The 69,150-nt window shown below is 42.4% G+C and overlaps 6 protein-coding genes across 13 annotated transcripts; 4 read left to right on the plus strand and 2 right to left on the minus strand.

Moving 5' to 3' along the window:
• The first annotated feature begins 250 nt into the window (after window positions 1-250).
• On the plus strand, window positions 251-6,844 carry LOC115409625 (lamin-A-like). Of its 2 annotated transcripts, none has more exons than XM_030120875.1 (13): window positions 251-862; window positions 1,248-1,598; window positions 3,170-3,326; window positions 3,586-3,711; window positions 3,798-3,968; window positions 4,104-4,229; window positions 4,351-4,571; window positions 4,656-4,929; window positions 5,046-5,153; window positions 5,245-5,364; window positions 5,501-5,557; window positions 5,859-6,056; window positions 6,145-6,844. In XM_030120875.1, the coding sequence occupies exons 2-13, from the start codon at window positions 1,261-1,263 to the stop codon at window positions 6,178-6,180; spliced, it is 1,932 nt and encodes a 643-aa protein (XP_029976735.1). In that variant the 5' UTR covers window positions 251-862; window positions 1,248-1,260; the 3' UTR covers window positions 6,181-6,844. The 2 variants fall into 2 exon arrangements, with proteins under 2 accessions (XP_029976735.1, XP_029976736.1); XM_030120876.1 differs by having other exon boundaries at window positions 252-862; window positions 5,862-6,056.
• Window positions 6,845-7,873: 1,029 nt separating this feature from the next.
• Window positions 7,874-12,486, plus strand: naxe (NAD(P)HX epimerase). The gene is made up of 7 exons (XM_030120894.1): window positions 7,874-8,022; window positions 8,896-9,083; window positions 9,155-9,263; window positions 9,685-9,795; window positions 11,302-11,412; window positions 11,714-11,861; window positions 12,132-12,486. The coding sequence occupies exons 2-7, from the start codon at window positions 8,914-8,916 to the stop codon at window positions 12,332-12,334; spliced, it is 852 nt and encodes a 283-aa protein (XP_029976754.1). The 5' UTR covers window positions 7,874-8,022; window positions 8,896-8,913; the 3' UTR covers window positions 12,335-12,486.
• A 73-nt stretch (window positions 12,487-12,559) lies between these two features.
• scn1bb (sodium channel, voltage-gated, type I, beta b) lies at window positions 12,560-20,348 on the minus strand. Its single transcript, XM_030120898.1, has 6 exons — window positions 19,010-20,348; window positions 18,756-18,922; window positions 17,210-17,447; window positions 15,318-15,459; window positions 13,179-13,253; window positions 12,560-13,089 (listed from the first exon to the last, which is right to left on the minus strand). Exons 1-5 carry the CDS (start codon window positions 19,056-19,058, stop codon window positions 13,184-13,186), a joined length of 666 nt encoding a protein of 221 aa, XP_029976758.1. The 5' UTR covers window positions 19,059-20,348; the 3' UTR covers window positions 12,560-13,089; window positions 13,179-13,183.
• Window positions 20,349-22,598: 2,250 nt separating this feature from the next.
• On the plus strand, window positions 22,599-27,623 carry zbtb22a (zinc finger and BTB domain containing 22a). Of its 3 annotated transcripts, XM_030120873.1 has the most exons (5): window positions 22,599-22,813; window positions 23,136-23,138; window positions 24,483-24,701; window positions 24,894-25,623; window positions 25,821-27,623. In XM_030120873.1, the coding sequence occupies exons 3-5, from the start codon at window positions 24,495-24,497 to the stop codon at window positions 26,942-26,944; spliced, it is 2,061 nt and encodes a 686-aa protein (XP_029976733.1). In that variant the 5' UTR covers window positions 22,599-22,813; window positions 23,136-23,138; window positions 24,483-24,494; the 3' UTR covers window positions 26,945-27,623. The 3 variants fall into 3 exon arrangements, with proteins under 3 accessions (XP_029976733.1, XP_029976732.1, XP_029976734.1); XM_030120872.1 differs by lacking the exon at window positions 23,136-23,138; XM_030120874.1 differs by lacking the exon at window positions 23,136-23,138 and having other exon boundaries at window positions 25,824-27,623.
• A 2,670-nt stretch (window positions 27,624-30,293) lies between these two features.
• mbpa (myelin basic protein a) lies at window positions 30,294-36,276 on the minus strand. Of its 5 annotated transcripts, XM_030120904.1 has the most exons (7): window positions 36,032-36,276; window positions 34,259-34,354; window positions 33,711-33,737; window positions 32,470-32,490; window positions 31,161-31,244; window positions 31,030-31,050; window positions 30,589-30,684 (listed from the first exon to the last, which is right to left on the minus strand). In XM_030120904.1, exons 1-6 carry the CDS (start codon window positions 36,149-36,151, stop codon window positions 31,048-31,050), a joined length of 351 nt encoding a protein of 116 aa, XP_029976764.1. In that variant the 5' UTR covers window positions 36,152-36,276; the 3' UTR covers window positions 30,589-30,684; window positions 31,030-31,047. The 5 variants fall into 5 exon arrangements, with proteins under 5 accessions (XP_029976765.1, XP_029976761.1, XP_029976762.1 ...); XM_030120905.1 differs by lacking the exon at window positions 32,470-32,490 and having other exon boundaries at window positions 30,294-30,684; XM_030120901.1 differs by lacking the exon at window positions 31,030-31,050 and having other exon boundaries at window positions 30,294-30,684.
• Window positions 36,277-54,398: 18,122 nt separating this feature from the next.
• galr1a (galanin receptor 1a) lies at window positions 54,399-56,085 on the plus strand. Its single transcript, XM_030120890.1, has 3 exons — window positions 54,399-55,052; window positions 55,389-55,454; window positions 55,732-56,085. Exons 1-3 carry the CDS (start codon window positions 54,399-54,401, stop codon window positions 56,083-56,085), a joined length of 1,074 nt encoding a protein of 357 aa, XP_029976750.1.
• The last annotated feature ends 13,065 nt before the right edge of the window (window positions 56,086-69,150 follow it).

Genomic DNA, 69,150 nt, shown 5'->3' on the forward strand with positions numbered 1-69,150 from the left:
TTTTTGCTTATACTCATATGTTGATAGTCTTTAGTGAAACTGTCTCAAGGCCATTTGGCTTCTGTCAAACATCACAATAAGGTAAAAAGCAAATGTATGTGGTTTTTTTTTTTTTTGTTTCACTTCATCAAATCAGAACATCGCATGTCTAAATGAATCACTGAAGTCTCTGTTTATACTCTTTACATGGTGCTTTTCAGTTTGCACAGGGTATTGCCAAAATGAAACTCAAATCCACAAATCTCATGACTGGCACAAACACAGGGAAACATTATTGTGGTTAATTGTTGTGGCTGCTCGCAGCCTTGTGCAGAAACTCTTTCTGCAGTGTCCGGGGTTTCCAGCTTGACGTCGAGGAGTTGTAACACGCTTGGTGTCCTGACGTGAACTGGTGCATTTAACTTTATAGAGAAGTAAGAATGGTGTGGTTTGAGTCAAAGACGGGAGCGCAACCATCAGCCAGTCGATCTGCTTAAAATTATCCCCTCTACGCAACACATGGCTTTGACTGAGGGTGACTCATTCATTCAGACTGCACACCCATTGGAGAGAGAGAGAGAGAGAGAGAGAGAGAGAGAGAGAGAGAGAGAGAGAGAGAGAGAGAGAGGACAGCCACCTACCAAGTGCCAAACTGGAGGCCAACCTCTCTCCTCTCCTCCCATCTCATTCTTTCCTACATGGGCACTGTCTCAGATGGGTTTGCAGACAGAGCAGTAACAGTCTGAAGAGTGCGAGTAAACGGACACGAGCTCTCCAACTGGAAGATTTCGGGTTTTTTTTTTTTACCAAAATAAGCCAGAAAAGTCTCGACCAAGACCCCCGGAGCAGAGTCTCTCTCTTCGTCTGAGAAGCTTTCAAAGAGGTAAGTTCAACTTTAAAAAGCTGGTATCTGATGTTCCAAAAGTTTTGTGAGTTTTTTGGGTGGAGTCGTTAGCCACTCCCTTGTCGATGGATTAACTATCCTTTGTCTTTTGTTTGTTCTGTCTGTGCACACAGAAGAGATGGACGTTTTTAAAAGCAATTGCATTATTAGGCTACATTTTTCTTTAAACATCAAGTTACTTTTTTATACTTTTTTCACACTTTTCTGATACGATAAAGTTGTACTTTCACTGCTTGTGTTTGCTCAATCAGAGTAGACTTACTGGTCTTTTACGGTTTGATGCGTCTATATTTTCACATTAAAAGTCAGAATTTTTCTGTATTTAAAACAATGGCTCATTATCACATCTGTTTCTCCAATAAAGATACAAAGAAACAATGGCGACACCCAAAAACACCCCCCGAGGTGCAAACACACCTCTGTCCCCCAACCGCATCACCCGGCTCCAGGAGAAGGAGGACCTCTGCAACCTCAACGACCGGCTGGCCATCTACATTGACAAGGTGCGCTCCCTGGAGGCCGAGAACGCCGGGCTGCGTCTGCGCATCACCGAGTCGGAGACCGAGGTGAGCCGGGAGCTGACGGGCCTGAAGGCGGCGTACGAGACGGAGCTGGCCGACGCGCGCCAGACCCTGGACTCGGTGGCCAAAGAGAGGGCGAGGCTGCAGCTGGAGCTCGGCAAGCTGCGGGAGGACCACAAGGAGCTGAAAGCCAGGTGGGTTAAAGGTCAACCGGGAAAATGTCACATGAGGTTTACTGTGTGTTTGTGCGGTGAGGTGAGAAACCAATAAAAAAGAGACACATTGGGTGGGGCGGGGCTTTAGGGGGGGGGTCCCCTCCATCCACTTAGAGGCCTTCTATTTCTTATACACACCCCTGTGTGCTTATAGCATTTATGTTTGAAGTCAATTTCAACTTTTAAGAACAGCACATAACAAAATGTTGAGTTTGTACACGAGCTCCTGCAGGGAGACGCGGTCTCATGTGACCTTCTGTTCATAGTGAGTAATGTTCCAAAACTTTCCTGCAACAGTTTGCTGCTTTAATTAGCTCCTTTTACATAATCTTCTTGTGTTTACTACCACCCCATAATTATCACTGGAGGTTGGCCGAAGCTGCTGTTTTTCTGCTGACTAAGTCTGCCACAAGTCACAGTATTTAGCAGATATGCACAAAAATCCTCCAGTTAAAACATTAAGAAAGCACACTATTTTTTTTTTAAATCAGAGGATCATAAGATCGTCTGTTGCCTCAAGGCTTCTGAATTCCCCCCTTTTATCAGAATCTGAGTTTAAGTCCTTCTTTAATCCTTTTAAACATCTCCATTAGTCATTTGCTCTTTAAAGCGGCTGATGCTTATTTGACTTGCTGCCTGCTGCCACTCCCTAGCTGCAGCATGCCCTCCTCATTGCTCACTGCCGTTTGACGCTGGACTCCCACACCAGCAGCTTCCCATGCAGCCACATCCAGAGCCTGCGCTGATGACTAACTTTTTCCCCAGAAGTTTCTCCTCCTTCACCAAAGTGATCGTTACGCGCACAATACGTGGCAGTGTTTGGAGGTCTCCACTTCTGCCTCCATTATTTTTTCCATAAATACCCAAAGCCGCGGCCAAAGTGTGTTTGGAAACGCCAAGCCGTTGCCGTGGCGACGTCTCTGCTAAACAAGCCTGTGGCTTGTGGCTACCGGGAACACGGGACTGTACGCACATCACTGGTCTCCGTGACTCATACTCGCCGAGGTCTTTCCCCCGTATTCTCTTTCCTTCGATAAAAATAGCTCATATTTGTGCCGTGAGACTGTAAAGGAAAGTATAGTAGTTACCAAACCACAAAACAAGTAACTTATTACCACTCACTGGAATGTTTTTTGTCAGCACTAAAACGCTCATTGCTCATGGTCAAAAAAAGAGAGAGAAAACATAAGTTAAGCTAAGCTTATAAAACCAGAAAGGTTACAAGCTTAAATATTATGTAACATAATAAGTTAAAATAAACTAAGCCAATTTAACCGTTTCAATTATGTAATTTTATTCCAAATGACGAATATTAGCATTTCTGTGCACAAAAAATGTTTCAGTTGAACTAATTCAATCATAAGTGACTTGCGATCTAAGATAAGCATTGATCATTTAAGATCAGATAAGCTTGGTTGAGCTAAGATGATTGTTTCAGTTATTCAGTTGTGATATTAAGGATAAAGCTTTTCTCGTGTAAACCAGACATTTTAACTGAGCTTATTAGCTTCAGCATAATGTCTAAACCTCTTACGTTTCTGTCTCTGCAGGAATACTAAAAAAGAGTCGGAGCTGGCTGCGGCGCTGCAGAGGCTCAAAGACCTGGAGGCCCTGCTGAACTCCAAGGATGCGTCTCTGACCACGGCTCTGGGAGAGAAGCGAAGCCTGGATGTGGAAAACCGGGACCTGAAGGCGCAGGTCGCCAAGGTAATCCACAGCCTGCGCTCAGTTCAAGACTCAGTGGAAGCACATCTGGACTCAATCTCTGAGCCGTCTGAATACAAAGCCATCAACTGTTTATTCCTCATTCGTCTTCTTAGTGTTTTCCATATGGTGAAACTCAGTGTTGAATATCTTGTGGTTTGATTTGAGTTTTTCTTTTCTTTTTTTTTGCTCATTCATCAGAATTTGGGAGTAAATGCGTGCCTTGTGCAGACGTTTAATGTGTGTTTTCCTGCTTTTTTAGCTGGATACCAGTTTGAATGACGCCCGGAAGCAGCTGCAGGATGAGATGTTGAGGAGGGTGGATGGAGAGAACCGCATCCAGACCCTCAAAGAGGAGCTGGACTTCCAGAAGAACCTGCACTCTGAGGTCAGATGGATCCAAAGCTTGTTTATTCTCTAAATGTTATACACTGAAAGACACCCAACAGATGGTTTCTGATTGCTCTCCTATAGGAGCTGCGGGAGACAAAGAGGCGTCATGAGTCTCGCATGGTCGAGCTGGATAACGGCCACCAGCAGGAGTTTGAGAGCAAACTGTCCGAGGCGCTGATGGAGATGCGAAACCAGCACGAACTGCAGGTCAAGATGTACAAGGAAGAGCTTGAGAAAACCTATAACACCAAGGTAGAGCACTTATTTCAGTTTTGGGATTTGTTTTCACCTCTCATGTTTATGAACCAATCATAAAAAAAGTGAAAGAGGATTCACAGTGAAGAGCTGGGTTGGAATTCATGTTTCATGACTGTTTGCTACCTTCAGCTGGAAAGCGCTCGTCAGTCGGCTGATAGAAGCAGTCACCTGGTCGGAGCCGCGCACGAGGAACTGCAGCAGACACGGATACGCCTCGAGTCCACGTCCGCCCAGCTCAGCCAGCTCCAGAAACAGGTAATCACACACTCTCCATCAATCCATTTGTTGAGCTGTTCTATCCCTCCTTGTCTGTTTCCGCTCTTTTCCCTGTAGTTCTTATCAGATGTTAACTTTGTGGTTCTTCTATCCGATGCAGCTGGCCGCTCGCGAAGCGAAGGTGAGGGACCTGGAGGACGCTCTGTCCCGAGAGCGGGACACCACCCGCCGCCTGCTGGGAGAGAAAGACCGGGAAATGGCGGAGATGAGGCAGCAGATGCAGCAGCAGCTGGACGAGTACCAGGAGCTCCTAGATGTCAAGCTGGCCCTGGATATGGAGATATGCGCCTACAGGAAGCTGCTGGAAGGAGAGGAGGAGAGGTGAGCACACTCAGCATTTAGCTGTACGAACGTCCTTCACCATCATCATCATCATCATCGTCATCTTCATGTTCCTCCCTGCAGACTGCGCCTGTCCCCGAGTCCTCCTCCGGCCAGAGTGTCGGGGAGTCGCACCTCCTCTGCAGCGGCTCACTCTCGGTCGGTCAACAGCAGCTTCCAGAACTCGTCCGTGAAGAGGCGACGACCCAACGACACGGACAGCGAGGCGTCCAGCTTCGCGGGAGGAGCCGTGGCTCGCACCCGCATCACCCAGCAGGCCTCGGCCAGCGGGCGCGTCACCGTGGACGAGGTGGACCTGGACGGGAAATACGTGAAGCTCAGCAACAAGGCAGATGAGGTGAGAGGAGGGGTCACTGTTGGAATAAGCTTAGTGGTTTTTCAATGGAGAGTTTCATATACATGCTGTTGGGTGAGTGTATAGCTTTTTACCCAGAAATCAATTTGCTCCTGCAGGATCAGAATTTGGGGAACTGGCAGGTGAAGCGGCAGGTCGGATCGGGTACTCCAATCATCTTCAAGTTCCCGGCTAAATTCTCCCTGAAGGCCGGCCAGAGGGTCACGGTACGTATCGCCCGGGCTCAGTAATCAGTGCCTTGGACCACTGAGATGATGAACCAGGTTTTATTCAATGTACTTTGTGTTTTACGGGCAGATTTGGGCCTCCAGCGCCGGAGGAACCCACAACCCTCCTTCTGACCTGGTGTGGAAGACCCAGAACTCCTGGGGCACCGGAGATGTTTTCCAAACCACCCTGATCAGTGCCAACGGAGAGGTAACACACCTTCACCACATGTTACTCTCTCAAATGAAGCCTCAGGGTTGCTAAAACATCCGCAACTGCATTGCTCGTTCACTTCATGCATTGAAAAATCATTATTAAATTAAACAACCCTTAATTTTTTTTTTAGGAAATGGCAATGAGGAAAGTGACCCGCGCACAGTTTGAGGATGAAGATGATGACATGGTGAGAAACAATATTTCAATAACATCTTAAGGTGTAACAGAGTAATCAGCACATGCATAAAGTATCTGGATTTAAATAACATTTAACAAGTTTTCATATTAAATGGAGCTGATGAGCGTGAAGCCTTAGGATTAGATTAATAAATGAGTTAGAAGGAGTAATCAGTAAAGTAACTGAAACAGGAACTGGTGAGTAAATACTAGTTTTACAGACCAGTTGGACTTTTCTCCATGTCGATGCTGGATTTGATCCAGTCCTCTCTAAACACTCTGATCCTGGTGTTTGTTTGTCTCGGCCTCAGCAGGTGGCCCACAGTACCTGCGGAGACAGCGAGTATAACCTGCGCAGCCGGACGGTGGTGTGCGGCTCCTGCGGACTCCCCTCGGACAAATCCAACAACTGCTCCGTGACCTCCGCCTCCCGCTCCTTCCGCAGCGGAGGCCTCTCCGAGGGGTTACTGCCGCACTCCTACGTCTTCAGCTCCAGCACTCCCCGCAAGGTGCTTCATCAAATAGAATATCATAAGAGTCAATGGGAGTCTCTTATTTATGATTGAAAAATCTAACTTTGTCAAACTTTCTCCTCAGACTGGAAGCAAGATGGAGAACTGTCCGATCATGTGAAGCCGGGATCCACCTGACGACTATTAATAGCTTTCCAGTTATTGATTGTTTTGTTAGATAACATAGTTGTAGCTGTTAGTTTAGATCACATACTTTGGGAAAAATCAACAGGATATTATCATTTTATACTGCTTTTATAATGTACTGTACATAGGCATGTTCATGAAATCTTTTCTTGGATTTACATGTTGATCAAAGCAGGCACTTTTGTTTGTATACATTTAAGATTGAAGATTGGGTCCCTGCTGTTCTTGAGACTAAAAATGAAGAACTTACCAGCTATTTAATCGCCTTAACTCCATCTTGGAAAATATGATTACCACAGCTGCTGTGGCCGGTATCATTTTGTTGTACTCCGTAATCGAACACATTGACACTGCAGGATTCTGATCAATTCACTGATTCAGCTGAAACGTTTTGCAAAGAGATTTTTTTTCATTGAATGAGCTTCCTCTGCTACAGTAAATTGATCACAACTTCGCTACAGGTCTATGGAATATTGTGTTTTTTTTTTAAATGACATTATTAAATGTATTTTCAGGAAAACTTGGTTTTTTAAAAAAAATGTTTATGATATTTGTGCACCTGACTTTTTATACTTCTGTTTTCTATATCTGCTCTGTGATTGTGAAAGAACTTTGGAGTATTTGAATAAAATCCACATAGGCACACGAGTCTCATACGGTCAGAAACAAACAAATAAACAAAAAAACACCGTCAAAAAACACTCATTTGCAAATCAAATTTGATCGTTACTAAGGCCACAGAAATCCTCCCTCGCTACCTCTGAGCCATGCTGGGATCAATTGTTTGTACTTTTTTTATTTCAGGAAAGACTGTAGTTCAGTTCTGAGTTTTATTTTATTTAAGTGGGAATTCGTATATAGCTTCCCAATGTACATTTACATTTTGAATGCATCTGCAGATTAGATGTCACGAATCGCTAAAAAGAGGGGTAGATTTCTTTCCCCGATGATTATTAATCATTCTTCTCAATGGGATAAACCCAGACCGGAAGAACGGGAAGCCCCACACATTCAGCGTTAACCACATCGTGCTGGTATGACTCCAAAAATACAGTCAAATTGAAGATCCTACACACACAGTGCCTTTCATTGTTGATGCCACCTTAGTGATAATGATGCCACAAGTGAACTGCTTTACATGCATGTTAAAGAGGAAAGATACAAAAAATAAATAAATAAATAAAAAATAAATAAATAAATACAGCACTCACATTATAAAGCCTGATGAGTTACTTCAATTAAAAAAAAATTTACATTTTGTAAAACTAAATGTTTTGAGCTTTTAAGTACAAACTGAAAAATCATTAATCAAGTAAAATCGACTTCATTATTTTCTGATGACATAAATATGACTAATTAAGTTGAAAGGAGCTACTTCAAATGCTTTTTTTCTGGGAACTCATCAAAAATGTAATATTAACTGGAATAAAATTAGTTTTTAACCCCCAAAAGCAAGTCATTACATTGTATTACTTTTTCAGTGTAATCTAATTCTGTGTAATCGTGTACTGTTATGCGCACAAGGTTTATGTTGTGTGTGATCAAATGTACGTAAGTACAATTCAAGTAATGTACTTGAGTTTCCGTCACGTTTTTCACGCCACTCTATCTACGTCAAGTGCCCCACAGAGAGGCTTTTGTTTTGAAGTCAGCTGTTTATGGAGAAGCGGAAGCGGAAATAAACACGTCGAGCTGCAGAGGCCCCAGCGTTTCTGCTGTTTTCTTCTTTTTTGACACATTATTGATCAGTAAGTGGCATCCCTGAGTCTTTTTAAAGGACTAACCTGCGTGTGGAGTTGTTGTCAAACCGAACCGGGTGAGTGTCGCTGCTGTTCTCTCTCTGACTGAATGTTGAAGGTGAGCTAACTTTTAGCAGCCTGCGAAGGAGTGCACATAAATCTGCACTAACTGAAAGGAAAATCTCACATAATATCCGTGGAAGCGTGTCAGTCAGACTTAAAGAAGTAAATATTTAGCAAGTTTATAATTTTTGCATGCTGTCGTTCGTAAGTAGTTAATAAAAACTGCATGTTATTCAGAATGAATGTGTAAACATTGTTCACTAGTTAACTCTTTTTAGTAATTTCTCATATGTTCTCCTGCTCTGGAATGAATCATAGATGGATATGAACCTCTGTAGTATTTCAACCCATTATTGTTTAGTTCTGCTGTAGTGTATTTGGTCTTTAAAAGCCCAGGAAGTGGTCAAAGATTCACCCCAGGAAGCACACAATATTTAACTGTGTGAATCAGACCAGAAGAATTGAATATTGATTATAGTGTTTTGTTTTGTTTTTTTTACATGCAGCAATTTGATACTAATACATAAAAACACAATTATATTCATATCTTATTTGCATTGTTGCAGTGTTTTTGGTTCTATTAAATAAAACATGGGTTGGTGACTCTCCAACGCCCCCACACATTTATTTGTTGTTGCTTGTATGACTGTCTGTGAAACTCTCTGTCACCCCACACTTTAAGGACCTCAGCCATAACTGTTCACAAATCTTTCTTCCATAAACCCTTGTAGTATTTGATATAGGTTCTGTGGTGTTTACGCTACCCAAATCCTGAGTAGGTTCAGTAAAACCACAGTGGAAGGGAAAGGCTCCTCAGAGAGGTCGGCGGTGTCAGCAGACCGAACATTTGGACCATCTGAACCTGTAGTGTTGTTCTGTCTTCTCAGGAGCTCAGATCCTTCTGGATGTGGAGCGTTCGGGCTCTGTTCGGCATTGGCTTCCTCGTCACCTCTCGAGCCGCAGCCTCCCTCGCTCACACGGGGACATGCACGCTCTCCACTGCGACTAGCACACACAAGCAGGACTGTTTCAGAAGGACGGCGTCCACCATGGCCCAGACCATCAAATATCTCGGGTGAGCGTTCAAACCTTGCCGATGGTCTTTCAACACTGAGGCAGCGTGGCTGATCTGCTGGCTCCCCACAGGCAGGAGGAGGCCCAGCACATCGACGAGGAGCTCTTCAGCGAGTACGGCTTCAGTGTGGATCAGCTGATGGAGCTGGCGGGCCTCAGCTGCGCCACAGCCGTCACTCGGGTGAGCGATGGGACAGACTTTTTTTTTTTTTTTCTTACAGATCCTTTTTAATGTGCCTCTCTAATTTTAACTTGACTTTTTATGCTTTTATTGAGCTTGTCTTATTGTTAAAGCTTTCAAGATATCTGTGATTTGAGGGGCTTTAAGTTTTGTTTATTGAATCTTAAATGTAAGCCACGCGGAGCTTCAGACTCGTTTCTCCGGCAGAGATCTCTTTCCTCTTACAGGAAACCAGATGTTCAGTTTGCAGCACCTGGATTTCTCTAAATCGGATTACTGTCTGAAGCGAGAAATAATCAGATTACTTTTCCCTCTCACTTGGCACCAGCAGCAGGATTTTCCTCGAGTAGCTTCTATTCAGAAAATCCTCTTTTCCCTCCTGCAGGCTGTGGCCTGATGTGTGTTTTTTTGTGTCATACAGGCGTATCCTCTTACATCTTTGGTGAAAGCCAAACCGACTCTGCTGGTGATCTGTGGACCAGGTAACAACGGGGGCGACGGCCTGGTCTGTGCACGACACCTCAAACTCTTTGTGAGTGTACTCGGAGGCGGCCGAAGAAGTTACAAATAAGATTTATGTGCCAATGTGCACCAATAAAAAAAAAAAAGGTTAAAAATGACCTAAAAAAGCTGACTTATTTCACTTTTTTTAAACTTACCTACTTTTGAGTGCAGTTTCTTGTATTTTCATTACTCTTAATTGTTGGTTTTGTAATTCCATTTGTTCAGAAAGTAACATCATTCTGACATCTGTCATAAACATTCAGATTTGTTTTGTGGGAAGGATGCAAACTGTTTATTAATTTGAAATAATTTGTTGAAATCTTACTGTCTATTTTTTTTTTTTTTTTTGAAAGCAATATATGACATGTCTGGGATATTTCTTCTTAAACACTTAAAGCTCGTGTCCGGAGTTTTGAAAGAAATAGAGGTTTTTTTTAATCCAGCGTCTCGAGTTTTTACGCCCTCCCTCTGCTTTCATGGCTACCAAGCCACGCCCCTTTCATTGTGCTCGCGCATTACCTGTGGGGTCAAAATGAGTGCCTCCGAGTCTGCAAGCATCCTACATGTTTAGCCGTTTACAGTGGATGTTTAGCAGACAATGGATATATTCGAGGTAAGTGTAAAGTCTCTCTGGCTGCGCGCACACGTTGATTGACAGCATGACAAGGCGGAAGCTCGAAATCTATTGGCTGAAGCTGACCGGCGCTTTTTCGGATAACATGGGGGTCTATGAGAGGAAGGCAGAGCTCATAAATAAATTTTTGTATTACTTTATGCTAATATTATATTATAGTATCGAACCAGACTGACACATTTAAGCTCTGTTAAAAAAATGATACATACGTTGGAGACGAGGAAACTCCGGACACGAGCTTTAATTAGGAAAAAAAATAAACAGCTATGATTTTACTTGCAATGAAAATGATGCAATAAAATGGCCTAATCATTTAAATATGCACTTCTAGTAAAGATACATTTAGCATAACCTGCCTGAGTTCCTGTATAAAAAACACACAGGCTCAGTGAGTATGGAAAGCCTAATCCAACGCGTCTGATCCTTAAGATGCCGTAAAAAACGCCCATTTTTAATAAAACAGGCGTAAAATAAGCGCGTTTTATTTGTTCAAACGCGCGTATTTTACACTCGTTTGCTGAAGGTTATAGGACGCCATAAAAAACGCCCGTTTTTTAATAAAACGCGCGTAAAAAAACCAAGCAAGACGCGCCTTTTTTACCGCGTTTTACGAGATGTTAATGAGCTCTGTCCTCTGAAAAACACAGCCAATAAGTTCAATGTTTCTGAAGCCAATCAGCAGAGCAAAACAATGGATGGGAAACAATGGATCCAAGAGACTTGCCTGCTCTTCTCTGTTATCGTAGCTGATACTGTGTTGCTACAGTAAATGACCAAAATTCAGAGGATTAAAATATCAATCTGCACAAATTAAGTATAATCACCATATCTGAATACGCTGTCCTCTCTGCTGATGTGACGTATTTGTTTCCTCCTGCGTGTGTGTGTGTGTCGCTGCAGGGTTACGAGCCCACCATCTTGTACCCGAAGAGGCCCAACAAGCCGCTGTTCCAGGGTCTGACCACACAGTGCCAGAAGATGGAGATCCCCTTCCTGACCGAGATGCCTGAGGTTCGGCGCTCATCAATTATGCAGCAGCGTTGATCCTCGGCGGTGGAGGAGATTCTTGTGCTCGCCGGTCATGGGCCTGCATTTTATTTCCAGCTCTGTGAACACTCTGGAACTCTTCATTAGCTTTTCATTAGATCACTTTACAGCAGATGAAGGTTTAAAGTTGAAGAGTTTTTATAGCGGAAATGCAGTCAACACTAAATCTGATCAATAGTTTTTTTTCAGATCGTGTGTTTGTAAGCTCACGCCGTGCTGCGCTTCAGGCTTTGTAATTAAACCCCGACTCAAACTGTCTCCTCAGGCCGGAGTGATCGATGAGGCGTACAACCTGGTGATCGACGCCATCTTTGGCTTCAGTTTCAAAGGCGCCGTGCGGGAGCCTTTCGGCTCCATCCTGGACGTGCTGAATAAGACCACCGTGCCAATCGCCAGCATCGACATCCCCTCAGGTCGGTGCTCAGCGCTCTGCGCTCTCCAAGGACAGACAGATGGATTCTCTCATGGATGAAGGAGCTTCCGGTGTGAGCTCAGACAGAGTCTGGTTTCCACTGTGACGAATTATTTGTGACTTTTTAGCTCCCACAAATACAATAATCAAAACATCTTATTCAAAATTAGAGAAAGAGTTGTTATCTTTCATTATACAGTTGATTATATCTGTGTATAAATTAAGAAAATAAGAGAGCTCCCTGCCTGACCGCTGCGTCTTGTTGTTAAAGGCTGGGATGTGGAGCAGGGCGGCGGCACGGACGCACTCCAGCCCGACATGCTCATCTCGCTCACCGCGCCAAAGAAGTCCGCCTCCTCCTTCAGGGGGCGCTACCACTTCCTGGGCGGCCGCTTCGTGCCGCCCGGCCTGGAGAGGAAGTACCAGCTCAACCTGCCTCAGTATCCCGGCACTGACTGCGTGCTGCAGCTGTGACGGGGGCGGGAAATAACTTCCAAATGACAACATGAATACTGCCGTACCTTTATCTGTCTGTTGATCTCACTGGAAATGAGTCCTTCAGTGAGTAATTTAATTACAGGCTGTGCTCCAATACTGGGATTTAATCAATAAACAGTCTCAACATGCGTCTGTTATGTCAGTGAAGTCTCGGGGAACTTGTCTTGCACCGCTCCACACTGGAAAAGACGCTCCACAACATGTTTTCTTCACTTTTATTAGTACACCTTTAGGATTTCACTGAATGTACAGCTAGCAGTTTAACTGGAAATACAGTCTATCATAGTCCAACACATTCTATTTTTAGAAAGAACTTTAACCATACACGTTGTTTGTGTCTCATTTATACATCCGGTGGTGATGAATTAGTAAAAAGCCTTCCCATGAAATTAGCCTCACACAGTCCAGCAGACCTTCACAGTACCCCTTATGTTTCAAATAAATGCGTGACTACATATACTCGGAGAAAATACTGCATGTACAGTATATGCTTTTGACAATGTGGCTCATTAATGCATAATGGTTTCTCTTATAAGTGCAGTACATGCTTTTGCGCGCAGAATACTATATACAGTGCTGGTACCATGCTCTCTCTCTCTGTACGCCAGGTCCACTTGCGGTCTTCGCCGACGTGAGGGTGGAGTAGAAACTTGAGATGGACAAGGAGGTTCTTCTCGAGGTCGTCATGCAGGTCAGAGGGTGGAAGGAGGTTTTCAGTCCGTGAAGGAAGCCTGGGGACAAAACACGGCGCACGTTAACAGATCTAACGGGGGAAAAAAAAAAAGGTTTATTCTTCGGTGTCTTATTGATCACAACATACCTGTGCTATTCTCCGACCTGCACGCCTGCACAGTTGTCTTTACTTTCCGAGGCTATCGCCAAATACTCAGCATTTCTGAAAGGGGAAGCCAGTGCAAGTGAAAGTCAGATCGCTGGCAATGTTTTCTTTTATTACTGAGACAAAGGTGAAAATGCTGGAATAAAACGATACGGGTATGTTTTCTTTTTCACTTACAGGAGGAAGGTTTTGGTTTTTACTAGGGAGGAGGGTGACAGGATGGGACGGACAAGATGAAAACACCACAAGTTGACAGAGGGAACGACACAAAGAGACACAAAAATGAACGCACACGAATGCAATTGAAACAATAAATGCTCACAGGTACAATGGAGGCCTAAAGACGGAGCATCGGGCAGAGTCTGAGCTCACGGTGTGATTTCAGCAGCTGAGCATGAATAAAGTTTGGCAGGATTCATGGCGAAATGCACACGTTTCATCACTTTCACACTCAATGTGCCATTTTTAACACATCGGTATGAAAAGTTGATTGAAAGTGGATTTTAGGAGTAAAAATGCAGAAAGGCCCAGTCCCACCAGACAGCGAGAGGCAAACGCAATTTCACTTTTTTTTTCTGTTGATTAAAAAAAAATGTCTGCATTACAAACATCACTGAGATTTAGTTCAAGTTACAGAGAACTCTGAAAGTCAGTTATTTTCTTTTTCTTCTTAGGACGAGTTGCCATTTTACAGTTTATCCTCAGTGTACGATATTCTGATTAAGAGTTAATGATAAATATCATTGTAAAAGAGGTTGAGTTCTTCAAAAATGACAACAAAAACACCAGAAGACACAAAATCACAATAGTGAGATGGGAAAATTCATCGACAACACTCAAAACATCTTAGAAATATAAAAGTAGGTTCAGGAACACACTAAACTACTTCGAAAAGAAAACTACAAAAGTGAATCAAACCAGAGCTTGTGGGACAAAAAAATGTCAAAAAAAGAGTGACAAAACTTCTTTATAAAGTCTCAAAATTACTTAAAAACACAAAATTGTGACAAAGGATTTGAAAATGATAGTTTCAAAGAGAAGTAATGGGATGTAAATTGGGTTAAAAAAGCTTAAAAAATTTAACACATCACATAAAAGACTAAAACAACCTTAAAGAGCCTGAACATTAATAATGACATATAACTTCATTTGAAAAGACTCAAAAAGTACTCAAAATTAAATAAAAAAACAAGTAAATCACTCAAAATAATCACGAGTCAGAGAACGACCACAAGACGTCAAGAAAATGATGTTTAGAGGATGTTGGATTATTTTTGAAAGAGAGAAAGAGATCGAGGACAACCACAGGAGGGAGGATGTGTAATGAACACATTCTAAAGAAATCCCAGTGAGGCGCGGCGGCCTCATCCTTGGATCCCTGACAGTGAGTGGATCCCAGTGGATCCCAGGTTTTAGAGAGCAGGTGTGACGAGGCCTTAACCCGGATCAACGCTGACTCCGGCTTCACATGCATCAGATCTCAGCCAGTATATCAACATCTGCTCGTGTGTCCACTGACCATCACGCTCATATCAGGGTCACAGGTTTCGAAATGTGTTGGTATGCTTGTGCGATATGTTAAATTTAGCTGATATACTGTTTTTTTAACCTTTAAATAAAACAAGCACTGATAAACTGAGATGCACACGGGACTTTTTAAAGTTTTATTCTGCATTCATGTGAAGAGAAGCTCATCTTGAGTGGGAAAATAGCTGCGAAGCTGCAGAGTTGTTTATGTCACACGCGTGTGAAGGTGGATGCTGATGAAAATCCTTTGACAAATGGAGGCAACTGTTTCTATTGCCTGTCATTTTTTGTAATACATATGATTTGTCATGAGGCTGCAGTAACCTACTGAAGCTCTCTCACATTGTGGTTCCAAAGCACACCGACACAACACTCTGACACAACAACGTCACAACCCTGAAAATCTGAGGATCACATGAATACAGAATAAATTCTGCAGCACCAAGTACCGTGTATCGGCAGGCGGCTCAACTGGGGCCGGCCCGCTTTCACTCTGTACGGTATGGAGGTCGCCGTCACGGCACAACCGCAGCTGCAGATACGGCTCGCATGCAATCTGCCGCCGTGCACGAGGACGCATTAATAAATACGTACGCCGCTTCTCGTAACGCCTCCTCCCCGGCTGCCGCGATCTTCCTGTAGCAGTATATCATCTCTATGAGGAGCCAGAGCTGCAGGCCGATGATGGACACGTACATCATGACCTCTGACACGATGGAAGCTGTACCTCTGGTGGCTGCACACACACACACACACACACACACACACAAACCACAAAAAGACAAGGCAATCAGAGAGGCATCACAGAGGCCACACAGCAGAGTGGAATTTAACCCCTTCAGAGGTAATATTAGATCTGCTGAGGATAGTGAAACATCAATAGCAAAAATGATAAAAAAAAAAAAAAAAAACTCCTTTGAGGCTTATCCAGAACGTGTATTTTATGCTTCAAAAAAACCAATCGCTCTTGTCCTCTTTGCATTAAATTTTGATGTATTTACTGACAGTTCTTCAATATATCAAGTGATTAAGCTGCACAGATGCTTTATCCCCACAGCAGTCAACATTTCAGCCATAATCCTAGCTCCTCTTCTCCAGCGCTGAATTATCTAGAATTATCTACCGCCCCTTATGACAATCAAATATTCCACTTGGCTTCTGTGATATTTTGGTTATTCGCAAAAACGTCATCCTACAGGCCGTCCCTCACTCATTCCTTTGAGAACAGGATTTCCTGTTTGCACCATTAAAGAGGAGTCAACTACTATCTATTATCCGCCATCTTTTTTTTGCAGACGGCGTGCATTCAAATGGAAGGAGTAAATAATTTAGCCAATCTGCTGAACGAGCAGAGTGTCTTCCAGTATCTGTCATGAGAGACACTTCCTGCCTGTGGCGGGGAGAGCCAGACGAGCGTCTCTCCTTTTATTTAACATCTCAATCCAGATTCAGCTTCTTGCAACGGTAAAAGAAAAAAAAAAAAAATAGAAAATAAAATCTCAATTTAAAGAAGAGGATAAATTAGAATGGTACAAGAAGGAATAAAAATTCACACTGAATAAAATAGGCTGGACAATTGATTTTTTCCAACAACACCCAAGACCCGATTCTAGGATTGAATAAAACAGAATAGATAGAATAACAATAGAGAAAGCAGGTGTAAAGCTACACCCACCTGCATGGCCTACATACACTATAAAAATAAAGCCGCACCTTCAAAATAAAATAAAAGCAGTTGGATTGAATGCATCATGTACATTAATTTCCTCTTTCAAAGTGTCCGTTGATTATGTAGAATTTAAGTTTAATTGCTGTGTACTGTCTGCTTCCTCGGTTAGGTCTAATTTGTAAAACAAAGCCTCTTAACAAACATAAAAACATCAAAACGCTGAGTTTTCTGATATCTCTGCCTCCATCAGCAGGCCAGAGTGAGATCTGAACAAACGCCGCCAATCACGGGCATCTCTGCTTCATCCCCATCCAAAATGTAAATTAATGAGTCAATAACAGCCTCAGAAGAGTGAGTCAGGCTGTTTTTTTTTTTTTTTGTTTTTTTTCCTCAAATGCAAATGGAGCAAATCCGATGCACCGGGAATGAAGAACAGCAAATGTTGCATCCATTTTAATTTGAAGCACAACAGGACAGGCGGTTTAATAACGCAGGCTCTCTGCAGCCCTGAGAAATGGCAGCACATTGTGTTTTAATTACAATTTCATCCTGGCGTGAGCACGAGGACCTCCCACATGGTTTCATCCACAGCGAGGAACATTTGAGAAAATATCTGTTGAGTCTCTCAGAAAAACCAAACCAGGGTGTCTGAAGACTTTGAGGTGGGAGGTGAAACATCTGTTGACAGGAATATCTAGTTACCTTTAAAAAGTCAAATCGCACTGGTATGAAGGAAGCCTCGTCGATCGCTGCATTTAGGAAAACCATTCCAAAATTCTAAGAAGAAATCATTTCATTTGCACACGTGTGGCCGTACCTTTGGCCACCACGGAGAGGTGGACCACTTTGGTGATGACGGTGGAGTACTCGTAGTTGTCGTAGAAGAGGATGCGGTTGAAGAAGCAGGTGTAGGTGCCCGAGTCGTTGAAGGTGACGTTGACCAGGTAGATGGAGGCGTCCTGGATGTCGTGGCTCCTCTTGCTCCCGTACCAGTTGACGCGGTCCATGAAGTCGTCGTGCTCCACCGTGCCGCCTTGATCGTTGTAGGTGTAAATCTGGAGACGGAGAGATCCAGTTGTCGGCGTGACAGAAAACAGTTCATAAAGAATATCAATAAGATTCTCAAATGTTTTTTTTTTTTATCTTGATTAAGTTTGAAGTTGAATGCTGAAGCTTTCAGGTTTCTGTAAACACTCGAAGGAATTCACTTATTTAACATATTTTCATTGCTTCAGAGCTCAGAGGGGCTTTAAACTGTGAAATTCACTCGTCCAAACACCAGTGGAGGTTTCTGCCACACATGGTGCCCAACCTCCATTAGGAGACACATTTTGCCTCAGAGACGGTCATTAAACCATCAACCTCTCTACGAACTGCACCACAGCCACTCCCTTCGATCTTATCTCAGTATTTCAGTATTTAATTCTTACATGGAGACCACTAACCACTCACATTTCACCACAGACATATGGACTTACAAGTGCTTCCAATTTTCAAACATGATCAATACTTTCATGTCAATTTTAGTTTCAGAAATCAATTCATTTTTATTTTTCTAGCTGACAGTAACAAGAATAGGAGATGACTATCAATGGCTTTTATCGCATTACTGAGATATAAAAGATGTAATGAGATGAAATGGAACAAGAGAAGCATTTAACTATCAAGAATGTGATCTAATGAATGTGTTCTCAATCTTATTTTGCCTCATCTTATCTCACTAATGCTGTTATGGTGACATAGTGTGAGTAATTGAGAGTTACTGCGAACATAAACAGAATATTTTCATGACCTAAAGTGTGCACAAACAGATACTTACCACATGTTACACATCTTATGAACTTTTTACATTTGATATAACGCTTCATCAGCCTCCGATGTGTAAAAAAAAAAATACCATTTCAAACTGTAGGTTTTGGGTCTATTTCTGATGCACCAAAATGTCTCCTGAAGTCTTCTGGCGTGAAACTATTTCTCTGTGTATTGTGCTCTGGATAAAGCCTCGCTGAATCAAATGTGCGGCAGCTCCATTAGCACAAGGTCAACACAGCCATGCGTCATCGGTGAAACTTCAATGATCTCTGTGCTGTAAAATACAGCGATTGATTTAATCTGCAGCCAATGATGGCTTCAGCGCCGGGAGCTATCATGCACCCCAGGAGAGTAAGTATATAAGCAAGGCAGTGCCAGACAGGAAGTAAAGCACTTGAGTCTGCATTATACCTATAAATGCACTTGGAAACAGCTTATGTCCTGCAAACTATCGGCCAGTAGAAGTCAAGTGCTCGCTCCACTCCAGTGTTTTGTGCTTTAGTCAGCTGGAGTAATAATAATAATACTCAGACGGTGGTGGATTCACTCACGTGAACGAAGTCGGCCTCCCCTTTGGCCTTGAAGTACCATTCGACGGTGGCAGAGCCTTTGACCTCGCTCCTCATCTTACAGGAGATGCAGCCCAGCTTGAATCCTTTACCCGCCACGGCCTCTGTGTCAGAGTCCACCTCTGCACAGGCTCCGTGACACCGGTACACTGAAACGAGGAGGACTGTTAATACCCAGCATGCACATCATGTGGAAAACGAAACAGAAAAGGTGACAAAGAAGCAGCTGAACTCACCAAACAGGACGCTGATCAAAGAAAGGAACAACAGGTGCACCGGCGCCATGTTTCCAGATGTTCAGAGTCACTTTTTGTATGGGATGAAGGGCCACGAGACTAAGAACTGTGATGGAGAAGCTTCAATCCACGATCAGGAAACGAGCACCTCTTGCGGGAGCTGAACATATATTTACTTGTATATTTCAGGAGGATCAAAGCTTATCTGTAAAATGCAGGCTGATGGCAGATGCCTGGAGGCTAGCAGCTAAACATGCATTGTGAAGTGCAATCTGTCCACTGGCCTTCTTTGTGCTCCTAAATCTCTGCTCATAACAGCCCCGTGGATCCACTCCAACTGTCTCGATTCTTTGGCTCAATCCAGAAGCAGTTTCTTGTTGTTGACAGAATTTATTGCCACAAATTATTGCTGTTTTGGAAACACCAGGGTTTTCTTCATCCGCTCAGACTGTATCTCGACTGCAATCCTGCATTCAAAGTGCTGACCTCTCTGCTATTAATATAAGCTCCAGAAGCAATCCAGATGTCCCTTTTTAACTCACAGTGTTCCCCAGATCCACACCCTGAGATTTGATTATCTTTGTCCCTGAGGTCCTAGTGAGAGATGCACAGAGCGATCATTTCTGCCTGCATGGACCACATGCACTGCTATTTTAATGACGCTAAACACAGACGGCACAGATCCACAATACTTATACTCGGTGTTTATGTGTGCAAGCTACGGAATACTACAATACACGTACATGCCAGTGCATATTAAACAATTTGCATGCTGTAAGATAAGAATCAAATGGCTACCTCTTATAGGCTACACGTTTTTTTTCATAGAGAGGGTGTAATGGTAGTGGCAGATCCTGGTGGGATCGGGCAGATCGGAGCCTGCCGTCCTGAATTTAGAGGCCTCGTCTCCTCCAGCTCAGTCCGTCTCCAGGAGAAGAAAACACAGGAATATCCAGTCCTCTCCTGTGATGGCAGCGGACAGTGGAAAGACTTGCAATCTCACCTATCTAATGACCCCGTGCTCGTGGAAGAGATGCGCGAGCGTCGCAGATAAAACTGCGCGAGCGCACGGACGGATATAAAATCCAGGGTTGAAGAAGATTAGTAATAAAATAATGAAGAAAAATAAAATAAACAGCAGGCGATCAGACAAAGGGCGTCCTGTGCGGGGTTTTTGCTCCTACGCCACACACCTCTGTCTGTGGGTTCAGAGGCTGCTGCAGATGCACTGCGGTAAAACGGGCTGAGCGCGTGCGACTGATGAGCAGGTGCTGCGAGCGACGCCTGGAAACAGCCTCACGCGCCGCCTTCAGAACCATTCCCGGAACGGAGCCCGGAGTCCGAGCCACAGCCTGGTCCTCATCTGCCGTAGGAAAAGAAAAAAAAAAGGAAAAAAAAATCCCGACTCTCTCACGATAACATGCCCCGGTGGTGAGGGTGAACTGGCCCTTTAATTTCACTCCACCGGGTGGAGGAGGGTGGAGGGTGGGGGTGGTGGCAATGATATGGACACGACTGGTGCCACAGAAGCTGCTGTCACCGATATAATACTACCAATAATTTATTTCAAGGATTAAAGGGGACATATTATGGATCAATCCCCTCTGGACGGATTAAACTGTATTTGGCTTGCCTCCTGGCTCTTAAGCTTTAAAAAACACAAAGCCTGTGTTTTGTGAAATGCCTAAAGGCTTATTTATACTCTACACATGAAAACATACAAAGGGTCATCATCATGTCCTATAAACTTCCATGCACGGTGTGTTTGTTGTGTGGAGAAACCGGTATATTCTTTCACTGTATGCGAATATGATCTGCTTTACTAACGATGATGACTCGGTAAATTTTAGTTTTGTCCATACTTCAATTGAGTATTTTTTTAAAGACAGGTTTATGGAAAAAAGTGAATAAAAACATAATTTATTAAAATATCTACAATTCTGACATCCGTTTTGACTCCAAAGGTCACATTCTCCAGAAAAAGTTCTGGGTAAATTAATTTATGGCCTCAGACATAACACTGTGGATGACTTTAGGTGGTTCAGATGCGACCCTGTCCGTTCCCTGTGCGATCACCTCTGGGATATCTGCACCTGACAGTGGTGACTCTTGGATCTCCTTCATATCCGACAACCCACACTCATCCATCTTGTTGTCAGTAGACATCATATGGGCCCCTGGAGTGTTCTCAATAATGCTATTGTTCCCTCTCTGCCTGATACTGATCTCACCATCTGATCTCTGCTCCCGCTGCTAAAATCTGCATTTTTTTTTCTGTAGACACTTTATTTGCAAGCCCTCACTTTCTACAGCAAAAGTCGTGTGTTTTATGTGTTTGTATGTGTACAAAACAATTGTAGTCTTCCTGATGAAAAGGTTCCAAGTGAGACAGTCATTTCCTCTCTATGGGGACTCCACTGTTGCTTTTCAAATTGAGAGCACAGAGGAGCTGTTGTGTTTCTCTGATTTCTTAGCACGCTTATTTGATGAAATAAGTGCCTTAATATGTAACTTATGTGTCTGTGCAGAATATTCTAAGATGAGATATGAAACACAAGCAGACGTTAATGTGCAAACTGAAGACTGAATGGCAGATCTAAAAAAAAAATCAAAAAATATCTGAGCTCCATGTAAATTGTACGCATTATTTTATACCATGTGAAATGCTCAATAAAACTTTGTTAACTAAAAAAAAAAAAATCAGAAAAAAACTGAGATTTTCATTCATAAATACATCATTACAGTGGACCTCAAGTCTTCAAACAGTCACAGACAAAATTCCCCAGACATTTAAACACATCTTGGTAAAATGAGCAGGAGCAATCACTTATTGATGTTGTTTATTGTCTGTTAAATCCAATCGATCCATTACTCATGCTTACATTTGAGTTTAGATTCCCTTTACAATAATGGGTGGCAACTTCCAACAGTGATTGGTATTCCTTAGAACCAATGAGAATTGGGGAAAAATTGAGTAGCCAATCAGATTGCCAGATGAATTAAGCCCCGCCGCTGAGATGGCGGAACCAAAACAATGTGGTTTATATACGTTTTCGCTTACAGCAGAAACGGACACTTTTGTCTTATCGAACACTTTCGACAAGTGTGTTTCAAACCGAAAAGCTCCGGACTTCACTGTTTTGCATTCTGTTTGCTTTCACGGTGATCGAGGGGGTCTTCTGTGTGACAGTACTTCACGTTTCTGTGGCAAGCGGAAGAAGAAGTAGTTCCTCGTGTGCAAATGAGATCATGTCTTTAATTTAGCAGCTTTCCTATGATTAAAAATATATGGAGCTCTATGAATGTACGCAATTTCATAAAAGTCACACGGATTCACTCATAAATAGACACAATTCCCTCCCAGATGTATCGATGTTTTTGTTGCATCCATCTGCACATCACTTGCGGATGACACTGATGACACCTTTCCATCAGTACAGTTGTACACGCACAGACCAATCAATAACTTTTCATTAAAATTACCACAGTGATATAGTTGTGTTTGTATGTTAATCTTGTAGCTGACGCAGCCCAATTAATGCTTACAGTGTGAAGTGGTTTCGTAACTAATGAAAAGCAAACACCCACTCGGCGTGTCACAGTGCTGCTGCTGTGCCGATATGGCTGCTAGCTAGCATCCGATACGCCTACGGGCAGGCTGCTGTTAGCCTCAATTAGCTTCATTTTTTTATATTTTGGCAACATACAAATGTGACGGTACTTTGCATTTGGGGTCCAAACTCTGACAGGTCCAGACAGTCTACGGTTTTCAATGTAAAACGGTCAACACGCCGACAACCGACGGTAAAGTACCTGAAAAGCTAACCTCATCTGGGCTAACTAGCTAACGAAGCTGTACGCATCTATTTTCATTTGAGGCAAACAGACCAAAAATTGGAAGTCAACCAAATATTCAGCGCAGTTTTTTATTCTTTGTTTAATCACTGTCCTTAACACGAACTCTTTTGTTTGACTGCCTGTGCCTCGTAGCGTGGGAAGCTAATGTTAGCGTAGCTCTATGGATGTGTTTTGGTTAAATTATCTTCAGATCCAACCCACGAAAGTCAATAATCAGTCTTTCTCCCTTCATTTGTTTTTGCACGAGTGGGGAGGATACTTTCTTTAGATTGTATCTGTGTCCTTGTTCTCACCGTGCAAGCACCGAGCTTAAACGTAATCTGCAGCTGTTTGTGTGCAGCTGTGATATTAGAAAGCTTATCTCTAAAACCTTCCAGTCATTGATTTGGTCAAATCAGTGACTACCAAATAAAATTTTGGTAATTCTTTTTCAGACAGTTACATTTTTAGCCTGGCGTCACTGACTTCCTGCTGAAGTCCGTTTTAGGGGAATCACCTTGTTCCAGCTGCAAATATTTCATAGGAAACCGGGCTGATGACAGCGCAGCCTCATAGAACATTAAATTGGTGGTTTCAAAGGCACATTTGAGCCAATGATCATTTGAGATCACTGTAGGTAAGATTAGATGTTCCTCCATAGCAAGGAAATTCCAGATGTTGCAGAAGCAAGGAGAGGGTACAGAGGCAGGAAGTAAGCAAAACTACATAAACTCAACGTTGTAAAACAAAGACATGGGACAATAAATCAGGCTGTTCTTGTGTGACTACTTGGAGCTGCAGTCATATATAGTTGGTTTACAGTTAGTTTCATTGCTTATCTCAATAAGGTTGTTTAGATAATGTGATTGTAAAGACACAATATTTATAAGCAGATTGCGTTTTTTTAAAAATGATTGCACAAAAGCCGAGTATTAATTTCCACCAGCTCATTGAATTTACTGCTGCAAAGACGGGAAGCATGTCATTATCAGAACATCATTGTTGTTCCATGTAATTGGCTTTAAAAGAAGAAATAATTGCTTTTTCAGTCAAGTGGTGCATTTCTGCTGATATGACAGGTAGAATTAAACTTCATTTACGTTTCATACTTGAAAATTAAATTAGATGAAATTTGCACCTTGTTGCCTCATATACTACATTTGCCATTATCATATGAAAAGACAGTAATGTGTGGATTCCAGTTTAAGCAGCAGAAAATCATTTGACCAAGAGAAGTCCAGCATTAAACATGTGTTATTATCCCATTGTATTTGTTCTTGGACTTTTTGTTTTCAGTCAAAGTATAATTAAAACAACTGAAAGTAAAGATAAATCTGAATGTAATCTGCCTTCCCCCAACATGAACCTTCACATCTAGCAATTTTTTTTTTACCTTCAGCAGACTCGCAGAATCATTTAATATGAGTACTTTGACGAGTTAAAACCTCTCTTTTTCAGTTTTAAAGTTGTCTTTTGCTTGTTTTGCAAAGATACAGAGATTTCAATGCATTCCTTTGATTCATCGGACGTGGTGTACCCACTGATTCTTCATCATGGCCAACGTTTTACTCTCAGCCTCCTAGTTAACAGTGAGAAAAATGCATCTCTGATGGTCAGTTTTTGTTCTGGTTTGCAGTTTTGTGTGGCCATGGATTCGACCTGCAGCGCCTCGGCGCCTGCGGCTGGTTTAACGGTGCAGGTGTGTTTTCCTGGTGCTCGGGCTGCAGTCCTGGATAATTTGAACCGGCAGAGGGAGGAAGGCAGGCTGTGCGATCTCTCCATCCAGGTGCAGGGTCAGGTGTTTAAAGCCCACCGCTGTGTCCTGGCTGCATCCTCTCCGTATTTCCACGACCAGGCAAGTCATGTAAATGTATTTATGCACTTATCTGAGGCTCATTTGACTGTAAATGACATTGACTTTTTGTTTAAATCACCCAAAAGTTGTCTTTTTAGTTCTGTTGCCCCCTCTCAGTATCTGGTTATGTGATCCAGATGTGTAGTGAATGGGGTTTGATCAGGCCCTGAATTTGTTCCTGTCTGTCTGCAGGTGCTGCTGAAGAACGTCACCACCGTCTCGCTCCCCTCGGTCATGGACCCAGTGGCCTTCGAGAGCGTCCTGAGCTCTGCCTACACGGGCCAGCTGAGCATCGTGCACGATGACATCGTGAACTATGTGACGGTGGCCAGTTTCCTTCAGATGTGGCACATTGTGGACAAATGCACGGAGATCCTGAAGAGGCCCCGGGCCTCGGCAGAGGTCGTCCCGGGCGAGGCGGTGGCGGCAGCGGCGGCGGCGGCTCATCCCGGCACCGCCTCCCAGCAGCAGTCGCCGAGCAGCACCGAGTGCTTATACGTAGAGAAGGAGGGGAGAAAGAAAGAGAGGAGGCCTGACGCCTTGCCTCCTCTCGCCACGTGGAGACGCCCGCAGCAGTTTCCCAGATGGGGGCGTCCGCGCCCGTCGTCAGCCCAGCATTCGGCCGAGCCCCACCTGGACGCCCTCCCCGGCTACGCGGAGAGTGAATGCGCCAGCTGTGAGGAAACATGGGTGTCCAGCCATGCTAAGACCGGCCATGATGGACATGGGCCCAGCAGCAGGAGTCACGGCGGGGCACTGGGCGGAGACGCGCTGAAGCAGAAAGTCCGGTTTCAGCAGCGAGCCGCACCGCTGTCCAGCGATCATCGACTGAGGAGCGAGAAGAGAGAAATCGAGGCGGATGAAGGAGTGGGAGAGCAGGCAGCAGCCAAGAAGGAAGACTTCTCACAAATGACCCACTGTGGTAAGATACTTGTCAATCTGCAGAACTAAAAAAATCCATTTTTTTCAGATTTTCTTTGCCTCAAAACTTTTCATTACAGCAAGTGTTGCTTTCATGCAATTAATCATTGTTGCGCTCAGAATTCAAGAATGAGTTCAGAAGTAGTGCCATCGTCATGACTGCATGTACCTGTGTGCGATTTGACGTATTTCTTCCAGCAGACTTCCATCCAAATGACAGTGGAGAGGCGGCCGATGCCTCAGAAAGGCCGAATGTGGAGGCGATGAAGGAGGAGAAGATGCAGCGAGACTTGGCGGGCGGCAACCCGTCCTCTGACCCGCCTGGTGTTCACAGCTGCCCGACGGGCGAGGGGGCTCCCGGCCCCTCGTGTTCGGTGGCAGGCCGGCCGCAGTGGCAGCCGGGCTCCTGGCCTCAGCCGGAGCAGAGGCAGCAGCAGGAGGGGGAGGGCGGCAGCTGCAGCAAAGACGAGGATGATGAAGAGGAGGAGGAGGAGGACGTGGACTTCGAGTGTTTCACGGCGGCGACGTGCAGCAGGGACACGTACGATGAGATCGAGGACGGCACGGGGCAGGTTTCCCAGAGGCCCCTGGTGCCGGTGTCCCCCGACTTCACCATGGCGGGCTCGGAGGTGAACTGGCCGTCCACCAGCACGGCGCAGGGCGGCTCCCTGACCCCCACCTCCAGTCGCCACCTGTCCCCATCGTCCGCCGCTTTTCCGCCACCGCCTTCGTCTCCCACCCCGTCTTCGTCGTCGTCGGTGACGCTCGCCGGGGCGCCCTACACGGGGAAAGTCCACTTCTGCCACTGCGGCAAAGCGTACACGCTCAAGAGCATGCGCGACCGACACGTGAAGATGCAGCACCTCAACCTGCGGCCGTTCGGCTGCCCCGTCTGCACAAAGTCCTTCAAAATGAAGCACCACCTCACCAAGCACCTGAAAACCCACGGAGGGCTGCGGCCGTACGAGTGCAACCTGTGCGGGAAGAAGGTGGTCTGGAGGGACAGCTTCCTGAGGCACCAGGCCCGGTGCGAGCGCCTCGCCTCCAGCTCCTCGGCCAACGGCAGCGGCGCCGGCGCGGCGACGGCAGACGTGGACGACGGCTACGGCTACGGCTTCGACGAGGGCGAAACGTTTCTGCCGACGGGGGGACAGGTGAAAGTGGAGGAGGTGGACTTTCACCGGGACATGGAAGACGGGATGGGCGGGCTGCTGGGAAACGTGTCTGGCATCGTGGATGAACTGGGACCCCAAACACAAAATCTGGATTCTAGCGGTCATATTTTTAAAGAGGAAGCTCATGAGAGCTTCAGTGGAAATTAAACGTAGACGTGAAAACACAACTACAACACTAACTACGTCCTTAGGTACACTTGTTCAAATGCTCAATACTGCAAGTAGCCAATCAGCCACAGACCTGTGAACAGGATTACCCAGAATGCAACAAACTCCATCCATCACAGATGTTTTTCTTTGAACTTGACAGAGACTCACCGGACTCAAAATGCCTCTGCAGTCACCAGATTTCAGCTGATTCGGGATACAGTGGAAGAGGAGATTCATATCATCGATGTTCATGAACTGCAGCAAAAGTGCGTCACATCGAATATGCATCAAAACCTGTGTGGAACCGTTCTAACGGACAATGACTGAAGAGTCTGAAATCCTTACGGGCTGTTTGGAGCAGGTGAATCAGTTTTCATCCCCGTTTTGTGCATTTTTACGGTTGTGTTTGAAAACAGGACGGTCATACTGTGTAAGTGACAAGTTCAGTGGCTCCACTGAGGCTTGGTTCCTGTTAATGATCTGATTCATTGTACCAAGCTGTGTTGTGAATGTACTTTTTAAAAGAGCATCGAGTTCATTTGCATTTTGCACATAAAGTATTTGCAATTGATCTGCAAAGGAAAAAAACTAAGTGCAAAAATCCTATTGTGCCATGTTGATGTGTTTTCACACTGTTCAAAAAACACTTGATAATAAAGTTTTTTTTTCTCTTTGATTGGTTCTGGAATGTTGTGCACGTTTTAACGTCGTCTTTTCTTAAAATATTGGGATACTCCATTCGACACATTCCAGGAGCATTCTAGAACCCTGAAGCACCTCTGGAAGAATAAGCCTTTCTGAAAATGGGCTCATTTGGAACTTTTTGTTAATATTAAGGCTCCTGATGCAAGATTTGGGGATTTTTGGAGCACAGACTGGTTTTGACACACTGTAGGATTTTCTAGGATACTTATTTTAGTTTGAAACATTGTAGAAGACTTTAACACCTTTTGAAACAACGTATTTGAAAAGTTCCATAAAAGCTCAAACGTGAAGAAGGTTATGAGTATGAACCGCTTTAAAACATTGTGGAACAATTATTTATTTTTTTTTATTTGGAGCAATGCAAGGCTTAATTTTAAAACATAAAACATTGAGGATTATTTTCAAATATGGTGTGGCATTCAAGAACACACAGGTTATTTTAAAATGTGTGCCATCCTGATACACTGGCTTCTATGAAAACATGAATTATTCTCAAAATCAACACATTTTAAAATATCAGTGTTCTGCAAATAGGGTTTCAAAATAAAGCAGTATGGAGCATTTCAATGTCAATCATTTGGAACATAAGAATGAACAGCGGCCAGTCATCTCACTGGTAAACCTGAGAGAAACAATCCCTGGATAATTTGGCGAACTGAATCAGACGCATCAGTAGGTACTGTACACCAAAAAACATGGATTCATTTTTCAAACTGCTGCTTCCACAAGAGGTCTCTAGCTGCACACGGCTGCCGCTCCTGCCGAAAGCTTCGGCCTCTATTAAACCTGTAAACATCCTGCAACTCCAAACACAGTCATCTGTCAAATGAGCCTGCTGTTAAATGTATTCAGGCGCATTCAGAAGGGGACAACCTATAGCGAGTTTCATTTCAATGGCAGGCATGAGGTCGTGACAATCACAGAGCAAAGCCTGCCGACAGAACAATATAGAGGAAATGCACTGCTGATATTATTTCCCTTTAAAATAATCTAATGAGAGCAAAAGTTTCGCTTATATAACAGGCTGCCTATTTTCAGAATGAGCATTTCAGCTTATTGTCGTGCATTTCTGTGAGAGTATACTTTCACATCTGACGTGTTTGCCGACCATCAGTGCAAAGGGGAGCTGTAGGAAAACGCAGAGGATCGATTATGAAGTGACCAAATAAATTGTGCGGTCGTTTGATGTCAATTATGAGCCACTGAGCCAATCGCTGCAACATTTAATGAAGCCCAGAGATCTGTGTTTGACGCGCCGACACTTGTTAGGCCGTTGCCCTTGACAGGTTTGATCCCAGCATTGTTTTTAATGATGAGAACCTCTGTTTTTCCCACTTGTGAGTATCGACTGGGCAGGCTTAATGAGAATGACTCATCCCTGCTTTGTGTTGGATAAGACGCAGGACAAAATGTGCTGCTTAATGCAGTTAAGATCTCGGTCGGGTCTGTAAGTGATATTAGGATTATTGTCCGAGGTGGATGATTGGCCTCATGAGAATCTCTCAGGGATGCATGAGAGCAGAAGATAATGCTTCCTTTTCTGTACATTGTAGAGTTGCTCATTCAGCCTTGAAGCTTTTCAAGGCACCGTTTTTATCGCCATGGTGACAAAACCCAAGGCCGAATAAAATGATTATATATTTTTCAAAAAGAAATTCCATACACTCTCCTGTAATTGATCCTGGTTTTGATACAAGCAGTTACTTGGAATCGCCTGATGACAAGGAAGCCCACTCACAGCCACAAGGTGACACAACTACACCTATTCTGCAACTTTATTTCTAGTTATTGTCCAGTACTGTCAACAGCAGTTTAAAATATAGAGGAATAATGACAAGAGCATGATCAGGGTTTAAGACATTTAATAGATTTTGACTGAGAGGAGACTAAAAGGTGTTTATTATCGGTTAAGATTCAAACCGAGAATCTCACATTAGGAGGAAGCTGTTTCTGTGGCACCACAAACCAACCGTCCAGATCTTTACAGGGTTTTGGACTCTTCAGTTACAGTGAACATACAGAGAGATCGTGCACGGATGAGAATGGCAGTGCGATTTATTTATTATGAACGTAACAAAAAAAGGACTAATCGCGCCTCTGAACGTCTGAATCCAACAACGTGCTCCTCGTCCCACCTGCTATCTCCACCTTTAACCTCTGAACCACTTACAGCGTAGCCGTCGACTAAAATAAACCGCTTCTGTCATCCTCTGAAGAAAACACCTTTAACACGAAAACTCAATTTAACATGCAAACAGATAATATGTAACAAATAAGATGGAAAAAGCCACGGAAAAAAGTTTTAGGAGACTTTCCAGTAAACTAACAGTGCATTGAAAAGGGCTTTTTATTTTTTAAAACTGTACATGTTTGTTACTTATATATATATATAATCTAACTAAAACACTTACATAGAAATACCGTGGGAGTCCATACTTCTCATGCAGGCTTCCAGTTAGATTTCCCGTGCGACATACTCAAGCAGAAACAAGACCACTCTGTGTCGATTTCGCACATTTAACAGAAACAACAAGGTTGGTTTGGCGTGTGAGTCGTGTTTTTTTTAGGCGCGGTCCACAATGCATCACTCAGGTACAAAAAAAATGCAGACGACGGTGGACAAATATAAAAACCTCAGACAGCTGACACTAGCACCATCAGACAAAGATGATTTTTACAGTCAGAAACTCAACTAAAGCACGGTTAAACCTTTTTTTTTTTTCTTTTAAATATAAGTGATTGAGTCTTTATAAGTAGGATTAGAAATAAAGCTGCTAAGAAAACCACTGACAGGCCTGAAGAGTGGATTTAATTCAATGTGACTGACTGTGTCTCTGTCTGGAGGCGAAGGAGGCTCGTGTTAGTGGGTTAGCTTTTCTTGAGGTTGTGAGTCCGCCTCTCGCAGATCTGCCTCTCCTCCTCTCTCTTCTTCTTCCGGTCCCATCGGTGTCGGGTGTGAGGTTCGGTCCTCGGTGGCGAGCTTAGAAGATGGTGCTCCAGCGTTTAGGGGGTGCGCGGGATTTTGGGTCCCCCTGGTGAGGAGGATAGCGGAGGATCACGTCACCAATGATCTAGAGATTATGTTGTTTTTACACTTGAGGACAGCTGATTGTCAGACACTTCACATTTACTGGGTTTCACAAAGAGTTTTATCCAAATTAACAATAAACCCCTCAAAAGGGCTGAGGTAGACGGCGTTTGCAGAAAAAAAAAAAAACATGAGTGCACAGGTTTACGTGTACTGTCAAAGCATAGACGATGTTCTTACGGCTGTTAGCTCATTATGATGACGGGTTGCTTTTGGATGATGTTGATGAGATTAAAAAAAGAAATGCTGAAGCTGGATTGATGAATCATTGCACTGTTCAGTTACTCACTGATCTCTGATGAGAGCGTCACTGGTGCGTTTAGGTAAACACAGACAGGAGATCATGTTCATGACGCTCAGTTTCACAGGCAGAAAGTGAAAAAAAATCAGAGGAGAGATGAGGTGAGTGTTTCGGCTCACCAGGTTGAAGATTCTGGACAGCGTGCTTTGGTCTCTGCGTCTCCTAACCGGCGACTTCGCGCTCTCGGCACGCGGCGACGAGGCCTACAAAAAGATGCTCTGTAAGCTCAGGATGGATTCCTGCAACCAAAGAGGCTGAAAACCAAATTCCACTCATTTGTCACTGTGTGACCTTCAGACAAAAGTTTAACTCGTTTTCCATCGATGGCCTGCTGTCTTTATGAGTTCAGACATGTTTGATGGTCAAGGTTTTGCTGTTGCTGGACAAAAAGCACATAACCACATATTATTAATGCCCAAATGTTTAATCTCTTTGTTTATCTCCCATTCGTATTAAATACATTATTCCCCCACTGGCATTTATTGTGTTTTGCTGCAAGCTGACATTCTCCTTGGTCCGTAAATGTAAACCGATGTGAGGAAAATAACAAAAAGCGCAGATATGTGGTTTCTCTGCAACAGCAGCAGTGCGAAGAGGAAATGTTGGATCTTTTGATCTGTTATTGTAAGAGTGACACATTAAAAGAAGAAACTGCTAAAGCATGACGGGAACGTCAGCCTTTAGGGGGAAAGAAGGTGGAAATCCAGAGGAAAGTGTCTGAGAACGGTGGGTGTGAGTGAATAATCTCAGTCAAGTGGCAGACAGACGGCTGTCCGGAGCTGCCGGACGGACGAGGAGACATGGAGGAGGCAGGAGGCCGACACAGAGGGATCGGTGAGTCATCTCCGACACAAAGGGGGTGAAGGTGTTACACAGAAAGCGAGGTGTGGGAGAGGAGGAGGCGGAGGTGGAGGTGGAGGACGGGGATGTGGGCCAAAGAGGTCCCCAGAGGAAGTGTTTACCGGCTGTGGTTCATGAATAGCCGAGCCGTTTCAAAGTCATCCAGAAGCAGAGAGTCGCTCTGGATCGAAGCAAAGAAGGGGAAGGAGTTGTAAGAATGAAAAATTTACTGATAAGCCAATAATGAACAAATCAGCCTCTTCTGATGATCAGTGAATAGACAGATAAGTTTTTTTTTCTGTTTGTGAACGGCTTGTAGTTGTAATTTGTTTTTCCCTTTCTGTGCCTGCATTAATATTCTGAACATGGCTCGACTCCACATTCCCGAATGTGAAAGGGAAATCTCTCCGAGAAAGGAAGGAGCGAAACACAAAGCGAGAAAGACGCAGGAGGAGAGCAAAGGTTAGGCGAGGGATGGACAAAGGACACGTGCTGAAGGAGCTCTCTCAGATCTGAATGGGATCACTGCGCGCTCGCAGGAAGGTACACTCTGCTTTTGTACGTTTCCAGAAAGACCACGTGACGTACCAAGCCCAAGACGTCTCTCCACTGCACATGAAAAAGAAACAGATCGTGACATGGTGAGATGAGATGTAGGGAAAATGTCACAGCCGCCTTCATATGGCTCACATTATGCAGACGAATATAGATTTATAACCATTATTTCTTCATGGGTGTTTGGTCTATTTTTGAACAAAGTGGAAAAACGATGGTGGGAAACATGAAGAGAAATCCTCCACGTTAATCCTGCATATTCTCAGTGTGAGCCACCCTCACACAACACGTAATCAACAGTCAGAAGACAGAATTAGACCAAAATTACCAAAGGTTTAAGTGACTTTGACGTTGATGGTCTCCAGAGGATCACTTATAATTCAGTGTCAGAGCTCTTATTGCACACATTAATGCATTTCTTAGATTTATGCCTTAATAATGTGTGAATTCTTTGAACTACAGCATTATTCAGCACTGATGATTTGATGAGAACCGACCCATTTGTATTTTGGGATCACATTCCTCAAATGTCACATTCCTCCTGTTTAATAAAGATAATAAAAGTAAAAACATTTCAGGGCATTGTTTCAAAAGGTCAATCATTTTCATTTAATGTCCCATCATTGCAGTGACACAGGATAACATGAGGTGGAGAATGAACCTAGTGTGTGAAGACAAATATACATAATATTAAACAAGACATATTTACGTGTATTTTCTGACAGACATTCGGGTTTATCAGGCCTCTTCTTTCCTGCTATTCTCTCTTAATTTACTCCTCTATCCCATTTGTTGTCATGTTTTTATTGGTTCTCCTAAATATCTTCAGTCTTTTAATGCCATCATTCATTCCTCTATAACCAAACTGTGAGCGTTTCACATGATTAGCTATGTTTTTGTTCCAGGGAGGGCTCGGTGTATGAAAACCCCTCGTTGCCTTGTTGTGTTGTTCAGATGTCATGTTGTGTTCGTCCTACAGAGGCCAGTAAAAAGGCTAAAAGATGCTTGGAAATCAAAGAGAATTGACCCATTGTGTTGCTTTGGGATGAGATTGCTTTGCTCTCAGAGTCTGATGCATTTGAGTGAGACTTTGATATCATGGGCCTCCACTGCCTCGTACTATTTCTTCAACCTTCATGTCTTCAAAACCAGTTTCTGCCCTCAAGAAATTCTTTTAGTTTGATTAACATTTAAAATCCAGAATGATTTTTTTTTCATCTGCCTTCATGTCTGCGGGGATCAACCAAACAAATACGGCGAAAAATGGGACTCACCCTGGATTTAGGACGAGGAGAAGAAACCTGAGGAACACCAAGCAACAACAATAACAAGAGGGTGACTGATTGTACAAAGCAAGACAAACACAACAGGCTAAGTAACTCCGGCTTCAAGTAAACAAGCGATGGAGGCCCTGATCGAAATTTCCTCTCAGTTCCTTGTGTTTGAAATCAGTATGTAAATGAAGAAGTCACGCAGCTCTGTAATGAGCGAGAGAGGAGAAACGCTTGAGCCTGCTGGTTCTGAAGCGCTGCCACGCCGCCAATGCCAAGAGACGGAGCCAAGAGAAAGCGGCGACGGTCCGCCTCCGACAATACAGCAGAAATGGGAGGAAATTGGTTTGTTCTAAACAGTGCGACTCGTGACACTTTCAGAGAAATACATGGAACTCAGATGAGCTCGGAGCGGATTAAAAAACCTGGCAGCCGTCCAGGATGTTAGGGCGATGCAACAGAAATGGCTTCATGCGTGTGGTTAACAGTATGTAAAGCGTGCATGGTGCATGATGGGATCTGGGCCGCGCGTTGAATCCAGGAAGACTCACAATGCTCCTGAAGAAATGCACCACAGCGTTTTCATTGGTCCGACGGCGGGAGGAGGACTGCTGGGGCGAGGCGGCCAGGTGACCCCGGAACGACCCCTGAGGGGATCAGCAGAGGTCAAGTCACGACATTTGTGTTTGAAACAGGATCAATAGATACAGCAGAAAATTAAACTAATGTAACTGGAATCAAATGGAGAGGTATATGGTGACATTACAGCGCTAAACACAGTTGGTTAGAGTTTCTATATTTCAAAAAGCTGGTCTCAGTACTGAAATAATGCCAGTAATTATGACTTTCATATATCAAAGGAGAAAATGAGGGGCTCTGAAGGTATAAACATGCACGTCGAATCAACGAAAAGCCACAGACAGAAGGGACGAGAGGCTGAAGGATGGAGACAGCATCTTCAGACGAATGTAATGTTTAGTTTTTTTCTCCTTTCTTCAAAATGAAGGCAGCACAGATTTTAAGACAACCTGACAGATGGGTTCATTCAGCTCTGTAATGGAAAACAGCGATTGCAAAATAGAAAGTTGCCTGTTCTCTCTAAGCAGTGTGTGATTTCTTTAAACTTCCCGCATTGTTCAAATGAAGCTAAAAAGACAGTTCTGATGAGCGCGGACTCGTGTCTTTTGTGTCTTTTCTATCACTGTGTTGTGTAACAAACGAAGTGGGGATGTGGCGCGCGAGATCCCAGATGCGGCATCCTTGCGCTGTTCCTACTTGAAAAACAGGATGAAAGCCGCCTGTTTGAGAGCGGATTCGACTCCTGAGGGCTCCTCCCATCACAGAGCTCTGAATCCCCCAGGCTGAAAGGGGCTTTGTCTGAGGTTTCTCTGTCAGTCGCTCGCAGTCAGGTCGGCCTCACAGGACTGAATGTACCTGCTCTGTAGAGCTGATCCGCTCCCACACTCAGACCTGCACACACCGGAGTCTATACATTCTGCTTCTTCCTGACTGAAAATAGAAGCCTGGCTGGAGCAAAAGGCTGACCGAAGCTTCCCAACAACTGAAACTACTGATGTGTTTTTTTATAAACGCACAAAACTGCAGCTCCCACACATCACAGTGCACAGCGGGGCATCTTCAAACATCCTGAGGATTTTTTTACCTCATTCAAGCTGAAATTATTACATTTTGAGAGATAGATTAGAGCAGTTGTTAGGAATTAAGTTAAATTAATTTAAAGGAAATTCTCAGCCCGACACCTTCATCTCTTTTTCCACACTTTTATATAAAAATCACGTGCAAAACTGCTGGCCGACTGCACAATTTAACTCAAAATCAACCAGTAATGACAATATTATCAATGCAATCACAAGTACCTTAGGAAAGTGACACATCAATCATTTCTTGAAAGCTTCTATTTTGATTTTTCCTTTGCAAATATTAAAGTTATCTTAATAAACGCTCAATCGTGACTGATGGAAATGGGGGAATTTCAAATAAAATTACATTATGCCAAATACAGTGACAAAATCATTATTAGTGCTTTAAATATGCTAAAGAACCAAATAACTCTCTTAAAAAAACCACATTGCAATTATTTGATATTGTGGTTTTATTTTCATTTAGTAATTCTTTTTTGTTATAATGGTCAGTAAATCGATACATTTACAAGCATCAAAATTCAGCTTCATGCCTGCAATATTTCATCCCTACTTATTCAAACCTATGATAATTATTTAGTTTACCTTTTTTAAATATTTATTTGAACCTTGAAGTCAAAGAAAGTCTAAAAAAAAAATAAAAAAAAAATCACAGATTCTCACCTTGCTCCTCTTCTTTTTGTCCCCTCCAAAGAATTTGCTAATCTGATCCATCAGGCCGGGGTTCTTCTTTTTCCTGCCCAGGCTGAAGGTGCCTTGCCCTGAGGTGCTCGCCGTGGCCATGCTCGCTGCTGCTGGGGTTCTCTGCCTGCTCGCTGGGTCCTGGTCTCACGCAGTCCAAAGCCCACAGTGCCAACACCCGACTCTGCCGCTCCTTCAGGGTGGTTTGCCAGGCCGCCTGACGCTCGGGTGGGCCGTCTTTGAAGGTGTCGTCCCCCCCGGCCCCCCGGGGACCATGGGACACGGGGAGGGCGAGGTTGGTAGGGGTCAGGGTGGTGAGGTCCACGTCTCTGGCTGCGCTCCAGACATTCTTCAGAGCTTCAGTGGCTGTGTCAGTCGCTGCCGCCCTCCGCATTGTTCCTCTCCCCATCTGCCTCACCCGGCCGCAGGGACAACAAGGGTTATCTCTGAGTCTGAACTCACACCCTGATGTAAAGCGGGCCCGGGCACTGAAGGCCCTTTGTCGCGGCGGCCTCATATATCTTCTTAATGCGCCGTGTTTAAACTGGACGTACAGTCACTCAGATTAACACACGGAGCGGCCCGGCAGAGGCCTGTGAACGCCGGCCAAGTATCTGTGTCTCCACAGTCATGGAGCTGAACCTGTGGTGACTTTGCACTTCTTGGTTTTTCTCACTTTTACTGGCTTCGGATCAGATCTGGTCCGACAGGCTGCAGCTTCATCTTTTATCTTCATAGTGTCCTTGGTATGGATGCAAGAGACCACATCACCAAAGCCCCACATCACCCCAACTATTTTCTCTACAGTGTTTTCATTTTATCCCATTTGTGTCTCGATATCCCTTTTTTTTTTTTTTTTTTACTCCTTTTTAGTCAGTAAACAGAGACAGTCACATTTACAAACCAACTAAATTCAATGCATATTTTTGGGACCGTGGTCGGAAATGACACTTTTTTCACTGTTGTGTAAGTTTGTAGTGTCGAGTTCAAGATTCTAATGATGTTTTGTCTCTGTACTTGTGATCTCTTCTGCGTGGTTCAGTGTAAATGAACACAGTTTTCATCCATACTGCACGTCTCATTGCGTTGACAACACTTTGAGGGGCCTGCGCGTGTTGTTTCACCCGGAGTGGCTACAGCCGCCGCCAAACAAAGCCGGATCTGTTGCACGGTGAGTTGTGTTAGAAAACACCCATGCCGCATCAGAATATTAATATTTTCGGAACAGACGTCTTTTTGTTTTGGCAGCTTCTCATTTCTAGAGTCAGATGTTAACATTTTGAGAAGGAATTGTGTTAAGCTGAAGGAGAGGTTTTCGAGGCTTTCTGAAGTGGAAGGGCTGCAGGAGAGGCTCGAGAAGTTAAAACCATCTGAAAAACAAAAGTGAATGCTGTTGACTTATTTAACATGTCTCCAACATGACGCCTATTTATTCTTTCATGCCGCCTTATTGGTCTTGGAGTCGTGACTTGCTGGAGCGGATCCCGTGTGACTACAACACACGCACGATACTACAAGAGTCAGCACTTGCAAAGTCTGCACAGAAAAGCCCTGAAACACTGAAATGAACAATAGATATTCCCAATGTGAGGTGGGAGTACTAACCACTACACCACTGCGGCCCTGGAGGAAGTGAACGGGATGAAATGAACAAATCACTGTGATGTGAGGGGAATGACTATTTTAAAAAGGCCATTATCAAGAAAACAAACAAGCTAAGAGAGAGAAAAATTGAGAAAAAAGCAATTATTAAAGCTCCTCCAGTTTATGGTGGATTGGCTTCCTGTTGCAATCCAATGAAATGCTGGTTAGATTTAGCAGGGATTTCAAATTGGCTGCATTATGTATCAGAGAGCGAGAGAGAGAGAGAGAGAGAGAGAGAGAGAGAGTGTGTGTGTGTGTGTGTCTGAGCCACATAAACCCAGCAACCTGTCCAAGGTGTATCCTGTCTCAGCTCTTAATCAGCTCCAGGGCCCCCATGAGGCCGTGCGCTTGATAAACTAGAAGACAGATGGATTAATTAGGCAGAACACGAGGTGAGATGGATAAAGATGGAAGACACATGAAGAGAAATCACTCTCAGTTTATTGTTCCTGCCAGGCTTCGAGGTGTGAAGGGGTTTCTGTGCTGCACACGCATGAATACACTTTTCATCTTATATTGAAGTGTGTGAATGTAAATATGGATATTGTGCTCTCTCCCAGATGTCTTCAGGTGTGGAGAAGCACCTTGGCAAAAGTCTGTGTAAGGAGCAAACAGCCGATTAGATTCTTTCTCTTTCTCACAGTTTAAATTTAAGGGCTTTTTCACTCGATTCGATGTGAGTCATGGTTTGAGATGACACTGTTGGAGGCCGTCAGCCTGAGGCACGACTGAAAATCCCATTGTGTGCTGTTTGTTCATCATGTCTGTGTAAACTTTGGGACTTTCTGGGGTGTTGATTCGAGATTCAGCCCCCGGCGGCGTCAGAAAGTACCCCATCATTCCCACTGTGTGGGGTAAATATTGGGATTAAAGGAATGATATAAAACCGCTGTCAGTCAAAAAAACAGGGCTTTCTCTTCAACAGTGCATCATATTTCTTTATTTGAGGCTGAACGCTCTGCAAAGTAAAAACAAATCAAAAAACTAATCATTTGAAAGCTGCTTGGGTGCAATAAAAAGTCTGAGATTATCATATGAACGATCTTTTATAACTTGTGTTGTTTACTGCCGAGCCCCCAGTTTTCATATCATCATCATTATTATTATATTAGGAGTCTCAAACAGAAGGGAATGAGCTTGGCTGTTGCCTCCAGTCGCGTCTCCTTATTATTAAAACAATTGTTTGGATAAATTCAAGCAATGACTGATCAAAGTTTCTCGAGTCAAAACGTAATTTTACTTAATACCTTCATAATAAATTCAGGCCACAATAAACATTTTCACCAACTCTGTGAAACATGATTTAAAAGCAAATGATTGTTATTGCCATTAATCTGCTTGTGTTTGAACCTTCCCCAATTTTTACATCAGAATCTTTTTTTAGAAAAAATGTATTTGGTTCAATTTGTTTCATCTATTCAGTTAATTTGATTTAACTGGATGTGTTTGTACATTTAGCAATAATTACTTTAATTGTTGATTGTTCTCCCAACATCTCAGGTTTCTGTATAGAAGACAAAATTATTTACTTCAACAGGGGTACAGTATTTATACTTAATCACTGTTTTGAAGAAGAATTTTCAGGAATCTGTGCTTGAGTATTAATTTTTCTCATGATTTTTCAACTTTTCCTCCTAAATCTGAACACAATCATTTATACCTTTCCCCAAACAGCCTCGTGTTAACCTCGATCTGCAGCGAGAGTCAAGAGTTAAACTGGAAGGATCAAATCAGCTGACAGTAACAGTTATGAAGACTGAAGTTGGAGAATTCATGTTTTATGTTTTACAATTGAAAAAACTCCCTACAATTAAAAAGAACGTCGCAATAACTGTGGTGAAAGTTGAGTTACGATCTGTGAGTTAATTATAACCCAGCGTAGTCTTCTTCCTTTACTGCTGCAAATAAAAAGGTGATTAAAAAGTACTTATAGTTTACTCTGTCTCTAACAAATAGAATTAAGAGGATGGAGAAAAGATTGCCGTTCCTGCCACATGGGAAGTTTTTAGCTGTAATAACAAACAGGGGAACATTCAGATCGTTATATTCTCATCATCATTTTGTGGAGTTGTTTTATTAGAGTCAGTAAAGTGGAAGAGCTTTGAAGCATGGCATATTATTATTTGGTAATTCAGTTAGTTACTTATCGAGTATTGTGCTTGGAGCATATAAAAAGTGTCTTTATTTACTTTTGTAATTGAACTTTTTGCTTTTTTACATGAAAACTTTTACTTAAGGAATCGAGCTGAATCAGTAACAGTAATTTAAATTCAATGTCAGCTGTGACTGAGTACTTCTGCCTCCTCTGCCTTTCTGGGAGTCATTTGGGATTCAACGTCTTGCCCAAGGACTCGGAAGTTTAAGACAAACAGCCACAGCCGCCTCTCAATGCACATAAATGTACATCGTGTAAATGAGTTCAAGTAGCAAGTGACCATATTTCAACAGGTGTGCACTTTTTCTGTTTTCTCCAAAGTTATCATTCTCAATAGAGGAAAGTTGCAGAAAATATGACTGAATATTTATACTGATAGGTGCTGATATGTTTTTTTTTTTTAAAGCATAATATGGCTGTATAAATGAAACGACTGAAAGTGTACCCACTTAAATTTTACCCAACACTAAATTTTAATTGTGTTGCAGCTCGTTCCCTTTAGAATTCACATCAGTGACTCAGAGGAAATGAAAAATCTTGTACAACTGAACAAACATGAGACCCATGCTTGAACCCATCCAGCGAGGAATCCTCTCCATGTGGGTGAACATGCCTCCTTGATAGCGTACACACGGAGCCAACATGGCCGCCCGGCTTCCTGTGCAAACCCAGTGAAGTGGGAACGGGCTCAGAGGGACGCTGTGTTTGTCCACTCCGCCGTGCGCACAGAGCCGCGTCTGTCCGCGGTGCCGGGCCGGACCTCGGCGCAGCGCCCACGGGCCTGACAGAGGTAGGGTGCAGGAATGCTGGGAGTGGGCTGACCACGCCGCTTGTGCCCTCGTGTGCAAAAGAGTCTTGGATTTGTTCCTGAGGCTGGAAGGCCGGGACGCGGCGAGTGGAAGACAATGGCGCCCATGGAAGAGAGCTGTGGGACACAAACACGGGAGATATCCTTGAACCCCGGCAGGAATGTTGATCAAGACCAAGGCGCCCACTCGGAGCGAGCAGCTGAATGTCTGTGAGCTGCTGCAGGGAGGCGGGAAGAAAGCCCCGCTCTGTCCCGTCACATGTGCACAAAGTGACCACATGACACTCTCTGGCTCGATTCACAATGTTTGGTTAAAATAGTTTTTATGACTTGGGCAACCTCTGCCAGTGGTTCCAGGGAGGTAACCACCAACAGGGCCAGGCTCCCAGCGTCATTCAGAGAATAATCAGAAGATCAGTCTAATGTTCAAAGTTACAGTTTGATTGCATTTATTTGTGACAACAGGTGTTGATCTATCAATCAATACTGAGCTTTTTTTCCCTCTGAACGTAGCTTTATCAAAAGAATACCACTAAAAACCACAGTAACAACAACATGCACGTCTGTACACACATTCAGAAACACATTCGTGCACGCTGTCATTTGTCCAGGCAGGAAGCCTCTCAATGCAAATCCATTCAGGTCAGGTTAGCCGGCCTGGTCCGGCGAACAGCATGAACTGATGAAGCCACTTGGATAAAGGACGGCCCGCAAGGCCAAGTCCAGCTGACCTGATTCAATTTGTATTGAGATTTGGGAACATCTTCCAGTAAAACGTAATATATAAGCCATCGCCTCATTCATGAAACATTTCAGCTCTGCTGAATCAATCAAACTGCTTCACATGAGTTTCTTGTGTTTTTACATTTTTTGAGTGTCTGATTGGCTTCCCCTCCTCCTCCTCGCCCTGAAGTGTTTCACCTGGGCATGAGTGCATGGTCGTCTTCACCTGGTGGCCATGGTATATATCTAGAATCTTCTGTGTTTCTGGAGTGACTGAAGCTCAGTTGACTCAGACTTTATTTTTGGGTTGTCTCATGAACTTTGGTTTGGTTTGGTTTTTGTTCATTGGAAAAAAAAAGATGAATTTTTTTTCCACCTTCAACAACGTCTGGTTTCCCCATCCAAAACCAACACTAAGTGATTGATATTCTCTGTGAATCGACCAGATAAATGAGTTCTGACGTGCTCCTGTGCAATATTTAGTTACACTCCTCCATCAAGTGAGAAAATGAAACACATCTGTGAATTTACTGCAAACACATGACTGGTGCGTTGGGAAGATCTGCACACTGGCACCAATGGCCACTCTGAAAAATTCCTCCAGGTGACTCCTGGAAGGTACATGACAAGTTTTCTTCAGTCTCTTTGAATCACAGATTTTGTATTTTTTGACATTTTGAATGCAGATCAGAAGAGATGCCTCTTCGAGCCTCGACGGAAACAAGCCTGAGCATTTATTTCTTACGTGCTCAGTTTACCATTAGCCTGAAATATATGCCGTTAAGATCTGCCCTCTCTGTGAGCAGAACCCAGATGCAGCTGTAGCCAACAGAGTGTTGAAATATTCTGTGCAACGAGCAAGTCAAAAATCGAGAAAACAAAACGTTTTTTAAATGGATCTAAAAAAAAAAAAAAAACAAAAAAAAAAAAAAAAAAACCCCAGACATCTATCTATCTGCGATGTAACATCTGGGTCCGTTCACCACTTAGATCACTGTCGCTGCTTTGTGAGAAGAAGATGCGTCAAACTCCTCCTTCGCTCAGAATAAACACGTCTTGATCAGACCGCCGCAGCCACCCCGGACTTCCTCTTCAATCACAGTTTTGCCGCAGAAGAATAACGGTCACCTTGCAAAGTTGGGTCAGGATTGCTTCTTTTCATTTGCGGCTGCCGTGCGTTTCCATTAAAGCCGGGGATGACAGCGACTCCCGTTAAGACGGGGCCTCTGGGCTGCGTCTGGTATAGATCATGACCTGTTAATTGGCACGCAGAGTGAAAAGCCTTTGTGCCTCTGTGCTGCCTGTTGTCACCCTGGATGACCTCTCGGTATCGAGCGCAGTCCCTGGAGATGTCTACAGATGACAGCACCAGCGGTTGATGTCATCCTCCAGTAGACCTAAACCAGCTTTGCATTTCCTCATTTCCAGAAAACAGCGTCTAACTGTACCCAGTTTAGCGTTTCGTATAAAGCAGCTTCCTTCACAGTTTGGCGTGTCACTCCAAAGAATAATGATTTGCTTATTTCCCGGTGAGATTTATGTCTGAAAAGTTGCTTTTGTTCAGACTAATAGGATCAGCTGTACGATGCGATCTTTCTTTATTCCTCGAAGCGTTCCTCTTGGCTGGTAAACAAGTCAATGCAAATGTCTCGGTGGTTCAACGCCAATGATTCCATCAACATTTGGCAGGAGCCTCGCGCAGGGCCCGAGCATAATGCTATCATTTGTTTTGCATCTCAACAATCTCGTTCTCTCTTGTTTCCAGCCGAAGGCCGGAGGATATTTTTTGAGCCGCTGCCGCTGAAAATAAGACGCTTCGGCCAAGCCGAAGTAAAGGAGTTACTGCTGAACTACCTGCAGCGAATCCTGATACAGGGGCGGATGTATAGAATGAGAGCAGGAAGCAGTTCTCTGCAGACAGAAGTCATTTCAGGCATTTTGGGGCTAAAATGAGGATCACAGTGTGCTCTTTTTTTTTTTTGGAAGCAATTTAGAAATAATCAAAGTTTCTCTCAAATACAATGCACCATTTTGATGCTTTTTTATTAGTTTTTTTTTTTTCTTTTTAAATTAAATTTGCTGGGACAAATTTCTTGAAATGTGAAAACAAAAACACATTTCCTCGAAATAATCCCCGTTGCTTTGTTCCGTCTTTTGCCCAGAAAAAAACCACAGAAATTGGCAGCAGTTTGTGATTGTCTCACAGCTGTGTGATTTTTGGCAAAGATTGCAAACATCCTTTGCTTCTCTTGTTAATTTGAGCAAATTGAGCGCCGTCAAAGATCTCCTGCGTCTGGTAAGAATGACTTCTGTTGCACCGGGCTGGAGGAAGCAGAGGGATGTTCAGTACTTCTCCCAGTCTGTGCAGCTGTGAGCGAATCACTGCAGTTCTCCCTGTGCTGCTTTCTTTATTTTAACTCATTCATGAAATTGGCAGGCTGTGAAATAAAAGGTGCGGCCTTATTGTTTTCACGACAAGACAACTTGGCGATATATTCAACTTCTGTGCCAAAAAACAGAGTTTACATATTTCTGTCACAGAGCTGGGGATGACTTTCAAGGCTCGTGTGAAGCATCGGGCCCCGCTGCCGGCTGTTTTCATTAAATCTAACGCAGCATCTGCAACGTCCAGGTGCAAAGAAGACAGTCTCAGAGAGAGGAGAGAAGCAGGTGTGTAAAGAGGACATGTGGAAATTAAGTTTGAAAGCAAAAAAAATAGTAAACCTGAAGGTTTTGCAAAATATGGAGAGACTTTTGCACCACTTTTAAATCCTAAAGCCTTAATGGATTTAGGATTTATGCGCAGCTCAAGGATTCATGCACAGCTAAAGGATGGCTTTAGCTGTGCATGTGCATGAGAACCCCAAAACATGTTCTTTGATTTGCAAGTGTAACATCACAAAGAAAGAGTTCCCATCCACGATCTTAAAATTAATACAAGTGAGTCATGTGGTGACAAGATGACATGAAGCAACATCTGAAGTTTGCAGACATTATCCATTTAGCTCCAAAAGCTAAAGGAACCAAAAATAATGTCTCCGATTGTTAAAGTAATCGATCTCATTGATGGTTTTCATTCGAGGAGTTGGGTTAAATTACATGGTAAATGGGTGCAGAGAGCTGTAGCATCAGTCCGCTTCGACCAGGTCCTCTGAATTTGTGACTCCCCATTTCTGCCACCCTCCCTTTACAGAAAAAAACAGTCATTGCACCTCGCTGTCCAGTGTGTTCAGGAATATGGACTCTGTTTTTTTTTGGGTTTTGAAAATGGCCATGAAAAATTACTCATTCCTCATCTTGTTTCCGAGGCAGCATGATAAGAGACACAATCCTGAGACACAACTTTTATGATTCCCTCTCCACAAAGCACAAATTCCTCAATATATCTTCAACTATATTGCCTCATTTTAAACTCTTTAAAACTACATAAGCTCATTGAACCAAAATGTTTGCATTTGATGAATTCCCACCTTCAAAGTTAAATTCAACATAAATTAATCACTACTGATCAGAGTTTTCAGGAACTTCTCTTATGAGCCACAAAGAAGACAGCGGTTTAGCTATTTGGGCCATTTCTAGTAATTTTAGCAGTTTAAAAGTCTTCTGCGTAACTTTTTGGTTGTTTCGTTCCACATTCACATGCAGGTAAAGCAGCATTGTTGGGAGTGAAAGTAAATGAGTCTGTCCTCATTAAATGGAACCATTTTGTTTGGGGAGGTTTCTATATTTTGATCTAATAATAGTCATTTTGCAACATAGTTTAGAGTGCAAATACTACATAATAGAAATAAGACACACCACAATGTGACTTTGTTTTTAAGACAATAGCTTCTCGGAGCCTCTCCAGAGGGGCTGAGGAGCCGCCGGCCACAGACCCCTTGGACAGTCTCTCACAAAGTGTTTTTAAAAGCTTTTCAGACATTTGTGATAAAGGAAATGCAATCATTCTGCACTTTAGTTGGAAAAACACCAAGCCCTGGTCTTCCAAAGAGCACCGTGAATTATACATTCATTTCCTGTAATCACAGTCTCATTTAGAGAAGTCTTCCAGCTTCAAAGTTTGAGTCATATTTTTCATCCATAACTGTATTTGACATTTGAAACATGAGATGCTAAATTTTAAGCAGCAGTGTTCCCTGCATAGATTAATATTTGTCTTCAAGAGCCAGCATGTTTTCTCCTCTGGGGTTTTGCATGTATAGTGAACAGTGTAACGAGCATGAGGCTGAGTAAACATGGGTCTGCATGTGCATGAGAGAGCCGACGCTGTGCTGAATCAGCGCATGAAACTCACACCGATCGCAGATGATTCAGTGCAGATAAAGGTTTAATTAGAAGTTGCCTGTGGCTCCACATTAAAAAAAAAAAAAAAGACAAAGACATATTGTGTGTGAGTGTGACTGAACTGCAGCTCAGAGGTAAACCTCCATAACTCCCTCTGCTGCTGGTGTGAGGAAGTGGTGAACATCAACAGGACAGGTTTAACAGCTGTTAGAATTCTTCAAAGTTAGCATTAATCATTATTCTTGATCGTAAAGGCACATGCATTCAGCTTTATCACTAATTCTTAACTCCTCACTTTAACTTGTTTCTAAAAACACAACTGCAACATTTCATGCACATTCAGTTACAATATCTATTGTTGTGACTCCAGTTTTTTTTCAGCTTCAGCGTTTTCATCTGCAAACATGCATTCAAAGTACATAAAAAATTAATGAATATGTGAGGAGATGACTTCCATCATTATTGTTTTTGGTCTGAATGAGATGTTTAATCAATTCGTCACAAAGTCTTTAGTGAGTGAATTAAGTGAGACGAAGAGTGAAATGAAACTAAATGTGACCAAATGCCTGGTTTGCCTGTTGGCACGGCCTGCCTCTGCAGGTGGGTTGACAATGAAAAAATACTGCGTGTCCATCGGCCCATCGGTGCTGCTCGCTCATATAGGCCAACGTAGAGTGAAGAGCAAGGTTCTCCTCCTGCTGAACCTGAGAGCCCCTCATGCACAGGAGGAGGTTGTCCACATATTACAAGACTCCATGTTCAACGCCCGATCTCCAGATACCTTTCAGTCTCTGATCTGAGTTCAGTGCTTTTGAAAGTGGCTCTATAGCGATGACAAGAGGGAGGTGGACATCTCCAGCGTCTGCCAAGAGAAATGGAGAATGCGTTTGAGCGCTGCATGTTTGTGGAGACCATTTACTGTGGAGAGGAGTAGACCAACCTTATCCAGGAAATAAAGTCCTTTCTGAGATCAAACCTTTGCAGAGAGTCCCACAGAGTCCCAGTGCAGCGTAAAGAGCCCTGAGACGTCTTCTGAAATCAGAGAGCGCGTTCCCTTTGCTAAGACATGTCTGATCTTCTGAAATGATTAAAGTGATTCCATGCAAAGGGCCATGAATTTGTCAAGTACTTTCAAAATAATAGGAACTAATGAAATTGCACGGTAAGATGTACATTTCAGAGGGTCCTTATCTGTCTTCTGGATGAGGGAAATGGATGCTTGCATGAGGTTTGGCGTGGTGCCATGAACGATTCAGCGGTTGTACACAGTCACTGATTGGATTGCATTTCAAATCTATGACATGAGGAGGGTATCTAATTTACAGTTATTGCTTGGAGGTACTTTGGGGTCAATCCAGTCAATTAAAAAAAAAAGTAATTCATTTGTGAATTTCTGCCATTTGATTCAGAAATATAAATGTAGCGATCAAATGATGTGGATTTGCTCTGGATTTGAGCTGCATCCGAGGTTATGGCTTCAGACTCGCCCTGAATTTGAGCGATTTGGTTTGAGGCCCGATTAGCTTTTTCACTGATGGAAAAGAAAACGGTCAGCTTCGTCACCGTGCTCACAGATAACACTGGAGTGAAAACTTTTAACCCCTGCAGGCAGAAGATCAAGTGCTGTCAGAGCCCCGCTTGGCTTTTTGAGGAGTTGATCTGTTTAGGACGCTGTCCAGGACACAGTTTATGTCTCCACCTATTGGGATGAGTGACCACAAGGATTCAAAACATCTGTCATTGTTCCAGGACAAGTTTCTGATACAGTGTTCCGGAGAGTGTTTGAGTCTTCTATGCTTTCTTTCATAGCAAAATGGAGAATTTTCCTGATCAATATAGTTAAATGTCTTGTTTAAAGTGACAATAAACTAAAAAGACAGTGAGTTAAAGAGTGAAAGGGAAGAAAAATGGATAGTATTTGTGCATAAAGCTTCAGTGCTTTTGGTTTCTGAAGCCTGGAGATTGACGCAGGCACGAATCGGAGGGCCAGCAGATCTGAAGTGGGACTCTCATCCTGCACACCACTCACACTCACGAGCTGCAGCCATTATCTCTGCAGGAAAACGAAGCCAAAGGACGAGACCAAACCAAACACAACGGCCTGACCAAGGCACATCGTCCGATGTAACAAGGCTGCCAGCTATTTTGTCAAAGCGACGCCGAGCCTGTTTGAAATTATTGGGGTAAATGAATGTGCTGCCGCTGCGGTCTCCTCTCACGGCTCAGTGTCATGGTAACAACAGGTCTGTCTCCAGCCGGAGCTAAAGGGCTAGCCACCAGAGAGGCAGGAGCAGCAGGGTCCAAAGCAGCTTGTCTCCTCATGCCTCTAATAAGACAGGCGGAGAAATCGCCGAGAAGTCACGATGCAGCAATGATCTGCAGTGAGGCGAAGCCAGGGAGCAGACGCCTCGCACCTTCGCCGCCCTGCAAATCCTAGAAAAAGCCTCGGGAGCTACCTGGTCTGTAAATGGAGATCTCATCCTCAAGTCAATTTTATTACACTCGCACCAAGTCGTGTATACATATTTATCTCACTGAGATCCGCAGATTGTGCCACTGGCCATCTGTCCTCAGACCTTTGATCAGAATGGGCAAAAACTCAATAATAAAACAATCTAGAGGAGCGTCCACAAACAGTCCAGACAGATAGAAGGGCAGAAACATCATCAGGAAATCCAGTGCAGCAGCACTGAGCTGCATGACAGAAAAGTGAAGAAAATAAATTCGAAAAAAAAATGAAGTTCACTTTAGAATATATATAAATATTACATTATTCACATATTTATATTTAAATGATATATATATTTATCTATATTGTATAATCTGTATAATAACATAATATTCATATATATTATGAAATGAAATGTTCCAGTCGGGTCTGCACCCGACTGGAACATTTCACTTCAAAATATATATGAATATTATGCATATAATGATATGAAAAGTGAAATTTCACAAATAAAACCTCCCAAAATGTATATTTGTAAATATTTAATGACATATTCTGTGAAAAGTATTAATTGATGTGAGTTTGAAGGCCAAAACTGGACATCTGGATATCATAAATTGTTGCCACTTTTGCCAACATGAGATCAAAACCACACTTGTGGAGATGAAAACAGCGTGTTTGCAGATGTTATTACGCACCAGTAAAAGTAAAGACACGTAAGATTTGGGAAATCTAATTGCATGACTGGTTGTTTGGCTGAAAGGAGGATTTTGAGTGCAGAGAGTCACATCACAGCAAAAAGACCCATCTTAATGCAAGAAGGAGGTTTTGAATGCAGCTCATGATGATGATGATGATGATGATGATGATGATGATGATGATGATGATGATGATGATCCTACATTGTGGGCAGATATTCTCTGTTTCCCTCCTGAGATCTGACTCATAATTACACCTGTGAGAGTGAAGCACCCGCTCTCTGCTCTCCTTCATATGATTAGGTCAAGATGTTTCTCACTTCAGTCCACACAAGAAGTCAGAAGTGTCTGTGGTACCATTCTTTTTTTTTTTTTAGATCTGATTGTGAACAGCTGGAGCACTTAACACACAGTTTTGTTTTGTTTTTTTAAAGAAATGTAGCATCATTAGGTGATATAACTACAGTTTTTTACAGATCAAAACTATTAGATCAGGCTTTTAAAATTATTGTAATCCTAGAATGTTCTAATAATTGTACAACTGACCAAAATCCCATTGATCCCATCATTTCTGGTACAAGAATGTCTCTCATTAGAATGAATGTTTGACTGGATTTCTGTGAAAGATTATTCATATTGCTATAGAGCAGTCTTTAAACAGAACCTATAGTGTTTTGCACACATCATTCTGCAGCTTTTCATGGGTTTTTTTTTACATAAAAGAAAGTGTCAATGTCAAATCATAAAAGGCAAAATATAACTGTTTAATGTCTTTATGAAAAGCCTGAGGCAAATATCATGTTTAATTTTATTTCTTTATTTTGTAACATCAATTCACATTTGTTAGTTTTGAGGAAAAAACAAAACAAAACAAAGAACTTAACAAAAATGGACTTTTTTCCCAATAAATAATTAATAACGCTTCAACTGACAAAACCTGGAGCCTGCTGGTGGTCTTTGTGGTGGTCTTGCATTGTGGAGGAGTTGCATTCAGGAGCAACCTTTTAAACTTGAATCAATATATCCAATTTCAGTATCCACTCTGGGTAACCGGAGGCCACGGTGCTGAACCCCCCCCCACCCCCCCCACCCCCACCCCCCCCCCCCCCCCCCACCCCCACCCCCCCACGGTGGGGGGCAGAAAACAGCGTGTCCCCTGGAAAATGGTCAGTTGGCTGCTTCAACACAGGACGGATGACAAACAGTCACACACACACACACACACACACACACACACACACACCTTAACCCAACGCCTTTTGGACTGCTGTAAGAACTGATTATATGAAAACAGAACAAGGTTGTTCATCAGGCACAAACACAACAACAACAACAACAACAACAACAAAAAAACACTTATTAAAAAGACTTTGCTTCACTTCAACCTCAAAGTTGATCCGATGGATTTCACCTAATACCCTGTAGACACAGAGCGCTGCAGATTATCAATATCCCCTCATCTGACAGCTGATAAATCTTCTGTGACCACTTCTTTAAACGTTTAAAGGTTTCCAGGACCTGCAGCACACTTCCAGAGGACCAGTCTTCAATTTATTCACAGAGGCTTTTCTTCAGGTTGAACATTCCTCAGCCTAAACTACAACAAGAGCACATTTTAATCATCTGATTGTTTGAGTTAATCAGAAATCGAGATGAGTTTCGCAGGTTTGTTAATGAGTCGGCTTGCACTTGACTGAAACACAGACGTCCGCGGGGATTGGTAACATGTTTCTTGGAAAAATTGGCTGCTGTCTCGAGGCGTCAGCATGATTTTTTTTTCTTTTTTTTTTTTTCCCTGCAGAAAGAGGATAACATCTCGGTCGATGGAGTAAAGGGTCACCATGGAAACTTCAGGCTGCTTCAGGACACGAGCTGAGCAGCGAATTACAAAACAAGCGCCGTGCTCCCCAAAAGTATAATAACCCCTCCACAAAAAGGTGCTGTAATGACTGCCATTAATTTTCAGAAGACGGTAAGTGGAAGGATTGGTCACAAACATCATAAATGTCTTCATCTTCATCATCAGATCCATCAGCGCCATCGTCATCATCACCGCCTTCATGATCAAGGAGTCCTCACCTTCTGAGAAACGGAAACTTCTGGGTTTCTTCTTCGTTATTAACGCCAGGATATTAGAGCAAGCATGTAAACAAGAAAGGCTTCAAACATATACAATCAAGTGAGGACAAGTGGCGCTGGAGATACCATCGGCCTCTGCTCTCGGGTTACATAGGAGGTGCATCATCCCTGTCGTCATTTCCAGATTCTTATCGCCTCAGCAGATTTGTCTGAGGACTCGGCCGAAAATAAGCTGCTCCCAGATCTGGTCAGAGCAGATCAATAACGCAAGACAGCAGCCAATCAATGGAAATCAGAAAGAAAAAAAAAAATAAACAAATGAAGAATTAACTTTACAGTTTTACAGCCCACTTTGAGTTTTACAGCCCACTTTTAAGAATTCAGACCATGGTTGGAAATAAAATTCTGTGAAATAATGTGAAAAGTATCAAAAGCATGAAGACGCAGAGTGGCAAAAATAAATCAGAGACCAGGAAGCAATATGTGAGCTGGTTCAGTCCGAAGTGATCGTCTCATTTCCAGAGTATTACAGTAGAAACATCTCATCATGTTCAGCAGCAGAGAGTTCTTTCAAGAACTTTTCCTTGATTATTATTGTGCCATTGTTAACGAAGGATTGTCAAACATCTGAGTATTTCGGCGAGGAGAAAGAACATAATTGTCCAAGAAAGAGCCTTGGCAAGGCGATCCTCGCTGTGTTTATGAAGGAGTAGCGAAAAGAATCAAGCAGCACTTGTGACTGGATTCATCAGGCAGAAAGCACTCCACAATCATGCCCGTGTGCACGAGCGTCCACTGCTGAATCACAGAGCTGAAGAAAAAGTTTCACTAGACCAAAGGTTTTCTGTGAAATACTTTGAGAATGTAACCTGACGTGAAGTAAATACGCTGTTGATCTTCAAAAACATGTCGACAGTCGAGACTGCAGGTGGGGCTATTTTTCAGCACGTCGGAAAATGTGTGTATATTCATGAGAAAAACTAAAATCTGCTGTCATCTGTCAGTAAGACAAGAATCCCAAACACAAACCAAGAGAACACACCATAAAGCTGCTATTATAAAGGTTAAATCAATAACCTGACATGAAACATTCTGAAAATCTGTGAAAAGTAAAGTTTAGAGGTCGTAGAAGATCTCAGGTGAAATCAAACCTGAGCAATACACACCACCAGTTCAGACGCTGTAATTACTAACAAATCCTTTCTTTATTAAACACATTTCAGTAGCTGTGCTCTTTTTCCAGGTGTCATTTCACATCATATCAAGGACATTTCTGATTGATTTGCTTGTGTGGATTGCATGTTTTATTAACATCTGGTTAAATTTGAGGTCAACAGCACCTTTAAAATTATATTTGCTGTGACAAGTACTGACTTGTTCAATACTTTTTTAACCCGCTGTGAAGCAAACAATCTCTTCACGAACTGCTTTCTTTTGGCGCAAAAGCTCAACAGGGAAGTCAGTATTGCTTAGTTTTATACACATCTACTCTTGAGCCATCAGGAGGTCACGGTCAGTTCATTTTCTAATGGTAGTGAAACAGCTTGAACCTTTTTGAAAGGACTTCCATCTAATTTCCATCACCGGTTATGTCTTCGAAATAAATGTGACAGAAATCACTTCATTCACTCTTAGCAGAAGCAAATTCGATCACATTTGTCCATTTAACACCAACGTATGTCAACAAGCAAGCTATGGATTACAGCAAGCATTAAGAAAAGTTCATGGTGCCAAAAACATTGAAATGTATCGACTCTGATAATCTTTTGGACTTGTGTGGCGCGGTGGAGGAGAGGTTAGCACTGCCACTGTGACAAAAAGGAAGACAAGGAAGAACATCTTTTTTTTTCAGGTTATTCTGACAATTCTCATGCAACATGAGGATGATATGTTGTTTTAAGTGAAACAATACAGCATCATATAGTTTGCAAAATAAGACAAAGCAACAGTTTAATACCAGCGGGTGTTAAAACTTGGCCCTGCCTCTGAAAGGCATGGTTCATTTGAGTCACTTAAAGAAGCAGCAGGAGGCATCGATTAACAACGCGACTGAAGACCTGAGCTGTTACACAGTCTGATAATACAGTTATGCTCCATCACTGGGCCCAATCTGGACTCTTGCAACTATCAACCAAAAAAAAGGACTGATAGACTCAACACCTGAGATGACCTTAAGAAAGTTTTTTTTTTTTTTAATTGGTTAGTTATTTGAAGGTATATTGATTGACATAAATCTAAAATATTACTGAGTTCCTTTAAACTTCTGAATCTTTTAAATTCCATGATTTCTAAAGTGTTGATATATAAAAACTTAAAGTTGCAAGCACCTGCAAAGCCTAAATAGACCCGTTTTACCCATCAATAATACGTTCATCTGAAGCCTAATTGTGCAGTTAAGCATAATATCAGTATAAAACTGAATTGATGAGCACCTGTGATTCCACTATACTTTGATATATAGAGAGAATGAATGAATGGGTGCCTGTCCCTGAAGCAGACAGTAAAATCTGCCTTCTCATGTGAAGTCAGTCAATGTCCCAGAAAATATCCAGAGCCATTTTTCAGAATAAACAGGACGAAAGAGACTGATACACAGCAGGAAAGCTTCTGGATGATAAATTACACAGAGCCATTTACAGTCCTGAGGCACAGTAGAGATTAGATAAAGTTTCAGTTGCTTTGTGGATGGTCTTGCAATGAGACATTTCACGTGAAACTCTGATAAACTCAGAAGAGTTGAGGATAAACTAGCTTAACTTTATGCATATAGTTGCGCAGGAGGCATGGGATAAGTAACAATGCACTGTGGGAAACAATAAACCAGTGAGCTGAATTGACTTATTGCAGAATGCATTTAATCCCATGTTTTTGGTGAGGAATAGATAAATCTAAAAAAAAAAAAAAAAAAAAATAAGTGAAATTTTAAAATGTCAAATACTGACACCATCTTGCAACATGGTCTGAACAGTTCCAGGTTCAATTCTGGTTTGGACTGCATGATGACTCTGCATGTTCTCCCTGTGCATTGGCTTTCTCTGGATATATCCTGAGTGGGACACTTATTTTTATGACATTTCCACGAACAAAAATAACCAGATAATTGCATACATTCGAAAATATAAATGAATTAGCTCTTTTCACTGCTTCCATGTTCCCAGGGTTCTTTGCGCAAAACGTGTAAATGAAATGACCCTGAATGCTCCAAGTACTGACTTGCAAATGAGAGTCCTCAGATGTTTTTTTTTTTTTCCTTCTTCTTCTTCTTCAGTGGTCCCGCGTGGCAGGCTGCAGGCTGCAGGTCTCAGGGCGCAGTGGAAAGGCATTGGTGGGTTCGGTCGCGCGCAGCGCGGTGACGTTGCCGAGGTGGAACGAGGCAGGGGGGCAACCTGCACATGCATGAGCTCCATCCAGCTTCTCCTCGAGAGGAAATCCACCCTCGACCCGACTCCCACGGAGAGGGGATTCATCTCCCCGTTCAACATGTAGCGGTTCCTCACTGAGAGCGGATCATGGAGCCACAGCTGGAGAACCAGAGTCAGTCTTTCAACAGCAGCAGCACGGCGCGGCTCCCGGCCAAACTTACCACTGAGATGGGGGTCGATAACTTCATTTCCCTTCTGATTTTCGGACTTATTTTCATCCTGGGTGTGCTGGGGAACACGCTGGTGATCACCGTGCTGGCGCGCAGCAAGCCCGGACAGCCGAGGAGCACCACCAACATCTTCATCCTCAACCTGAGCGTGGCGGACCTGTCCTACCTCCTCTTCTGCGTCCCCTTCCAGTCCACCATCTACATGCTGCCCACCTGGGTGCTCGGCGCGTTCATCTGCAAGTTCATTCACTACTTCTTCACCGTGTCGATGCTGGTCAGCATCTTCACCCTGTCCGCGATGTCCGTGGACCGGTACGTGGCCATCGTCCACGCCAGGAAGTCCTCGTCCATCCGGGTGGCGCGCCACGCGCTGCTCGGAGTGGTGCTGATCTGGATCCTGTCCCTGGTCATGGCAGCGCCCGTTGCGCACTACCAGAGCATCGTGGAGAAGGACAACAACACCTTCTGCTGGGAGGTCTGGCCAGGCCAGAAGAGGAAAGTGTACGTGATGTGCACCTTCGTGTTTGGATACCTCCTGCCTCTTATTCTGATTTCCGTCTGCTATGCAAAGGTGGGTGCGCAGGATCTGGACCCAAATTACGCACGGCTGTGTGCTGAGTTTTGAGCGCACAAACCACATTTATCCATTGGCATAGTCTTGCCCAAGGCACGGACGTGGTTTAGTGTGATAAAAGTGACATTTATATTTTACTTTTAGAGTAAATATTTAGAATTTTGAGCAACAAATGATCGACAAATGCTTAGAATTTCAGTTCATTTGGTGCGTATCGTCCGATGTTTTCTATTAACCTTAACTTCTTTTTGGAATTTGCAAGAATAAAGTATTTTTTTTATGCTCAGGAGATGCATATAAGACCCTCACGTTCAAGTGATTTGTGCATTACAGGTTTTAAACCATCTACACAAGAAGCTGAAGAATGTCTCCAAAAAGTCAGAGCTCTGCAAAAAGAAGGTTGGTGGAAATCATTTGTTTTGCTCCGAGTGATACAGCAAATGTGTGCTGAGGAGATAACAGAGCAGATGCATTTGGATCACTAAACTCGACAGAGAAATCTATATTCATGTCTATAAAATTTATGGTGGAAAAAAAAATCCATTGATGTCATGATGCTGTCACTTTACTGTCTTGTCTATTTTTCATCTTGTTGCCAGATAATGATTTTCCAAACAGATTAACTGAACTCTTGGAGTTATTGGCCTTTGTTTTCTCGCCTTCCCTTCCTTGACAGACGGCTCAGACTGTCCTTGTGGTGGTCGTGGTCTTCTGCCTCTCCTGGCTGCCTCATCACATCGTCCACCTGTGGGTGGAGTTTGGCTCCTTCCCTCTCACCCAGGCGTCCTTCGTCTTCAGGATGGTGGCTCACTGTTTGGCCTACAGCAACTCCTCCGTCAACCCCATCATCTACGCCTTCCTGTCTGAGAATTTCAGGAACTCCTACAAACAGGTGTTCTGGTGCCGGGCCCCCAGCGAGTGTCCCCTCAACGACACTAGAGACCATCGCAGCAAGATGGAGACGGCACCCTCCACTCACATCAGCATGACCTTTAAAGGTCACGACTCTCAGATCAGCAAAATGCTTTGATGCCTCGGCCAGAGCAACATTTCTACTTCTCAGTTTCACTGGATTTTTGAGGCAAAAGAGTGTTTGAAAAAAATCCAGTCTGGAGGTGTCAACCTGTTGTTTGGTCATGAAAATGCTTTAGCGTGTTTAAATTGGGCCGAGATTGAGAAAATATGAGCAAAAATCTGCAACAAAGCAGCTGCTGGAGCATTTCTGAGGAAAATTATGCTATAATTAGCATAATCGATATCATAAAAAAATCTAATCGTTGTAGGGGTTTTCTCCTAATCAAACTAATGATTAGATTGGACTCTGCGGATAATTTTTGAAGCTTATTTATCATACAGATTATGCAGATTAGCATGCAGAATCTGGCTACCAACAGGCCTGAAGCTCCCTCATTAAACAGGTTTTTATTTCTCTAATTCACAAGAGTATGGAGGATGACATGCAGCAGGGTGGAGGAGCTTATAAGACATTGACGTGTTTTAGTACAATCATGCATTCTTAAAAAAATCAAGGCTTGTCTTTTTATTGTGTTTTAACTAGCAATGATGTTAATTCGAATCCAATTGGTTAAAATATTTTGGATTTAAAATCTACAATACAAACTGCACTGTTTCATTTGTGCAATCAAGTGAAAACATGGTTTGGCGCCATCTAGTGAAAAAAATAGATACATTTCTGTGCTGAACGTCTGTCATTAAAAAATGCATCAAAAATATGTCAGTGAGAAACTTACAGAAAAAATACAAATTTTAACCTTTTCTCAGCACAATATGAGTAGTAGTAGAGGAAACTGCATCTCTGCAAAGTTTCATTCTAATAAATTAAGCGGCATCGTTTTAATATCCTTCATTTTACTCTGGAGTCTCATTCATCCAAAGCTCAAGACTGCAAGTGAGATTTAGCCGAGGTAGTAAAGTAGGCACAGGGCTCAGTTCTAGTTAAAGCAAAGATAAAAACGAACATGGTGAGATCAACCGACTGCTATCAGGACCCTGAACTAAATGTAAATTGATGGATTGCAAACTAAACAGAAGAGCAAACATTAAGCCTGTGCTCATCTATGCCTTGAAGGGTGAAGTTTCAATGTTAGTTTATAAAATTCTTTGAATTATTTCTTTTACAGAGACACATTTAAAGATTGAGACACATTTGATAAAAAAGAAAAGGAAAAAGAGTGCTGAACAATCTAAGACTGCTAAGTGGTTTCCCTGCAGGAGCCAGTGCTGATTAATGCATTGTGGTTTCTTTTTGTGAATTTCTATACGGTGGGAGCACAAATGAGGCCGAACTGCCCGAAATCTACTGATTTGGAAAAGAAACATGACTCACCTTCATCATGAACCTGCCAAACGCAAACATCGCAGTTCACTTACTCTGCGTTGATATCAGTCCTGCTTTAATGGTTTAGTACGTCTGTAGGCTGAGTTCCTCTAAATATGCAGTACATTGCCTTCTAAGCAGAGAACATTGCACGCATGATGGTAAATATTAGTGCAGCAATTCAGTCAGATGATTCCCCTTACAGGTCGTTTGTGGTTTCTGCCTATCTTCAGTTTCAGGAGAGGAGCTTCAGCCGAACGCTTTCAAGCATGCTGATTTAAATATACCTCCACACATGTAGATACATGCTGTAAACTCGCTGTACATGCTGATTTTCCACATCTATGTTGAAAACTGCTGATTCGATGTTTGTGACGTGGAGGTTGATGTCATCGTGAAGTGTTTCTACTAAATGTGCTGATACTGAAAGTTTATATACATGCATAAAACACAAATGATTAAGTGTAAAATATATTTGTGAGTGAATGAGTTGTATTAAAAGATGAATAAATGATATATGAAACCTGTGTATAACTTTCTGATTGGAAGGGAAAAAAATTCTCAATGCATGGACTGATGTACAACATCAGATATAATGACCTTTGTCTGATATAATCAGTATTGCCAGAGCCGCATCGAGCTGGTTTTCCAGGTTTTCTAATCACGCATGTTCCATATTGCTTCTTGTTTATCCCCGAGGCCAAATTTACAACCAGGTAATTCTGTATGAACCTCTCTGCAAAGTCACTCACCCCCTGCAGTCATGGTTACATAAAACTGGAGCACTTTCTCCACTTTATGTGAGCTGAAAACAAAGAATGGATTATGAGTCAATAAGATCAGACAAAGGAAGGAATAAGGAATCAAACAAAACAACAATACAGTGGGAAACAACCATGAAATGTGTTTGGACTGCTTCTTTCTCTGATTTGACACTAGTTTTACACGAGACACTGATCTTGATTGAACCTCAGCAGTTGAATGTTGAAGGCCTTGCTCATGGGTCCAAAGCAGTGAGACTTAATTTACAAACTAATCCCACCAACTTCATGATTTTCGGTGTAAATGAAAATTTGTCTTCAATCAGTGTTTATCAGTGTGGGAGAATGAGTTTTCTCCTTTCACAAAAAGCTGCTTTAACCTCAGTTGAACAGCAGATGTCAGACTTATACAAGTGTTGGTGCTGAAGGCTTTTCTGAAATGATCTGTCATCCTCCCTTTACACCTCACGCCAGACTGTTGGTTGCTAAAATATAAAACCTTTACAAGTGTTAAAAAAACGTATCCCTCAATTAATTGTATATTTTTTTGTCATTTTCTGTTACATGTAAATCAACTTTACCTTTCATGACCCCTGCTGTTATTAAGAAATTCATTTTGAAACCCTGATCAATAGTCTTTCCTGTTGATCTGATTGACTCCCTCATTTCCCTCAGCTGAGGACTCCACCAGTCCCCTGAGACCCCTGAGCCCCCCCCCCCCCCCCCCCCCCCATGTGTCATATGATATGAGCTAATCAGATCTGAAGGGATGCTGTGAGCTTTGCTTTCATCCATCTCTCTAAACGCTGTTTAGCAGCAGATTACCACCACATCATTTCTCTGTAGAGAATCTGGATGAAACTGTGTTTACTGCCATACATCTGATGAATTCTGCAGAATACTCCAGTAGGGCCTTCCCCTGCTACAGGAGGTGTTTTCCTCCCAGTCAGTGGACTTGACTGATGCATCACAACTTGTTCTTCATAACATGTAAATTAGTGCAATTGTCATTTTTCACATACATGTTACTGAGAGGTCAGATTCAGAGTTTCTGAATTCCAATATCAATTCAGAGATACACATTTTGATTTTTTCTATGTTTAATAACTTTGATAGGTTTTATTTTATATAAATGACCTAAAGTAGCATTTATTCTAACTCTGGGACTGGATTATTATTATTTTTTAAGTCCCAAACATTTTGATGAGTGCTGTTCAAAGGAGTAGGGTATTCTTATAGTTAATTTGGGTAATCTGAGATATTATTCTCAGTTTATTGTAATGTGTGACTGTGACAGTATTGTGCACGTTGATGTGTTTTGTTGGAGTTTGATCTGTGAGGACTGACAGTGAAGGCTGAATGTTCAGTCAGGTCACATCAGGCTCAACGTAGAAGCAACAACAAAACTTTAATGCTGGTTTTCTGAAGGTGAGCTGACTTTAAGGTTGCTAAATGTTCTGTTTCATCTCTCATATTGCTGATTTAGTTGAGGATTATTGAAGAGTTTCTCACAGGAGATGTTAGCTTTGTTTGTTGCTACTGTCTGCTAATGCTAATGCTAATGCTAACTCTCAATAAACAAAACAAGGCTCTCTGTACTTAAAAAAATATTTGTGACAATAGTTTGGTTCTTTTTCCACTTCTCAAGGCCATGCCACAGTTTACTTTCTTGATTTTGCTGAAGTTACACTAACAACATGAACATTTTCACTGCAAACACACTTGAGTTTTCTGTAAAAGTAATGATTACAGACACAAAATCACCCATTTAGAACTGTTAGTACAACTAATTACTCTGAATGGTGGAGAATGAGAGCAGCCTTTATTTCAAAACGTATATATTGATATAAATAAATAAATAAACAAACAAAATAAATACATCAGATAAAGGGAAATACATCTATATGATGGTCAATAAATTCTGTTTGCACATTAATTTATTTTTTTTTACCTTTTATATGATTTAACCCTGTGATATTTTAATTATTGGCACTGCAGTTTATTAAAGTGGAACACAATCTTTTCTTTGTACATGTAACTATAGAAGTGACAAAAAAGTTTTGAGTCTATCACATGTAATCACATTATGCTATTTACTTGATCACTTGAATAATCTGATGGCTTCAGAAATCAGACAGTGATTGAATTTTTACATGTAAATGGGCACTGTGATGAGACATAAGTGAGGTAGTATTTAAAGCTCATCTAAGTGCTCACACCATGAGGGAAAGTTTATTAAAACATGACATGCATACTAACAGCTGCACACTTCATTTCTAAGTCTGAAGAGAAATGCATTGGGAGGATTTCACAGTTATTTTGGGGTATTCATGTTTTATCATTTTCCCATTCCAGCTCAAATGAGATGAATTGTACGTGTCCCTTCAACTGAAATGACGTCTCTGCTGTGAGTATGTCATTACTTCTAAGTTTTCCTGCAGTGTTTGTCGGTTTTTTACGCGTGTATTTTAAAGAAGCATCTTGTGCCACTACATTTCCACAGGAGAGCTGTGTGTGTTACACGCTCTGCACTAACCTGCGATGGTTTTGTCAGAAGCTTTGCTCTGATGGACAGAGTCTGGTTGGGGTTTTTTCAGTGCAGTCCATTTCCCCCTACAGTCCCAAAACATGTGTTTGAGGCTTAATGCATGACTCTAAATGGCCCACCGGTGTGAATTTGTGTCGCTGTTGTGGTGTACTGGCTTCCTGTCCGAGGTGTCTCCTGCTCATTGTCAGCTGGAATCGGCTCCAGCATCCTGTGATCTTAACTGTGTGAATCCCCCGATGGAGGAATTTCAACATTCAAACCCCTGAATTTGACTCCAGGTTTGCAGATGTCCTTGTGATTTTTTTTTTTTTTTGGGTAGAAATATGGTGGCTTGTTGTGACAGGAGCAGACCTGAGGTTTGATCTCTATCCACCTGCCCGGGACTGGTGAGTTTTCTGAGTTGGGCCGACGGGAAGATGTGACTATCCAAGTTGAAGACGGCCGCAGCAGGTCTGGCTGTCACCCTCTCTGATTAATGGCCCTGCTGAAACATGTCCAGCCACATTAGAGCTCCATGTATCTCCCAGAGTCCACACAGGCCTGGCTCTTTGTTCTGATGGGAAATGGTGTCAGCCGCTCACTGCTGCTCTCCCAGAAACAGATAAAGATTTACTGTCATCAGAGGCCAGATTAAAGCGCACAAACGCAGACATTGATTTCTGAGAGGGAGAGCGGAGAGAGGGGGTGAAGCAGAGAAAAAAACCCGACACATTTTGGGGAGGAAACTCATTCCAGGGCCGGCGGAGATATGATCAGCTTATTTGGGAGGTGGATAATATGGAGCCCTCTCCCAGAATGAACTTTGAAAGAAGTAAATTGTAAATATTGATTTCTGAAATGAACTGTCAATCTCACTTGGCGAGATTATTCCTATCATGTTGTTGAGAGAGGGCCAATGAATTCAAAACGGCAGACAAAGAGAGGAGGGCCTTGCAGGGTTTCTGTTGGAGAGCACTCAAAGGAGCTTTATTCACTTAAGTAATGGTTGTTCAGTTTCATCAGATAACAGCTGAGATCTCATCAGTGCTGAAAAATGAAATGAAGTGTGACTTCACGTCCCGATCGCAGCACCTGCCCGCACCGAGAGAAGCTCGGATGCTCTCCTTCCTCTGCGAATCAGCTGCACATCGGGACAAATCTGTATCATCTCACCAGTTCTGAACTGCAGAACAAGTCTGTTTATCTCTTAAAGTCACTGCAGACTTCGGCTAGAAGTAAAATGAACATTTCCCCATATGACGCAGCTCAAACACACTCTCGGATTTCTATTATGAAAGTTCCTCGTAACAATCAGACCCTGAAATATGATGCTGGGATGAAAAGTTGTTTTGTGGTCCCAGGGGCAGAAACGGGATTTGTATTTAAAGTGAGAGCCGAGGCAGCGAGCGGCAATAAATTCCAGGCCTCTGAAGTACTTCAAGTAGTAGCCGTCATATTTCACTTGTGTAATCCTAACACTGGAAATTACAACATTACATCTGTCAAAACATGACAGTGTTTCACAAAGAGGCCAACAGAGATGGAAGCTGGTGTAGATGGAAGTATATCACAACAGAAAAAAATAAAGATATCAAGTAAGATATTAAAGCAACCAGAGATTAATAAATAGGAAAGGCAGAAAATGCACTAAATAGCATTATTGGTTAATCCCGCGAGTCTATTTAGTCACTTTATAGTGACGTCTTGAAGTTCTGAGAAAATTATATGGAAATAAACATATTTGTTTTTCTTATTGCGCACCAGGATATTTTTCAAAAGGACTCCTCTCCTGCCTATAATTAAAAAAAGGTTAAACCAGGCGAAAAGGAAAAATGACAAATCAAAAATGTCCTAAAGCATTTTAATGGATATATTTGCAAAAATCATCAAGTTAAACTGCTAAGTTTATCCAAAAATGCTAAAAATAGCTGGAATATTTAAAACCACTGAAAAAAGTAAAAAGAAAAAAAAAGTTTCTAAAATAACTAAAATAGTTAAACTAAATAACACAACTAAGTAAGGCAAAATTAAACCTTCCAGAATCTTAAAATGTCTAAAATGAGACTTGATAAATGCAACCTAAGATCCAGCTTTGGACATATTGCAAAACAGTTCAACTCTTTTCAGCTGTGTTCTCCTTGTTTTCAAGGGTTAGAGGGTCCAGATGATTGTTTTCTTGGTTAATTGTTGTTATATCCAACTCGCGATCATTCATTTGTCGTCAGAGTCATTGATTTGTCGCTTGGTGACGTCTTTGGATACAAGACGTTGACGTGATGCATCACATCCACATCTGCACATTTCTCTGGAATCTCACAGTGGTGGTATAGTGGACACCGCTCTCATGATCCAGTGAGAATATCTCTGGTTTGAGTCCAGGGCTTTGGGCCTCTCTGTATGGAATCTGAATGTGCGTCTTTGGTATTTCTCCTGGTTCGCTGGTTTCCTCCCAATGTCCAGAAATAACCTTAGGAGATGAATTGTCGGCTCTGCGGATGTGGATGTGAGTGTCTCTCTGTGTTTGTCTGGTGAGATGTCCAGGATGTCAGCTGGATATATGCAGAGAAGATAGATGGGTGTTTTCCTCCTGCTGTGAGGTGGTATTGTGCTAAGAGAGCATGTTTTTTGGGAGGTGAAACCTCAAACGATCCTTATGTACCAAATAATTCTCAAGATGCTTTATACAACCTTGCATGGTTACCTGTGCGATCACCTGTCCTCCGGCCTCCGTCACCCTGACTACAGGTGAAGCTGCTGCAGCGACCATGATGCTGTATTTAGAAATGTTTTAATTCGAATATTGCCAGTTTTTTTAATCCTATGGAGAGTATTGAACAAAACTGAATATTTTTATTATAGTGCATGTTTCCACGCAATGAAATCTGTCACAGGAAAGGAGAGAAACAAACTGTTCGTTGTCAAACACACTCAGCACACTCTGACCTATTTACAATCCACAAAATTACACCCTCGGATATTTACAATATGATATACTCAGACACATGACACTGACGTAGTTGAAGCGGGAGAGTTGCAGGTGTGGTCAATGCTGGAGCGATATGATGAAGTGCAATTATTGTCTTAAGTTCCCTTTTTAATTCTGTTTTTTATTTTGTGGAAAGCTCGATTTAGAAGTGTGAGTTAATCTCTTTATTGGCAGCTGGGCGAAAACTGCTCTTGAGCCCGGAGGAGCGCCGTTCAGGAGAATTATGATTAAAAAAATCTTCTGGTCTAGACATGAACTCTGGAGCAGACTTGATTCAATCTGTCATGCGTCGGACTTCACTTTCGTATATTCACAGTGTCGTTATAATCTGATTACTGTTGTAGGCCTTTTCCTATTTTATGCCCTTCACAGACACTAAAACAGCTGTATTTTGTGTCGGATGCTAGTAATATCTGTGGTTTACAAGATTACCTCATTATGGGAAGATTATTGAGCTTTGCTGATCCAGCAGACAAGATCCTTTAGTTAGACTCGTACTTTGTGCGTCTTTTCACGCAGAGGTTGCATGTTTTCCATGTGCATGTGTGACTTTTAGTCAGAAAGTAAAGGAAACCTTATAAACTACACATTTTATCTTTAGAAGACAGAAGCGTGCTTTATCTCCCTGAATGCATGTTTACACTTCAAATATGACTACATCTTGCAATAAAGACTATTTTCACATTGAAGTTTTTAATATATAGACTTTATATATTCACATCCATTTTTATGAACATATTTGATCCTTTTTTTTTTAATGTTTATGCGATGCTTCTTTTGTGCATTCAGTATGCATGTTATATGTCTTTTTGCTGCTCGATGCAGAGACAAATAAAGTGATGTGCCGTGCCGCATGTTTGAAAGCATTTGAAGCGGACTGTTGACTGTAAGTCGCTCATAGGTGTGACTGCTGACCGTTCCGCGGTGTGACCTGCCCTCACCTGCTCTCAGTGCGTTGCAGGGTGGATCAGCGGATGCGTCTCGCTGGTTTTGCATACAAACTCTCACTAGGTGGCAGTGCGCCTCTATGCAAATCGCGTCCCTCGCCTGTGTTTGTGCCGCCTGTTTGCAGAGATGAATCAATGGGGTTTTAGATGACCTCTGTGCATCCGTCGTGCTTCCTGTTCCCTCCGATTCCGCCGCCGAGCAGGAGCCGCCGCTTCACCCTTCGATTAAACTAACCCCTGTGAGTTAAAGTAAAACTAATGATGCTCATTTCCAGCGGCTCGACGCAGCACTTCGTCGGCCTTTTCTGTCATTTATCAGCATTCTATTCTGAATTTGTGGAAGTGGGACTCCAAAGTTTTGACTCTGATGTTTAATTGGCTTCTCCTCTTACTCACACGTTTAAAGCCTGCGTGTCCACATGGTTTAGGTGTGGAGGGGGAGGACTAATCACTCGGATCACTTTTTTCCATTATACTTAATTGATTTAGTGCGCAGTGCCAGATTTTTTCACCCCCTCTGCCTCATTTTGACAAATGAGTGTCAGAGGCCAGCAGCTCTCAGCAGCTGGGTGTGTTCCTATCAAAACCAACCGCGTAATGCAAGGACAGCGCCTGCAGCACTTAGTGTCCTTTAATTGCCATTTACATAGTAGGCTAATCATTATTTTTTATGTCCCCTATTATCCACTATCACCACTCTGCGCTCTGTGTCTCTGGGCTGAAACAATGAGCGGCCTGTCAGGACTGACGCCCGGACGCTCGGGTCACCGATGGAGGATATGATACTGTGGGAAAGATAACAGCAGCGCGTTATTTCATTTATTTTGATTTTCCCAACCGTTTGTTCCTTTGTGAACAACTTTTCTTGATTTTTATTTTGTTTCCCGTGGTCGTGTTGAAGTGTCAGGCCTTCTCTTAAACATTACATTGATCTCCTCTTACGATGGATTTGAAATCGTTACAAATATGACAATTGAGTTTAATATTTTTGTAAATCCTTGAAGCACTTCAGCCTCTGATAGCTGTTCGTCTCAGGGTTTACCGTATACATCATTGTTTTTGGAGGTGAGGTGAATTTTCCAGGTTGTGTCATTGACAGGATTCCTATAGGCAGAAATTTTCAAAAAAGAGCAAAATACTCCCAAAAGAGGCGTTCAGAGCAAAAACAGATGTCCTATAATCCCTCTCATGCCTTATCCTCAACTTAAATCTGAACCTTTATTAGTTTAGCAGTTCAGTTGTTTATCAAGTGACAATAATCACCAAAATAGAATTAAAACAGGGACACATTTAATTCAAACTGAATGCATGTTACATAATCCATGATACAGTATACAAGACAACTTTGTCATCTATTCAGACTGAACTGAACTGAATTTTGGACATATTCATCTATTCTTCAAAACATGCCTTTCATTTTTTTTACTTGAAAATTGCACCAGAAAATAACTTCTTTTTTTTTTTAAATTAAATTTGATTTTCTATTATACTTGAGAACATGCTAATTCTGCATTACCAGAATGGATCTGGGAGCCACAAAGTGTAAATAACCTCTTTGTGTGACTCAATACACCATCTGGTGGCAACGACTTGTATTGCAAGAGTAAGCAGGCTGAGGGAAGTCAGAAGAAAAAAAATCCATGGTCTCGCAACTACATGTATGAGGAACAAAACACAAGGCTGTGTTTGAGGCATTGTGACTGTTTTCTGTGTCGTTCTGCTTCTCATTCGAGATGACATTGATATCACATGTTTACCAGCTGTAGTATTGCCCCTCATTAGGCTGTGAATGTAGAGGCAGATAGCGGGAGCTCAGAAGAATATCTGCAGCAAACATGGAGCAGATACAGTTTCCAGTCATTCTTCAGGCCAGTTCAGATGTCAATCAGTTGACTGAAAGTCATTAACATAGGTAGAATACAAAATTAATTCACCAAAAGCAGTTTTCTGGGCTCAATACCTACATTAACCATTCTGACTTGAGTCCGTGCTGATCGAGCAACTGCGTGAAATTATGATGACGTTAGTTAGAATGCTTTCTTCTATATCATGCTGTTGTTTTCACAAGATATCTGACTCTCAAGCTTCAGCGGGTGATCAGAAGCTTCATTTTTGGTAGAAAAGCTTTGATAAAGATGAAGATGCATATAAACAAAACACTATGTGATTTGTCTTTCTTTCTTTTACCTTTTTAATTTGAAGAAATATTTAAAGTTATTAAAAAGAATTAAAAACACTCGTTGATTTTTTTTTTTTTTTTTTTTTTTTTTTGTGACAGTTCCACAACCAGAAATTCTAAAAAAGTCCTCTCAGTTGTAAAAGGTTTTAACTTTGGATTTAACTTTGATAAAATGTCTTTACTTTGTGATCAGTAATAATGTCTAAAAAGCAGTGAAACAGTTTGAAAGGATGTGCACACTTTTTAATATATGAATCACCCAGGAAAGTGTTGAGTTGCACACTAGAGGAGGCGTACCTGATTATTTATGGACACTTCACTCGGGAGACATGTTTACTCCTGATATGATTATTTATTGATCATTTTAGCGAACCGCAGCTGCACTGTTCATCTCATCACTTAACATGTCTCAAGTATTTAATCTCCATTCATGAACCAAACTGAGCAGACTAGTCACAAAATAAAGATAATATTTATTTTAAGCATAAAATTGAAGGTTTTTTTAAAGACTTTAATTGTGTTACTTGCTTTGTTTTTAAACCATTATAATTAATCATCATTACAGTTCGAGGGACACGGTTTGAGATTCAGTGTTCTAAATAATACATCAAAATCATCTCTTATTAAAAATGGATTTTAATGCTACATGTGGTAGAAACATCAATCACTAAATGTTTTCTCGAATGTAGTTTAATCTGTGAGAAGATATTATGTTTCATTGGAATAATTCGATGATAAATATGTCAATCTGCACATTGAATAAACCGGGCTCCTGTTGACTTGTGTCCTTCGTCATGGACATGCTGTCCACAGCCATCTGTTTTACTCTTTTAAGCTGCTCCGTTATTCTTGTTGATATGCAGTTTACTAAAGGATTTCTTTAAAAATGAAGAAAAAAGTAATGGTGACACTCTTCCCCTCATGTCCCAGACAGATACAACTATTGAAAAAAAGTTCAAATATAAGTAGAGCTAGTTTGTAATTGATCAGTGCTGAAATGGCCAGAGTGTAAAACTAAACTGAATTCCCTCTCCGTGCGATCTGAGTTTGTATTTGGACTTTGAGAGCTGTTTGATTTTACTCTAAACTTTGACGAGCCGCGGTCCGTGCCAGGCCTGACCCCCGGTTTATCTGACTTTCCACGCATCACAGAGTAATAATGACAAATCGGGCCGATGTTTGCTAATGATTAGTAGAGATTGTTTCAGCTCACTTGTAAAAGCCATGTTTAAGAGCTATATTTATTGTTCCATTTGCACATTTTGCGAGTGTGTTTGAGAGAGGACTAATCGTTATTAATTAGGGTCATTGTTCTAGTGTGTGTTTGTGCGTGTGTGCATGGCGAGGAGGGCGGTTTTAGAGGGGGGGTGTTTTTTTGTGTGTTTATGCATGTGTGCGTCTCTTTTGTATGCAGATGTGTTTGTGTGCCGTGAGCATGTAAGTGTGTGTGTGTGTGCGCGCGCGCGCTGCCTGAAGCCATACTCAGCAAGCTGTGACAAAGGTCCATTACCTTGTCTGATCACAACAGCCAGTGATCTATTAGCATCATCTAAAAGCTACATTAGGATGAAGTGGAGACACTCATAAACAGAGCGCTCTGATCAGGCCTTTTAATGGGTTCACTGGTTTTACATGGACCCTCTCTGGCTTATTCCCCCTGGTTTGTAGGTTAATGCATTTTCAAGTACCCACCAGACAACACTCAATTGACAATGAGGCGTATACATCAGCCATTCAATCCCAAACGAGTGAGGCTCCACCAGTAAATTCAGATGGAAAGTGAAAAGCAGCTGTTGTTGTAGTATTGAGTTATTAATTCACCGTCCCCTGAAATCCAATTAGAGAGCAGGAGAAGAATGTATACATGAATACCTCTTTGTAAATGGGGACATCTCACTGCCGCATCATTTATGTATTTCAAATTAGCGGTTCACAACCTTTTTAGCTTGTGACCTAAAGCGTCTGTGTGTGGATTATTGTCTGATCCAAGCATCTATTAGATTTTTTTTTTCTTTATTTTTTTTGATGGCGTGATCATTTGATAGACAAACTCACAGCGATCTGGTTGGCGGTGTGTGTCCTTGGGTGTCTGTGGGGGCTGGAAAGTGGTTTGCCGTGTCGGTCGCTGTTTACCGGAGCCTCTTTAATGAGACCACCACTAGGAGACAGCAGAGTCAGAGCTTTTCAAACCATTCATTCTTATCCAGGTTCGATTAAAGTAGTGTGTTTGTGTGATTTAGAGACCAAGAACATTTGATTTATTCTGTTTGTCTCTTTTTTTATTTAGTTATTCGGTGTGTATTTGGTTTTTGGCTGTTGAAGGCGGTGCATTAAGCTTAGAACTTTGTAGAAACTGG

Source organism: Salarias fasciatus, chromosome 22 (genome assembly GCF_902148845.1).
Source record: "Salarias fasciatus chromosome 22, fSalaFa1.1, whole genome shotgun sequence".
Taxonomy (NCBI): domain Eukaryota; kingdom Metazoa; phylum Chordata; class Actinopteri; order Blenniiformes; family Blenniidae; genus Salarias; species Salarias fasciatus.

What these genes read in the sequence shown, in the direction of transcription:
- mbpa (XM_030120901.1), bottom strand. Translation starts at nt 36,151, where the DNA reads ATGGCCACGGCGAGCACCTCAGGGCAAGGCACCTTCAGCCTGGGCAGG. An exon ending in GGAGAGACGTCTTGGGCTTG is followed by an intron (nt 31,245 to 32,469) that starts GTACGTCACGTG and finishes ATCTTTTTGTAG; the next exon opens with GCCTCGTCGCCGCGTGCCGA. An exon ending in TGTCCAGAATCTTCAACCTG is followed by an intron (nt 30,685 to 31,160) that starts GTGAGCCGAAAC and finishes CCTCCTCACCAG; the next exon opens with GGGGACCCAAAATCCCGCGC.
- galr1a (XM_030120890.1), top strand. Translation starts at nt 54,399, where the DNA reads ATGGAGCCACAGCTGGAGAACCAGAGTCAGTCTTTCAACAGCAGCAGC. An exon ending in TTTCCGTCTGCTATGCAAAG is followed by an intron (nt 55,053 to 55,388) that starts GTGGGTGCGCAG and finishes TGTGCATTACAG; the next exon opens with GTTTTAAACCATCTACACAA. An exon ending in CAGAGCTCTGCAAAAAGAAG is followed by an intron (nt 55,455 to 55,731) that starts GTTGGTGGAAAT and finishes CTTCCTTGACAG; the next exon opens with ACGGCTCAGACTGTCCTTGT.
- LOC115409625 (XM_030120875.1), top strand. Translation starts at nt 1,261, where the DNA reads ATGGCGACACCCAAAAACACCCCCCGAGGTGCAAACACACCTCTGTCC. An exon ending in TCAGCCAGCTCCAGAAACAG is followed by an intron (nt 4,230 to 4,350) that starts GTAATCACACAC and finishes TATCCGATGCAG; the next exon opens with CTGGCCGCTCGCGAAGCGAA. An exon ending in AGGCCGGCCAGAGGGTCACG is followed by an intron (nt 5,154 to 5,244) that starts GTACGTATCGCC and finishes TTTTACGGGCAG; the next exon opens with ATTTGGGCCTCCAGCGCCGG.
- zbtb22a (XM_030120873.1), top strand. Translation starts at nt 24,495, where the DNA reads ATGGATTCGACCTGCAGCGCCTCGGCGCCTGCGGCTGGTTTAACGGTG. An exon ending in CTCCGTATTTCCACGACCAG is followed by an intron (nt 24,702 to 24,893) that starts GCAAGTCATGTA and finishes GTCTGTCTGCAG; the next exon opens with GTGCTGCTGAAGAACGTCAC. An exon ending in CTCACAAATGACCCACTGTG is followed by an intron (nt 25,624 to 25,820) that starts GTAAGATACTTG and finishes TATTTCTTCCAG; the next exon opens with CAGACTTCCATCCAAATGAC.
- scn1bb (XM_030120898.1), bottom strand. Translation starts at nt 19,058, where the DNA reads ATGGCGCCGGTGCACCTGTTGTTCCTTTCTTTGATCAGCGTCCTGTTT. An exon ending in GGGAGGCCGACTTCGTTCAC is followed by an intron (nt 17,448 to 18,755) that starts GTGAGTGAATCC and finishes CTCCGTCTCCAG; the next exon opens with ATTTACACCTACAACGATCA. An exon ending in GAGGCGTTACGAGAAGCGGC is followed by an intron (nt 13,254 to 15,317) that starts GTACGTATTTAT and finishes TTCCCCTTTCAG; the next exon opens with AAATGCTGAGTATTTGGCGA.
- naxe (XM_030120894.1), top strand. Translation starts at nt 8,914, where the DNA reads ATGTGGAGCGTTCGGGCTCTGTTCGGCATTGGCTTCCTCGTCACCTCT. An exon ending in CAGACCATCAAATATCTCGG is followed by an intron (nt 9,084 to 9,154) that starts GTGAGCGTTCAA and finishes GGCTCCCCACAG; the next exon opens with GCAGGAGGAGGCCCAGCACA. An exon ending in CAGCATCGACATCCCCTCAG is followed by an intron (nt 11,862 to 12,131) that starts GTCGGTGCTCAG and finishes TTGTTGTTAAAG; the next exon opens with GCTGGGATGTGGAGCAGGGC.